Source organism: Lynx rufus, unplaced genomic scaffold, assembly GCF_022079265.1.
Source record: "Lynx rufus isolate CCGP_SWC_20201006 ecotype Redwood Valley unplaced genomic scaffold, mLynRuf1.p SCAF_6, whole genome shotgun sequence".
Classification (NCBI taxonomy): Eukaryota; Metazoa; Chordata; class Mammalia; order Carnivora; family Felidae; genus Lynx; species Lynx rufus.
In genome coordinates, this window is record NW_025814878.1 from 64,015,840 (window position 1) to 64,087,928 (window position 72,089).

General features: G+C 36.0%; 1 non-coding gene across 1 annotated transcript; it reads left to right on the top strand.

Annotated features, from left to right (window-relative positions):
- The first annotated feature begins 36,593 nt into the window (after nucleotides 1-36,593).
- Nucleotides 36,594-36,700, top strand: LOC124529566 (U6 spliceosomal RNA). The gene has a single exon (XR_006966429.1). It is a non-coding gene; the product is annotated as a U6 spliceosomal RNA (small nuclear RNA).
- The last annotated feature ends 35,389 nt before the right edge of the window (nucleotides 36,701-72,089 follow it).

A 72,089-nucleotide genomic window follows, 5' to 3' on the forward strand; every position in this document is an offset into this window, starting at 1 on the left:
TTTTTGTGATTTGTAATGTTGTCTGTGTATGTCAAAATTCCTTCAAGAAAAGCTGTGTTTAAGGGTTTATCCCCGCATAGCCAGGGAAAAGAAAATAATTTGGTGTTTGACACGAAATCATTTTATGCTCCCTTTTTATCTATAACCAGTGCTATTTTTGTAGAAGATGCCATATTTCCCAGTGTTTGGATAAAGCAAATAATAAAATTTTTAGTTTTTTCTTTCTCTCTCCCTACCTTTTTTTCCTCTCTGTTTTCTCATCTAGTTGAAAGCATTTCTATGCAGAGAACAATGGCTGGGAATTTAGAGGTTTGAAAAACTCCAGACTCACTGTTGTAGCTGTGAAATTTTCCTCAGGTTACTTAGCGTCTGTGTGGCTCTGTCTCTAGCTTTCAATTTGGAATTAAAATGCTTGGTCTTGTTTCTTTTACCAAAACATGCTAAGGGCTAAATAGGGTTAAAATGTTTGGGAAATATAGTTGCTGCATAAATCGAGATACGGTATTTTGGAATAATTATTATAGCACATCAACTTATCATTGACAGCTAATAAATCATTTAGCATGCTATAACAAAAACTACTAATTATGCTAAGTGAACAGCGTCCTGATATAATTCTGTACTTTATTCCTGGTAACTCATTTAACATGGAGAGTCTCTCTTTCTTACCACTCAGTGCTTTGCCAGCATTTTCTTTAATCTTATCAGATCTCTTTGATTTAATTGAGAAGTCATTCTAGAAGAATGTCATTTTTCTTGCATCTCTTCCACAAAGTAATATAATTAAGATTATGCAAAACAGAGAAGAGTCCCAGAGTGCCAGGCAAGAGTGAAGGCCTGTGAAATCCCAAAATTAGGAATTGCTGTAGTCAACATAAATAATTGACATTTAGATGACCTAATTAAAACAAATTACTTCTCTGTAGGGGAAAGTTAGGATTTCAAGCACAGGATATTCTTGAGAAATAATAGACAAAATATCTGAGATAGTTGTGTTTTATATTCTGTATAAAAACCATGCAAAAATGGGCTTTATTCTTGACAAAATAATATTCAATAGGTGGGAAAATCGTGGAAATTTGAAAACATATCAGAAACAGAATAGTTTTGACTACTGTTAAAGCAAAATAGCATAGCAGTTAAGTGGCACAATTCTAGAGCCAGACAATATAGTGTTAGATCATGTCTCTGCAAATTTTTTAACCTCTCTGCCTCAGTCTCATTGTCTATAAAATTGGGAACTTATGGGGCTTCTGTGACGATTAAATAATTAAATATCTGTGAGGTGTCTTTAAGAGTACCTCAAATACAGTAAGATTTTGATAAATCTCCAATTTGTGGTCATTTTCATTTTTTATATTTCCAAGTACTCTAATGATAAAAAGAAAAGGAGAAGCAGTGTAAAAATAAAATGGACAACATACCTTAATATTTTTTTCAGTTCTTTTACTTTCAGAATTCTTAGAGAAAGAAAATTATGTTTTTTTCATATGAATATTACATTCTTACTGCAGAAGGACTTTATTAACTCTTCTCATGAAGCAATACATTATTATTATTTTTTTTTTACAAACTCTCTCAAATATTCAGAAGAGTGCTCTCATTTGGGAAGTGTATCGGTTATTCTCTAACAGCTTTGAATGTTGCTCATTGTGTCAAATCACCTTTAATAAGGAAATGGAATTATAGATGTCGACACCATAGGGAAAAAAGCACCTTCAAACTCTTATTATAAGGAATTTGGTCCACTTACATTAACGGAACAATATCTACAGTGTCTTCTGATGAGTGAATGTTTTTAAAGCAAAGAACCTGCTGATAAAACTTTGTTAAAATTTTTTTCAAAATCCTATTTCAAATGCCCACACCAAAAGCACTTTTGTGTGATATATTATCTACAGAATGATGAATTAAAATGACTATCTTTTGAAACCTTATCTGTGGGGTATTTTAAAATATTTCATTCTCTTGTTGAAAGCAGGTATATTTTTTGGTAAAAATGTACCAAAGTCAACTACTGTACTGTAAGATGTAAGACACAGAGCAGATTATCCTCAACAAAGCAACAATCTCTACAGCATGGTGATTAAGAACAGTAACTGTGAAATTATACTGCTTGAACTCGAAACCCAGTGGTGATTATTAGCTGCGTTAACTTAGAAGAGTTAGGCAATATTTCTGTGCCTCAATTTCTCCATCTGTAAAATGGGGGACATAAAGTGCATTTACCCAATAGAATTTTTGTGGAGATTGATAAGATGATACATGTGAAACATTTGGGATAGTTCATGGCACATAGGTGCTCAAAATTTTGCCTTTGTCATCATGAGTATACTAATTTTCTGGTCAGTATATACAGATATTTTAAATATTTTTATGGAATCACTCCAGCAATGCAACAAGTCACTAATTTTAGGGGTTGTTGTCATTGTGTAGTATTACCCTTAACTAGATTTGGAAACATTGGCATAAAAACATTTTTTAAACCTACCTACATTAACTACATTTATGATAAATACATTATTAATACAAAATTAAATGAGGTCCGCAAGTATCCGGAACAAATGGATAGTAAATATAATATCTTCAGGTTATGTTTAAAGGCTAAAGTTTCCCCAAACTTTCTTTTTTATTGGACTGTGTTTACTGTTTTATTTTTAATTTATTTTTAATTTTTTTAATCTTTATTTATTTTTGAGAGAGACAGACAGTGTGAGTTGGGGAGGGGCAGGGACAGAGGGAGAGGAAGAATCAGAAGCAGGCTTGAGGCTCTGAGCTGTCAGCACAGAGCTCAATGGGAGGCTCAAACTCATGAACTGCAAGATTGTGACCTGAGCTGAAGTCAGACACTTAACCGACTAAGCCACCCAGGCGCCCCTGGACTGTGTTTATGTTTTAAATGTTACAACAAAGTGAAGGAGAAATGGGTGGGACATGAACATACGAAGTTTAGGCTTCCTGAAAGCCAAAGTCACTGTCCTATCAGAGCAGACAGCTTTAATCCTTTAGCCATTATTGGGTTACTCCCCTTATAAGAATGTTGCTATACTTGTAAATAGAAATAGCTACCATTTTGTTAGCAACTATTAAATATTAAACACTATTCTAAGTGCTTCAAATATTTAAAATTCTCTCAACAATCCTCTGCAACGAGGAAGAAAAATCATAAAAAGTTAGATGTGAAGAGAAAATGTAATTTATTTTTGATAATTATTTGGTGAACTCTCACCACTTGGTTAGCAGAAAAAACTAAGTAAATGCCCAATTTAAATGTAATTTAATCGGATCATATAAACAGCTGCTGCAGGGCCTGGTTTCTAGCTGGGATAAAGTTCTCAGTCTTTCAGAGATCCCCTCTCCTCCTGTCTTTTCTCTTACATGAGGTACCAGAGAAGAAGTGTGTGGGTGACCTGATCTTGCACTTTGAGAGAGTGCAAGAATGCCCTGATCTTGTGCTAGCCACTGGGTCTACATTACTCATTGTCAATTGATTTCTGGGGCAATGCTTTCTGTCCATTGTTATCTATGGAGGCTTCGATCTCTGGCTAGGGCATGCATGGTCCTTTATTTAGGACTGGACAACACTCCTGGTCTAACCTGAACTCCCTTCAGCTCTCCTGATTACAGGTTCATTGACCTCCATTTACCTCCATGTGCCTTGGTCCACCCAACCTCCACTGCAGAGTGAATTGCAGGCATCTGGCAAAACCACTGACTTTCCAATCAGCATGTACCCCACACATGAACCGAGAGGTTGGGAAAGGCCAACCAGATCCTCTCCCATCTTAATTATAATATACTACTCTTTTAACTAGATTGGGTTGCTGATGATGTTACAGCTTCCTTCTAGAATTCCAAGGGAAGAACAGGGAAATAGATCTTTCCATGATAAATATACTCCTCAATTTGTCCAACGCATGTCCTCTCAAGCCCAAAGAAAGGAGATTAAGATTTCATTGACATTCTTATCCTCTTATGGTCTTCTTTTCCTTCTTTCCATAATCCTTCAGGACTGAGAGCTTCTAGTCTACCTTTCCCATATCATATACTTTGTATATCCTAGAACAGCAAATATTATGGCTTTGTTATTAAAAGCAGAAAAGCCATTTTCTCTACACTTTGGTAGAACATTCTGACCTAGGTTTCCTCCAGGTTTGGACAATGGGCTGGGAGTGAGTGAGGGGAAGGTGTTGCTAAAGGAATCTGGCAAATCTCTCTCCACAAAGCCCGGGGCTCAAGCATATTGTTGTGTTCGGGGCTAAAATACCAGTCTCCTGCTTAATGTTGAGAAGTTGAAACAAAATATGTAAAAAGTAAAATGAATTTCTGAAAAATAGTGATCTCCTTTTACACTTGTATTTTATTAAGCCCAGAAAACCGATGCGCAAAGGAGCTAAATAATTTGCACGGGTCAAGCCCCCATTCCTAATTGCACCCCGATACCTAATTGCCTTCATTAAGAAGCTGTTGACACCTTGACTGAGTGCTTAGTTCTCCTCCTTTTTCAAAAATCTGTACCCCACAGCCTGTGCATAATATATTTTCCTGTATAACTTGGCCAAAACTTCTCCTGATGATCTGAGGAATGCTCGTCGTAATTTTCTATAAATGTGATATAAAATGTATTCTTAAAATCATTAAATGCATTATATGTCCATTGTCTCCAAGTAAATTTGAAGGTACAATTAGACACAGAGTCAAATAAAAATTGTACCTAATGATGTAATGTCTAAGGACAAAAACTTATCCCAGGGAACATAGACAGTAACTTTTTAAACTAACTCTTGCAGTTCAGGGGCACCTGGGTGGCTCAGTTGGTTAAGTGTGTCTCTTGATTTTTGCTCAGGTCATGATCTCACAGTCGTGAGATCAAGCCCCATGTCAGGCTCTACTCTGACAGTATGGAGCCTGCTTGGATTCTCTCTCTCCATCTCCGCCCCTCCTTCTCTCTCTCCTGTTCTCTCTCAATAATAAATAAATAAAACATTTTAAAAAATAAATAAAATAACTCTTGCAGCTCAAATTCATTCAGTCAACAAACATTTACTGAATAGTCATTTTGTTTCAGTCATAGTTTAGGAACTGGATTGCTGCTCTGAATAAAACAAACTTCCTCATGGAGGGAAGCCTATATATGCTCCAAAAGGACCCCAACCCATGGGAAAGAGATAGATATTAACAGACTAACAAATAAATATATAGTATTTCAAGTGGCAGTAAGTGCTATGGGAAAAATAAACAGGAGCGGTAGGGTGTCTATGGTATATATAGTGTCAGCAAAGACCTTTCTATAAAATGACATTTAAGCAAAGGCATGAAGAAAGCAAGAGATTAGGAATGCGAGTTTGTAGGGTAAGTCCATTTTAGGCACAGAGAATAACAAGGGCCCATTCCTGAGTGGGGAGTATGTTAGGTGTGTTCAAAGAAGGAGGTAGGTTCCACTGTGGCTGAGCCAATGGGCACCAGAGGAAGAATAGTGGCAGATGAAGGCAGAGACATGGGGAACAGATGATACAAGGCCATCATACACTTCGTCTTTCATTCTGTGAAAGGTGCAATGCCACTGGAAGGTTCTGAGAGGAGTGTCATCATCTAAGCTGCTAGGTGGAGACAAGACCATGGGAGAGCAGCAGTGAAATCAGGAAATGCCCTTAGGAGATAATTGCCATAGCCCAAGAAAACGGTGATGACGTCACATTGCTGAGGCAAGCCCCAAGTTGTATAAGGGAGAGTCATAGAGGAGATAGAGAACCTATTAAGAGGCATTTTCTGTGGATAATTATTGTTCACTAAACACATGGATATATATTTCTTAAATAGGTTTGCTTTTTTCCCCTTTAGAAAATAATTTTTATTTAATACAGTATTCAGATTAAGATCTCAGGCTATCAACCCTGCCAAAGGATTGATCATTCCCATCTGTGTCACCTTGGACAAGGTATTCTGTTTTCTCTGGAACTTGGTTTCCTGATCTGCAAATTGGCCATAGTAATGAATAGAGTTTTTGAAAGGATTAAATGTGACAATGAATATAAAGTTATATAGAAAGTGTTTGATGAATTTTAGCTCTTGTTGCCTCTCCCTTATTTTTGGAAATTTGGAAAACATGGCACTTAAAGAAAATGAAAATGACCAGCAAAGATGCCACTCTGAGCAACATCTTATGACTCTATTAATATATTAGCATGACCTGAATATGAACAAAGTTAATAATTTTTTACAGGTTTCAGAGTCACGTTGGTAATGCAGTTTTTGCAATCGATTTCTGTGCATCTATTGATTAATTACCACACGAGTGCACGTACACGCAGACACAAACATACACTGAAACACACAAACATATGTAGAGTAAGGGGCAATAAAGGGATAGATTTACCACAGCCAGAGAAGCTTTGCCTTGTTCCAAAAGAGTAGTAAAAAACATATTTAAAGTGAATGGAGATGAAATGTAGACACAGCCTAGGCTAAATAAAATACAAAAATGAATTCTTCTCAAGGTGCTATTCATTCAAATAAAGGATTTGAAATTCGATCAAATGCCAATGCAAAGGCATATAATGCTTGAATGACATTAATTAGTTGAATATTGAGCCCAGGAGCAAGTGAGACTCACCCACTGAATATGTACATAAGATTTTCCTATCAAGGAGAACCACAGAAAAATATCTGGAGCGGCTTCCTCCTCTTATTTACATTCTGGTTCTATTAACATCTTCCTAAGAAAGAATTTCATGCAAATACAAGTCTTCCAATTTAATAGCAAACTGATAATAAAAGCGAGCACTTTCTTTTGTGAGTGAATGCCTTTAAAAAGCATCTGAACCATGAAAGTATTTAAGAGACTATGATTTTAACCAGACTGTGTTTTAAGACATCAACTAAAAAGGAGGATTTCAAACATCCCCTTATATTCTTAATTCTAGAGAACTTAATAGTTTCTGCCTTAACACCACTATTTGAGAAATACTGAATTCACATTTCTTAAGCTTTCACCAATTCTTTGATCAGCTTTATCTGTTTTCAACGTTTATTTTTTTTTCATTTTCCTGTTTATGTAATTTGGAATCATGGAATTGCATTCTATTTCATCTTTTTTCCCCAAAATGAATATTATGATTCTGACCAAGAGGGCAATCTAACGGCTTTGACAACACAAGCCTATTAGGCTTTTCAAACTAAAACCATTCCAAATAAATTCATCGTGGGCACTTAAATTTAACAGTGTAGAAGCAGTTTCTTTTTTTTTTTTTTATAATTTTTTTTCAACGTTTATTTATTTTTGGGACAGAGAGAGACAGAGCATGAACGGGGGAGGGGCAGAGAGAGAGGGAGACACAGAATCGGAAACAGGCTCCGGGCTCTGAGCCATCAGCCCAGAGCCCGACGCGGGGCTCGAACTCACGGACCGCGAGATCGTGACCTGGCTGAAGTCGGATGCTTAACCGACTGCGCCACCCAGGCGCCCCATGAAGCAGTTTCAATATTTCTGGATATAATAATTTTTTTTCCTACAGTAACCACGTATTTACTTTGAAAGTTCAATGACAGTTGTTCACAATAAATTATACTATTATTGCTGCTTTCTTACATATGCTGCACTCTATCACTTAACAAACTCATCCTTTTTTGAGCTTCACAAATCCTTCACAGACAAACCAGCAGAAAGCTAGTAAAGAATCAGTATAGCAGTGTGAGCAGGGAAATAAACTGGCAATTCAAAGATCATGATCTCTAATACCTTTTTGACTATTAACTTATCATCTGACCTCCCGCTAGTCACTTACCCTCACATAGCCTCCTCTCTCAAGTTTATAAAAATGGTAATGACAACATTGTGGTTACCACCCAAAGGGATTGAGTAGGAGAAAAAAAAAAAAAAAAAACTAGTGCAGCGGCTATAAAATACCTTGCAGGCCATAAAATGCTACCTAAATGCTTGATAATAATAGTTACAGAGCCCCATGGTTTAATATAACACTAGCTTTTCTGCTAAACAAAGTACTAGCAGAAGCAACTAAGGTCAAATAGGAAAGTACACAAAGCTCCTGGTCATCATTAAAAGAGTTTGTTTGTTTGAATTGATTTTATGGACTGATGGATAGGTGATCAAAGGCATAGAGCAATCCAGTCATCACAGAGCACTCTAAGAAGACAGTGCAATCAAGCAGGCAGAAATCAGAACTTGGAAGGCATTCATTCACAACCCCATGGGTGTAATCCTTGTTAAACGAGTCTGTGTGTGTGTGTGCGTGTGTGTGTGCGTGTGTGTGTGTGTGTGTGTGTTTTGTGTGATAGCAGAGTCTTATGGTAAACAACCAGAAGTAGAAGAAATCTTTTTTGACATATTTTTTTAACCGCCTTATTTGAAAATATGCATTATGCCATTTTCCCTTTGAAATTCTGATAGCATTTGCTTAAAAATAGCATCATTTATTTCAAAGAATCATTCCAAAATTATGAAATTATGCAGGAATTTAATAATTTAATCACAACTAGATGTTGCCTGACATAATTTAGGTAACATCCAGAAATATCTTATTCACTTCCCAGCTTTTCCTTTTTTGATCCTCAGAGGAGAAATAAAAATAAAAGATAGATATTGTCACTTCTCACAGAAGGGCTTTGATCTTGATCTCAGAATCACTTCCTAAATTCCTATTTAATACTTAAAAAAAAAAAAGTATGGAGTGCCTAGCTGGTTCAGGCAGTAGAGCATACAACTGTTGATATTGGGGTCATGAGTTTGAGACCCAAGTTGGGCATAAAGAAAAATAATAAATAAATAAATAAATAAATAAATAAATAGTATAAGCCACCTGACCACTAGCAAGTCTTGATTCAGGAAAGGAAAGATGTTAGTTCAACTACCATGTAAAGAAAATTTATATGGGGGCACCTGGGTGGCTCAGTCAGTTAAGAGTCCAACTTTGGCTTAGGTCACGATCTCTCAGTTTGTGTCCCCAAATCGGGCTCGCTGCTGTCAGCTCAGAGCCCACTTCAGATGGTCTGTCCCCTGTCTCTGCTCCTTCCCCACAAGCACTCTCTCTCTCAAAAATAAACATTTAAAAAAAAGAAAATTTCATATGTATTATATAGTGTGTATTAAGTAAGTAGAGAATTTTTACTATAATTGCTGGGTCTTCACTGGATTAAGATACAACTCCATCTTTTGACTTATTAGCTGTATATCCCTGAACAATCATGAAACTTTCCAATCTACCAGTTTCTTCATTTATTGAACAAAGATTCATTGAGACCTGCTACATGCTATGCATTCTGCTGGGCACTAGAGATTTGGTGAACAATAGAATAAAAGTACCTGCCCTCATGAAGCTTTTATTCAAGTGTACATAGCAAATGACACCTGTCTTGCCCATCTCAAAGTGTCATAGTAATGTAAATATGATAATTTATGTGAAAATGTTTCTTAAATTATTAAGCACCACAGTGATATGTCATTTCCAAGATTACAACAGTAGTTATTACTAATATTACCAAGTGTTAGATACAAAGTCAGGGTTTGAAAGATACATAGGATATTTCTGCCATGAGTGGAGGTAGAGGAAGAAAATAAGGCATTTAGAAATGGAATGAGCCCAAGGACCAACCTTGTGGTCTTCCCAGGCTTTTCTCAGAGTGGCGAATAGTTTTCTGTTTCTCTGGTGTGTGAAATGCAAGGAATCTGAGGTTGCGAGAAATTAATTTGAGAGAGTGAAATCAACAAGATGCTGAAATAGTAAGTCCCGGCCCATATTCCCCCATTGAAACATCAATTTAACAACCATCCATGGAAAAGGATACCTTTATCAGAGCTCCAAAATCCAGTTGAGGGGTTCCAGCATTCCAAGACAACACAAAATCCAAGAATAGCCACAGTTAAGGAAAGAAGATTTTATCTGCATTACCCCTACCCCAAACCAGTACACCTCAGAGCTGACAGACCCCCTGAGTCGACGACTTCTCCCACACAGAAAAAATGAGCCTCTGGCTTCCTCAGAATTTTGGGATGCTGCCTGAGACCCATTTCAATCTCATGTCACCCAGAGCAGGGAATCTGTATGACCAGCTTATCTGGGGGAAGCTAAGAAAAGGGGTACGGGTTCACAGCAACTGGTATGTAGGTCTTAACAACTGGTCCATGGACCCCACCAGCCAGCCCAAGTATGCCCCTGCAGTTGGTGCACACCTCTGCAGCTCACACCCCCACAGGTGGCGCTTGTACCTGTGGATTTCAGCAGCTGGCAGAAATGTCAGCAGCCAGTGCAACTCTGTGGGATTGGGAGAAAGCACACAGCCCTGAGATTGCTTCTTCACATGGGATGGGGGTAGAAGAGCTTTCCCCTCTCATCCTGGCATCCCTGCACACAGCCCTAGGGCAAAGGGGCAGGTGGCATTTGGTAAGCTCTGCAGGGTAGTGAAAAGGTACACAACTTAAGTCATCTCCTTCGGGAGAGAGGGGGAGAAGCTCAGCATTTCAGGGCATTGCCGTAGGGTAAGAGAGTAGGAGGAATCTGAGGACCTGGGTGACTCTGCAGGATTGAGAGCAGACACACAATCCTAAATTCCTGCCACACACACACACCTGACATAGAGTCAGGAGTGGAGTCTACACATTTATTTAAAAGGTTTTGAAAGCTCTCCAACCTATCTAGCTGGACTGATTGCTGACGGTCTTTCTCTTCCAAAACCAGTCCATGAAGACTGTTTCTTCAAGTGTGCAGACAGCAGTGCAAGGCTACAAAGAACAGGAAGAATCAAGGAAACATGACACCCACCAAAGGAACAAAATAAAACTCCAACGACTGACCACACACAAAAAAATTGCCTGAAAAATAATCAAAATAATTGTCTTAAAGGAGCTCAGTTAGCTACAGGAGACACAGACAATTAAGTAAAATTAAAAAAAAATACATGAACAAAATTAGAAGTTTACCAAACAGATAGAAATTATTTTTAAAAGAACCAAATAAATTCTGTAGCAGAAAAAAAAAATGGCTAAACTGAAAAAGTCAATAAAAAACACCCACAACAGACATGACCAAATAAAGGAAAGCATCAAAGAACTCAAAGAAAATCATTTGAAGTTATCCAATTAGAGGAACAAAATTTAAAATAATAATAATAATAATAATAATAATAATAATAAAAGGAAGTGGAAAAGTCTACAGGACTTATGGGATACCATCAAGTAAACCAATACCCCACTTTCAATAGTGGAGAGGTGTTTAGACAAAAAATAATAATAAGGAAAACAGCAAAATTGAAAAATATTATAGCCCAAACAGACCTAATAGATGTATATGGAACATTCCAGCCCCAAACACCAGAATACACATTTTTCTCAAGCATACATAGAACATTCTCCAAGAAAGATCACATGTTAACAATCACATGGTCACAAAAGTTAACAATTAAGATTGAAATCACCCCAAGTATCTTTTTCAACTACAATGGAAGAAACTAGAAACCAATAATGGAAGGAAAAGGAAAAAAAAAATCACAAGTACATGGAAATTAAACAATACACACTTTAAAAAGCCAAGTCAAAGAAGAAATCAGAAGTTAAATTCGAAAATATATTAAGACAAAAATGAAAACAGAACATACCAAAACTTCTGTGATGCAACAAAAGTAGAAGTAAGAATTTAGTTTTGGAAATTATGGGGTTGAGATGCCAGACACCTGAGGAGACATGAGACCAAGCCTCTGCTGAGAAATCAGGACTAAAGGCAGAAATGTGGGTGTCATCACCAATAAGGTATTAATTAAAACGTTAGGACTTAGTAGGATTGCCCAAGGCAAGCATGGAGATTATGAAGAGATGAATTTCAAGGATGAAATGCGTGACAAGGGTGATTTGAGCAATCATGTATGAGTTTAGTTTAGTCTCCCCTTGTCCAGAACACTATATACTTCATGTTCCTCCTCTCTCAGTACAATTCTCCTCTCTGTTTTGGAGAAAAAAAAGGTGCTTAAGAGTATCCCAAAGGTCACTGGATGCTGGGGTAAGGGTGGTAAGAAAAGAAGGTCTCAACTCCCTTCTAAATTGTGTCGGTAATCATGTCTCTTCCTCTCTCTCTCTTCTACTTCTTCCCAGTCTGAAGTTGCAGAAAACAGCCATGAAATGATACATAGAAATCATTTCATGTTGGGCAGAACTGATTCTGTTCTGACAGTAGAAGAAGCAGAAAAATAAAGAAGAATAATACAAAAAAGAAGTATACGAATATAATCTACGCCCACAATCTTGGGGGGGGGGAAGCAACATTAATCATTGATGTATTCATTCCTCCTCTCATTCATTAAACAAATGTGTATTGAGAACCTACCTCATGCTAAGCACTTTGTACAGTGGAGAACACAGGAAGAAATAAAACCTGATTCTGACCCTTCAGGAATTTGCAGTTCAGAAGAGAGGCATTCATATTAGACTGTTCTTTAGGAGAATTGGAGGAGTTTGGTAACAGAAAGCCCAGAAGAAAAAAACTGTGCTTTCAAATAATTTGGTCTGTATTTTTATTCTAATCATAAAATATAAAATATGTGAAAATAATTCATTCAATGTGCACGAAAGAATTTCTGTTTAAATAGCATTAATGTCAAGTACTGATTGGTTGGTTGGTTGGAGGAAGTGACCTTCAAAGCTCTTCTCAGTTCCAAACAAATAAACTCTTAATCAAGTCCCCTATGACAAGATACTCAGCTCATTTCCAAAAAGTTAAATATTTTCCTTCACTTTGAGTGAAAAGTATACAGTTTTTTTCTTGTGGTATTATTGTGAACCAAGTAATCCATAACAAATGATCATATATATATTTTTTAATTCGAAGCTTTAATTACTTTATCAATGAGTGCTTCTTCCAGCATCTTAGATTGCAGTTTCAATCTCTGCCTTTAAATAAAAGTGTCTCTTCCCTTTCTGTCCTCTAGCATCTCTTAAAAAGAAATCAGTTTAAAGTCTCATGATATTTAATTTCTCATTAATTTTCAATACCTCACCATAAGTGTATGTGTATGATATTCAAACTCACAGTATTCCACTGAACTTTTAATAAATCCTTTATACTAGTCACACTTAAAAAATAATCACAAGCTTTAGAAATGTCTGCATAGTCATTTACATATCATTTAATCATTGTTTTCAATTTTCTGGGATTTTCTACCCTTTTCATCCTTATGTCCTTTTCCTTTCTACTATTCATGAAGTTTCATCACCTGGAGATAAAGCAATTTATTTTTTTTCCCACTTTACTCTCTCCTATATTCACAAGTTTGCCAGATTCTAAAAATCCATAAAAATGCACCAAACATTCAAGCTGAGCATACTTTTATGGTTCAGCAAAACTAAACGTTTGCCAATTTCAAGAGAGTTCAACAAACCCATTGTTTTCAATATGATCAGGGAAAAGCAGGCTTAAGTGAAATGTTTTACTTGAAAGAAAACTGAAGGACACAAAAAGGTATAATAATTCCATGTATAATTATACATTCGACATAGGCATTCAGAGTGTAAATGTGCCCTTTCTTTGGCCAAAACATCATTAAAGAAAATATAAAACACACAAAATACTCTCAACCCTAGTACATGCAATAATAGGAACACAAATGAGAAAACAAAATTTAAAACAAGCATAATTTTCAACTGCCATTGTTGAGATTGTCCATCTGAGCTCTGCATTCTGAAAGATCAGCATCCACATCAAAAGAATACTGTAAACAAAGGCTAAATGTCAACTCTTAAGCCATCTTTTTTTTTATGTCATTCTGTTGCAGTTGTAAATTTTGTCACTCTAAAAGCAGATGATTCATTGCAATTGTGAGGCCATTTTCATCTGAACAATCAACAGTAATAATGTGTTGTGAATAATACAGTTCAAAATTGTTCTGTTGTAAATTTTTAGCAAGATATTTTTGCCATGTCCCAGGCTGCAAAGAGATTGAACTGTGCAGATTATACTATTTTCTATAAACTCTGTTCAGTGGTGGAGGCTATTTGAGCATCACCATACTTAAGCTTTACAAATCAGCACAAGACACAATCCCCTCCCCTTTTTATGGGAAATATAATATTAGCATGTTCTAAGTGTGTCTGTCTTTCAATATATTATATCAGGGACCAGATGAAATTGGTCCCTTACAGAGGGGCATCTAGCTGGACACAGCTCCATAATTGAAGTACATGCAACATTTATGTCTGAAGGTTTGTGGGAGAACAGCTCTCAAAGACTAGTTTGAGAACAGTATAAATTCTGTACTAAGGGTCAGAAAATCTGACTTTTAGCCCCTCAGCTTTACTAGCACCTAGTTATGTAACCTTTGATATGTCACATCCATTCTGAATTGCTTTTTTCTCCTGGTCAAGTGGGACTAGCTCAGTGGTTCTCAAACTTGGCTGGACATTAAAATTAGTTGGAAAGTTCTTTAAAAATACAGATGCCCCAAATCTTCCCCAGACAAGTTAAACCAGAATTTCTAAAGGTGGAACTGAGGCATTAGTATTTTCTTAAGCTCCTCATGGGATTAGAATATGCCTCCAACAATCACTTCCAACTCTAAAATGCTCTGACGTTTTATAAAACTTGCTGTTTGAGAACCTCAGCATGTGTTTCAAATGAGTTCTGGGGAGAGAATTTCCAATGTTAGGTGTTGGTGTTTGTTCTATCAGTTGCATTCATAATGTAGGCTGACAAGGGGGGAAAAAAACACTAAGCAAAAAAAATTAACAGGGAAGGTAGACAGGCCATGCAAACGAGAGCTCAATTACAGAAGAGCTGTCTCCAGGAGACCAAAGTCATGCTCTTTAACATTCTAAGTGATTGGTTTGTGCAGTGAACCAAATCTGAGCAGTTCCAATGTTTGAAAATGTAATGACTTAAATAGAAATACTAATATACCCTTCAAGGTCATGGAACAGTTCCTTGGCCTTAGGAAACATGTAACTTCTGTGAGCTCGTGTAGGTCAATTTGACGGACCCTTTATAACCTTAAGATGGGTCTTGCTCTTTCTCTGCATTAAAATATGTTAATACCAGCTTTGGAATCAAATTGATTCATTTTTTTTTTTAAATCTGCCTTTTTAAAACTTCCTTTTCATTTGCAGAATTACCAAGAAGTTGTTCAAAATTACCATATTTTCTAACTCTGAATAAAATTAAGCAAAGGACTGAAGTACGAAAAGGTCATCAAAACAAGAGACTATAAAAGAAATCTGACAATAACTATACATTGCTAATGATAGCCTGAAATTTAATTTAAAGTGAGTCTTAAAAAATGTGTGTTGGTTAAGAATTGAGTTTCAATCCTCAGCCACATGCTTAAAGAATTTTCTGTATAGGCTATCACTAACCAGATTAGTGAAAGGGGAGGGGGTGGAGAAAACCACTAAGAATTTGCTCATCTAGAGTGCTTTTATCTTTTCACTTAAAAGGGTAGACTGTGGAACATTATATATATAATGTGGTACATGAAATGTGGTCAATGCTGCACCTAACACAGAAAGTCGACAATGGGTTATAGATCTACAAGGATGACATCGATCAGAACTAGCAAGTAAACAATAATCCAATTCCTAGCAATTGTTGCTAAATTATGGCCATACCCACCATTTCAGACCCAACATAACCTTCTTTAAAAACACATATTCTGTAAGTCACCTTATTTTCCAAGCAATGCAATCTATATTCAACTATAATTTTCAAATAAGTAATAAAATAGATTTAAGTCAATGGAATAAATATATTTATGTACATTCACAGCTCCACCATATTCCTTACACACTCTACTTAATTATAATGACTAAGTTGGGATCACGGAGAAGAGAACGAGAGGTCATCCCTTACAAGAAGTTCAGGAGAAATGGAAAAGCAAAGAGAGAACAAAGGCAAAGGAATCTAAACTAATAACAGATCTGTCTTATCTATATAAGATAACAGATAAATGGGGAAAAAACTTAATTGAAGTATAGATAATATGCCAAGGTAAATTATAGTCTATTAATGTTGAAAAAAATAAGGAAATGCAATCTTCTTGTGAATAAGCTGGGTTATTTATAAGGGCACTTTCAAAACAATTCACTATGTTATACCATAAGATAGAGTGCCAATGAAATGCCACTGAAAACATACTTGTTATCATGGAGGCAACCACACATCTAAGGATGCAGTCAGTCTCTGCTACTCAAAAATTCTTAAAGACAGTATCCTTCCTTAGGCAAAGGGAAATTGAAGATGGACTAGAAATATAAACAGCGATAAAAGAGGCTACACAGAAATTGTGAGGTAAATCTAAGAAACAATTTCAGAGTAAGATAAAAAAAAATCTTATAAATAATCTAAATAAATTCAATCTAGAATTTTCATGATGTAGACTTATTAACCTTGTGTTAAAAAACATTTTTTTAAGTTTATTTATTTATTTTGAGAGAGACAAAGCACGAACAGGGGAGGGGCAGAGAGAGAGAGGGAGAGATAGAATCCCAGGCAGGCCCCGTACAGTGCAGAGCCTGATGCAGGGCTCGAACCCACGAACCATGATATCATGACCTGAGACAAAATCAAGAGTCGATGCTTAACCGAGTGAGCCACCAAGGTGCCCCAAAAAACATTTTAAAATATAAGTAGTTTTGAAGTAACTTTCAGCAGTGTGGCTCCATTGGTTTCACAATATTTGGGGTTCTGCAGTTTTAAAAGAATCCTTATACCTTATCTGTTATATTTTAGCAAATAGTTTTGCTGCTTTTGCTGAAACTATACCATTAATTTAGAATCTCCTCAAATTCTTGTGTTGTCAAAAAGAAAAAAAAGCTACTGGTAACTTAACTAATTTTCAAAGACATGGGTATGAAAGTCTTAAGTGGGTCCAAATCCTTTCATAATTAGACTAATTAAATTGTGCTTTGGTCTAAAAGTTGTGTTTTAGCTCAATTACCTCTTTTTGCATATTTTGGCTGAAATGTTCCACAATCATTTCAAATGGATTAATCACCCAATCTGATATTATAGAATACAGTCAGAACTTTAAATCTAACCATCATATCTTATTCATTAATAAAAATGAGAGCAATATATTCCCAATTAATATCTTTAATATCTAAAGTGTTGCAAAGATAGACACTTTGAAAATTCTCAGTGGCAGGGTCGTTTTTAAATAGTATAAATTTGTTGATAAATCCCCTGATTATCTACTTCATTTTAATAAAATTGATCTAGTCCTGTTGCAGCTTAAGGTGACCAAGCACACGTGAAAAAATAAGTCACATCCATTCACAGTATCTCAATCTTGATGTTTGTGTTTCCAATAGAGTTTTTAAAGTGAATCAATATTAAATACTAACCAGAATCTGTTTTCAAGTATGTTCTTTGAGAACGATCTTACTTTTTGTGTCTAGGATAAGATATTCAATCTCTTATTGGAGTATATTCTGTGTGAAATCAATCACTCGAAGATTTATTATTAATTTTGTGATTAATGCTGTTAAAAACAGCCATTGATTTGGGGAGTTTTTCATAAAAATTCTTGAGGACTACAGGTAGTTCATGAATAATGCAATGAATTGCTAAAACACCTGCTACATTTTTTAAGTTAGCTATAAACCTACAGAGCCAACAACCCATAGCTGGCATTCCCATATGTAGCAGAAGCAATGATCCCCAAAAAGGGAATATATTTTTCCATAAAATAATTTTAGGAGTTTCAAATATGGACAAGCCCTTCATATTTATAATCAGTAATTTTTTAAAATAACATTTCCTCTATGACTTTTTTATTCCGTATGAACCTTTCAAATGCAGGCAGTAAAGCCTCATTATCCAAAGGGAAGTTTCATCCACTTGTAATGAAAATTCATTTTGACTACAGCTCATTTCACAGCTAATTTTTGACATCTTTTGCCATCTCATCGATTATTCTTCAACAGTATCTTTGCTCAATGGAAGAGAAAAATTATTTCACTTGGATTTCTTTGGTCAGCATACCAAAAACATCTCGTATACTTGGTAAAATTCATTTTTCCTCAGCACTGTGACGGTTACCATTTGTGACCATGCATGCACATGTATGAAGCATGTGGAAACTATACTTTTAATGGAAGCAATTTTTAGATTGTTCCAGAGACAGTATAAGATTTTTTAAAGTTTTCCTTTAAACATTGGAAGTATGATATATGCCTGCTAACTTTGTCAACATCCTTCTTTATAAAATGTTTACTTAATTTTGGCAAGCGGATTGCTTCATTGGAAAACAACGTGTGGCTAGAGTGCACACTGGTGCACACTGGTAAGTGTTCACTTGCAGGCCAATCTACAATACCCAATTGCAAACTGATATTTCATATTTTAAAACAAAGTATATAAATATACTAACATATGTAGAATTACTGTGAATGCAACAACTACATGCTAGTGGATATAGATGCAATATATCGTTCCAACCATTGAAGTACCTGGCTTCCTGGTACTGCCCTTAAATTTGTGCATTACTCCTCAATCACTGTAACAATAAATATTCCCCATAAGTTTTCAAAAAAAACTTTAGGGCGTGATATGATTTTTGTTGAAAATCAATGCCCTAGACCTTGTTTATCAAAGATGATATTTTCTACAGGCATTGTGTTTTCAAGGACATCACTCTCCAAATACTACCTTGTATATGTCCAGGCTACTCCTCTGCTATTATAAATTTGGTGGAAAAAAAAAAATCTTCAGATTGGAATCTCAAATCCTCTCTTTTCATCTTTACCCTTTCTTCTTTATTTTTCTTCTTTTCTTTCTTTCTTTCTTTCTTTCTTTCTTTCTTTCTTTCTTTCTTTCTTTCTTTTTTTAGAGAGAGAGAGAGAGCGTGCCAGTGGGTAGGTGGGAGGAAGGGAAAGGGGCAAAGGGAGACAGAGAAAGAATCTCAAGCAGGCTCCACACTCAGAGTGAAGCCTAACTTGGGGCTCGATTTCACAACCTGGGGTCATGACCTGAGCTGAAATCAAGAGTCAGACGCTTAACCAACTGAGCCACCCACACACCCTTACGGTATTTTTTTTTTTTTTTTTTTACCAAGTTACTTTTAGTTTTAGATTTTTGAAGATATACCCTACGGTGTATTTTCTCTTTCTAGGATATATTTTAAATAACCTCATTATTAACTCAGTCAGGTATAGTGCCAAATACACAGGCTTTGGTCCCGCTTATTAACAATAAGACTTTCCTTGAATAAATGAAGTTATGGAACTAGTAATTCTCTAGCAGCCATTCTGAATCTTTTTTTTTTTTTTACAGTTTCTGTCTTCTCTTCCCCTATAGTCCTTTCTTTTATCTCTTGAAACCATTTCAACCAGGCTTTTGTCAACCCACCACAGAAACTGCTCTTATCAAACTCAAAAAACAAAAAACAAACAAAAAACACCACCTCTGTATAAATGCTAACTTCTCATTTCTCAGCTTTCTTGATCTATCAGCTGTTGATATAGTTGAATAGTCTCTCTTGAAACTCTGTTTTCACTTTGCTTCCTTCTGGGTTATCTTCATCTGTAACCCTCATTTTTGGCTTTCTATACAAGATGTTCCTCATCTTCCCAAGCTCCAAATATTGAATACCCTAGATTCAATCCTGAGCCTTCCTCCTTTTTACTCCCTAAGCAATCTCATCTAGTCTCATATCTTTAAATACCACTTATAATGCTACTTATTCCCCCATTTAGGAATCCTCTTGAGATTTCACTCCTGAACTCTCTGAACAATTTTCTATTTGACATCTCAATTTGGATGACTAATAAACATCTCTCACTTAACATGTGCAAAACTGGACTTTTAACTTTCCCTGCCAGTTTTCCCCATCTTAATAATGATAATGCCATTCTTCCAGTTGCAATGGCCAAGATGTTAGAGTCATTCTTGCCTTTTCTATGTCTTCTACACCTCACATCCATATCATCAGAAAATGTTTTTGGCTCTAAATCTCAAATATCTATTCACATTGAATCAGCTTTTAACACCACTAAACATGTCATTTATTTCATAAAACTTAAAATCTCTGCATCTGCATTAGTTCTCTTTACCTGCATAAGAAAACACATTAAAACTCAGTGGCTTGAAATAATAATCACTTATTATTACTTAAAATCTAAAGTCAACTGGGAAGAAGTTCTGCTGATCTGAGCACAGTTCAGCTGATCTTAGCTAGATTCACCAACATGTCTGGAGTCTCAACTGGGACAACCTAGTGGACTAATCTCTGGTGATTTCTCATCTTATAGCAAGCTAGCCTGGGCTTGTGTTGGAAGTTGGCAAGGTTCCAAGGGAACAGAACTATGCAAGGCCTATTAAGGTTCAGGCATGGAAATTTGAAATCATACAATATAAGTTTGCTACATTCTATTTGTTAAAATAAGTCATAAAGTCCATCTACATTCATTGTAAGGAAGAGCTACAAAGTCATACTATAAAGGCAAGTGGCTACTTGGAGGGGAATGATTCTTACATTTTTCATTTCATTCAGAATAAAATAGAAAAATCCTAACTCTCATCAACATGAGAGGCCTGAGAAAATTGAAACTTAAAAGCTTAAGTTATGGGAAACTGAAACCTAACCAAGCTTAACCAGCTTGTTCCGCTTCTGTACAATTGCTTGGCGTGCCCATGTATTCCTGATCAATCATTATTGCCTGGCACATCCGTATATTCTTGATCAATCATTGTTGCTTGGCACATCCGTGTATTCCTGATCAATCATTGTGATACCCGTACCCCTGGTTGTGGTCTGACCTAAAGGCAGGAACCAATCGAATACTGTTAAGTGTCCAACTTTAAACACCAACCAATCGCAGCTCTGTAACTGTGGAAAATTCCTGATTTCCCCATGACTTGTTTGTACCTGTCTATAAAAGGGGTGTAAAAACCTCTCTCAGGGCCTCTTGGCGTCACCAGCAATGGGGGCGCAGAGGTCCAGGTTCGAACCTGCAATAAATGACCCTTGCTGCTTAGCTTTGACTCTGGACTCTGGTGGTTTGTTTTTGGGGGTCTCTTAGACTCTGGGCGTTTCAAACAAAGGCCTATCCTGGCCAATCCCTGCTTTTCCAACCTTATCTATTATCTTTTTCTTCTTTCCTCATTGTATTCCACCTACATCCTCCTATCTTAGAATCTTTTTGTTTGTGGTCTTCCTCTCAGCCTGGAATGTTCTTCTCCCACATCTGCTTGGCTCTCTCCCTCTCTCTCTTCTCTAACTAGAGAGACGTATTCTGATTCAAGTATTCAAAATGTCACCCACAATCTCTCTATCCTCTAAATGTGTTTTATCATTCTTGATAACATTTATTATTTACTTGGCTTTAGCTTCCTGTTTGTCTTCACTAGAGGGATGTCAGCATCATGAGAGCAGGGACTTTGTATGTTTTATGTATACCTCATTCCCAATAACTAGACCAGCACTGTCCAATAAAATGCAAGGTACATGTGTCATTTTAATTTTCTAGTAACCATGAGAAGAAAGGTAAAAAGGGGTGGTGAAATTGATTTAAATAATATATTTTTTACTTAACCCAATATGCCCAAAATATTCTTATTTTAATAAGAAGTCACAAGTATGAAGGTATTTTACTTCATATTATTAAAAACAAACTGTCGTTTAAATTTGTTATATATTTTACCATTATATACATCTCAAATCAGATAAGCGCTCAATAGCCACATGTAGTTAATGACTACCATTTTGGACAGTGGAATCCAACTCATTGTTAGTGCTCCATAAATGTTAGTCATTATTTTAACTCAAACAGTATAAGCACAGGTAAGCTGAATTAAATTGAAGGAAAGCCCTGTGGCAAAACTGAAACTACTAGGTCTATAGCTTTATCAGTTTAGGGCAGGTCTTACTACTTTCTTCACTCCTTTATCACATTGCCCCTGAAGGTTTTAAAGCATGTTTCCACAACTTTATCTTAATGTTCTTGAATGCTTTACTATCTCACTGCTTTTCTTGATCTCATTGCTCTTAACTCTTTTAAGTGAAGAGTAAAACATTCATGACCACTGAGATAAAGACAGCAGATAAACAAGGAAAAAAACAACAACAACAACACCAACACAAAATACCTCAAGTCAATTCTCATCCTTATTTCTCTGTTCACAAAGGTAATATTTTTTCTCAGCATTCCAGTGAGTTGTTTCGGCCAGATGTTTAAAAAAAAATCAATACCTGATCTTCTTCCCCTTCTCCTTTCTAGTGTGGGATTCTTGTAGCCCAAAACTCTGTCATGGATCTCTATTTGACACCAACACTGAGGAGCTCAAGTTTTTCCTGACTCCTGGCAATTACACTTGCAGCTCATTTTGCCTGGAAAGATGGCCTTCCCTCTCTGCATCTAGCTTCATCCTTCAGATGTCAGATTAAATAACACCTCCTCAGAGAGGTCTAAATTAGACCATCCTCCCTGTTACCTGTGCTCACAGCACTCACCTTCCTCATAGCACTCACCACGATTGTAAACACATAAACATTTGAGTAATTAAACTCGAAGCACAGAATCACAACGCATCCCTGGTAGATAGCATAGTTACTGACACAAAGCAGATGCCCTGAAACACCAAGTAATGAATGTTATACATGAATAAATGTGGTTGTTAAATACATGGAATAGAAAAATTTAGAGCTAGAAAATATTGTTAAAGTCACCTAATTCCAAATTCTTCACTTAACCATAACAATCCTAATGATGACACTGGAAAACTCTGTAAACAAATAAATGAATGAGTGATCGGATGAATGCGCGAATAGTGTGTGTTTGTATGCATGCGTGTGCGGACACATATACACACAGGTGAATGTGTTTAACTTATGTGGTTGCTTATTTGTACTTGAAAAGTTTACTAACTTTTGAGTAAGTATAGTATAAGTGGGGGAAATGCCATAGGGCAGGGTGCAGGGCATCATGAGAAAAGCTGAGCAGATGGCCAGGGTATTTGGCCATGCCTCATTATTAAGCAATTGTGTAACCTTCAGGCCCTCTAGACTTTAAGTTCATTCTTTGTAAAATGACTTAACTGGGTCTGATCTGTATAAGACCCAATTTTGTCAAATTTAAAATGTGCTTTCCCCCCATATTTTAACCTCTCTGAAATCAAGATGCATCTTACAATCAATGACATTTTACCTTCCTGTCAAGTATGGTTGTGAGTGACATAAACAAATTTTAAACTCTTCTGTTGATACCTCTGGGAGGATCTAGAAGCACTAATATCAAAGCAATAGTATCAAAGCAATTTAGTTTCACTGAAATAGAGGAACTTAGAGCCATAAATTTCTGTAATTCTAAGTTATTTATTTTACCACCCATTTCCCAACACTTTAAATTAAAAAAATAAATAAATAAACACTTATAGGATAGTGTTTCTTCTGTGGGTCACTGACTCGATCCCCGTTAATCATTTTCTAGGTCAGGGTGTTTAGACTCATAACCGACATAGAAATCTTTACAGTACGTTTTCATATATGACTAACTGAAATGTCACTCAAACATACATATTCACCTGAAGACATTCTTTTCTGGTTGAAGAAACAGTCCCCAACCTAGAATTCTCAAAAAAGAAGCTTCGTTTCCTTACACAGCATGAACAGAACACACACTGCGAAAACCTAGAAATAAGTGGTTTGCCACTTTTCATATCTTTTCACACCATGGTAGATTTTTATTTTTTATGAACCTGTTGTTGTGTATTCACTCAAACCACCATAATATATCTTGATAAATAAACATTATACATATTGGGCCCAGCCCCCACCCCTGAAAGCATTTGCAGGACTTTGCACAGCTGTATCATTTCTTTTTAAATTATTTTGTGTTTCAACATTCTGCACATCCTCGTCATTTCAGTTAATTACCCTAGGAAACTCTCTAGAAAAAAAACAAAACAAAACAAAAGAAGTGAAAGTGTATATTCACCCAGGCCCATGATTTTATACACAGAGCCAACATCTAGACACATCTATATGTGCCACCTCCCACAACCACAAAGACGTTCTTCATGGAGTTTTTTATTGCTTTGTCTTTAATAGTTAATGTTCTCCTATGAGCCATATTGAATTCCTCTTCTGGAGTTAAAAATAGCACAATTTTTAATCTCCCCCTCTATTCCTGGCTTCAGTTTGTTTTGAAACATATTGATTTAATGTCAAATCTTCACTTAAAACTGGCTTTGCTAATTTTTGTTATGCAGCTACTATTATTTAAGCCGAGGTGTTTGCACTTCATGCCAACCGAAGGCAGCATGAGCTGTCTAGATGGTGCATTAGGGAGAACAGCTGATGGATTACAAATCTCTGCATTTCACCAACAGAAATGAATTTGAATCCATCAATTTTATTCCCTTATGCCAAATTTAGGAAGTTCAGTTTATGCAGATCTGTCAAAATATTACATTAAACACCTAGATGAACGAGTTAAATTAATTTAATTTTGCAGTTTGCCTTGATTGGGTTAGGCTAGTTCTATGCACAAAGCAAAACCTCCCAGGGACCTTGAGCCTAGGCAGGGAAGAGATCATGGCAGTGGCAGCTGGGCTCAGCTGAATGGTCAGACAAAGTGTTAGCAATCAGTGACAGGGGAAGGGAGGTGCCTGGACTCTCCTTGTGACACCCATGCCCATCTTTTACTTAACACCTATCTGATGTTCCCAGAAAGAAAGTAACCACAGCAGTGAATAAAATTAAGATGAAAAAAGGCCACTGTGCTTGCAATGCAGAGCAGATCAGTCAGGGCGACCAAAATGAAAGAGAAAAGGGAACAATAATCCTGCTGTGTGGTTATATAGCACCTTTCATCGAAACAATGTGAGAATTCTCTATTTTTGCAGGCCAGCTCCCTAGAGGGCTTTGAAAGCAATTCAGGAGGGAAATAAAAGGATTGCAGAACAGATTTCAGGCTTGAATGATAAAATGGACATTCTGCAAGACAGATTTTACTGAATTGATAACTGGATGATTGAGGCTGTCACACATAAATAAATTGAAAAGGAGTAAAATCAAAAAGAAAGCAGAAAATTTTGAAAGGACATAAAAGTACAAAGAAAACCCGATGACCTTGAAAGAAGGTCAGAGAACCAGCCTCTATATTCAGAGACAGTCAAGAGGATTCAAACCTGGAAACGTAGGGGGCTCCTGGCAGGTATGATCAGTACTAAAATATGAGATCCATACATTTCCAAAACAGTGTAGTGCTAACACTGCACAGTTGGCAAGGGTTAAGCACTTATCAAATCATGGAATGAGCAAGTTGATTTCAGCAACAGTCACCCTGAAGTCTAGTTTTGTTTTCTTTCTTTCTTTCTTTCTTTCTTTCTTTCTTTCTTTCTTTCTTTCTCTTTTCCTTCCTTCCTTCCTTCCTTCCTTCCTTCCTTCCTTCCTTCCTTCCCTCCTTCCCTTCCCTTCCCTTCCCTTCCCTTCCCTTCCCTTCCCTTCTCTTTCACTGAAGGATGAGCCTCTGGAAGGATCACTATGGAGTGGCCCATCATGCAAAATCCAGGCTTCTGCTGGAGTTTTTCCTGGGTGTCTCTTAGTTACCCCTACACTGGGCCCTACAGGATATGGCTCACCCAGCCTGTATCTCATTCTCTATTGTGTAATGAAAAGATCCCCCCTGGCCAGCTGTGTGGGTCACAACCTAGACCTTGAAGGAGGATGGAGTATCAGCCATGCCAAGAGAATCTAGAAAGGGAAGGAGTTTGATTGCAAGTTCTCTCTCCTCCTGCTATTCGAAAATGTCCATCCAACTCACTATCTATCACCCAGAGACACTGGTAGGTTGTTCTTGGGATATTGTTGTCCAGAGGACAAGTGTGGAGGAAAAGCAATTAGAAGATGCTGGGTGAGAACTCCAAAGCAACAGCTTACCATGGGCAAGGAGAGACATCCTGTCTCATGTGCTTCTCTGTGACCACCTTCTTCCTGGAAGAGCTGGCCACCTCCCTTCCTGTGTCCAAAGAGACTCTGGAGAGGCCTTTTTGCCAGATGAAACAGCTTTCCCCAGAGACAGGCCATATGCCCTGTTGCCAAAGACACCAGTGAGATACAAATGCAATAGTGTCTACAAGTAAATACAAAATAGACTTTCAGAACCTTCATGACTTCAGCTTCTCTCATTCTCCTCCAAACTAAAAGATCAACGGATCAAAAGTGCCACGTTACTTTTGTAGACATTAATAGTAAGGATTATGCTGTTTCACCTGAAGTCTGAGACTGATTTTCACATTGAGGGAGAACCACAGCAAATTTCTAAATCAGGTTTCTATCTAGCACTATCTGATACAAAGTAATGATTGTTAGTGGTAGTGAGATCTTATACTTTCCTTATAAATGTGTTCTAGTTCTATGAGCATTATCTGAAACTGGATTTCTTTTTGCAATAGGAATGTGGAAAGTTGTGAAATAATAAATGTATATCTGCCTGTGTGTGCATGTGTATAGGTGTGGACTTGGGGTTGAATACAGGCACAGAAGTTGTCTTTCTACAATTGAAACATATAGTTACTCGAGAATCATGAAATGATGATATTGCAGTGAACCATCGACAATAAAATTTTGGGGTTGATTACAGTGAATAATATGTGGCACAAGTGAAAGAACATGATATTTACAAAAAGAAACCAGAATATAGTGGGAAAATTCTCGGCATAACTCAAAAAGAGACTTAGTTGAAATCTTAACTCTACCAGTGACCTTGGTTATCATTCTTAGCTTTGTAGCTCTATCTTTATTTTGGAAATGTAGATATCAATACCACCTGTCTAGGATAATGGGAAGATTAAAAATTACATAAATATAAGGCCTTCACACAGCAGGAATTTGTTAAATTGTAGCCACTATTATTACCGCGAAGCAGCACAGTGTAGAATAAAGAGTAGATGGTTTCAAAAGAAAGGGACTGATTTGAAGTCCAGTTTGATATTTATTAGCTGGATGACACTGGGGAACATACTTAACAACCATGACCCTCTGTTGCTTTACATGTAAAGTAGGCATAATAATAATATTTCATAGGATTTTTGTAAGTAATAAACAAGATGAAATAATGAAAGTGCTTACCTGGAATATAGTAGCTGCTCAAAGAATGTTAATTCCTTTGGTCCCCTGCCATGAAACCACAAGAACTACTTTTGCATAGGTTTGGTCTTCAACAATAAAAAACGAAAAGCATTTCTAACCAGATACCCAGACGGCCTTCCTATAGTTATTCTTAAAATACCCACAGTATGCAAACAGAATGTTCAATTACACAGAAAGTAGATTTAGTGAATAGTAGCTTCCAGACTACTCAGAACACTTCTGTCACTTTTTTCATTCTTTTCTCTTTCTGCTTGCTTGTTCACCTTCCTCCAACATGAATAAAGCACCTGCTATATTGAAGGTGAGAGCTGGAAGCTGATGTTGAAGGGAAAAACCTTTATCCAATTAACATGTGCTCCCCTTAAGGTGCTTTCACAAACAGTGCTTCACTTCCCTGCTTCCTAAAGGCTCTATTTTGTTGATTTCTCATCCAAGAATTCCCTGTTACTCTTCTTTCATCCATTTATGGCATTTCTACTGCCCTGGCCCAATACTGTGTTAAGCCAAACACTGATGCCAAAAGGGAGAGGGCCAGTGGAGTGGGATTCATGCCCAAAGATCCTTGGAGCCCCTCTCTTGAGAATCTCCCAACAGTCTGGCCAGGGTAGAACAAAATTTCACCAGCAGCTGCGGCAGCAGGTCACAGCCCTGTGAGAATGTGACATCTCACTCTTTCATTCAGAATGCTTCTCTGCTCTCTGCTTCTCTTAGATTTTAGTCGCCCTGCCTCTGGGACTCAGATACTTTCACAGAATTGATGCAAACCCCTGGGAAATTTATTTGTCCTCTGATATCATCCGTGCTAATGCTCCCCTCCATTAGCTCAGATAATCAAAAGTTGACTATACATAGAACTGTGGGGGATTACAAAAGCACTTATAAACTAATGAGAGAGAGTGGAAAAAGACTGAAGGAATTCTAAAAAGAGAGAGAGCAGAAAGAAAGCCACAAGCATATACATAAATCAACTTATAATGCCCTAGCAAAACACAAGAAGTAAAAGGAATATCTCATGGAATAACTGGAATAAATGCCACTAAGGCTTGGGCAGTGTCCCAGGGCCACCAGGGAATAGCAAGCTAGGATACGAGGAAAGTGGGTCAGGGTTTAGAAGAGATGTTCTGTGGCATTTGGGGGAAGCAAGTCCAGGGGATGTCATTCTAGTGTGATTCTGGTCCCTCTGAAATTAGTTCCTTCAAAAAAAAATGAGTTTCTACTATCACTCATCTTGAGTCCACAAACAACAGGGTACAAAGCAGGGCCAGTTGTGAATATCACTAGTAGGTGAGCCATCTGTATTATGGGCAGTTACATCGAGGAAACTGAGAGGCAATGACAGTTCACAACATGAGTACAAAGATCCATACCATGTCCCTGGAAATGCCAGATTTGCCCCCACTGTTGTTAGTTGATTAAACCTTGTCAATATTTCTTATTACCAAGTAAGAAATCACAGACCCACTGATATCATGAAAGAGAGGTATTTGGTAAATCCCAATTTCCCATTTAATATTTATTTTTTATTTTTTATATAATAGGATAGGGCTTTGGAATGGTTTGCTATAAATTAAAACAGCAATGGTTATATGACCATAGAATTAGCGCACTGTCCAGACTCTAGATGAATGTCTGTGATAAACAACCTCATAAATACTATTTTCTCCTTCCCCAGTTATGGATAGCAAGTAGTTAGTGTTCACTGGGAGGGTTGTAAAGCACACCTTCATAACACCTCTGGATATTGCCAAAAGAGTATGACCTGCCTATATTCATAAAGTCATTCACTGAGATTTAGTGAAGCAAACTTAATGCCTGACAAGCAGGTCCTTCACTGGAGCATCATACTTCTAATTACTGGAGTAACAGTGAGGTGATGAAGGCCTATCTATGGTTGTGAACCTTTGCAACAAAATCAAAGCACCACCACCAACTGTTAAAATCTAGTGATTCACTCAACAGAATAAAAATATTCAGATAAGGCTTAAAAAAAAAAGCAGCTGGTCTTAGATGAGGCACTCCACCTGCAGAAAGGAGGCGCAAAAATTATTAAGATATCTGGATATAGGCATGTACATATCTGGAAGTTCTATTAGAGTTCTCATATCAGAGCATGAAAAGAAAATTAATTTCTAGAAGAAATTAATTCCACAATCCTATCTCCTCCAAGATGGGTTAGGCAAATCCTTTCATAATCAACCTCATTAGGTGAAAGGTGGCATCAGTGTAAGAGGAGTAGGGTGATCTACCTGGATTACCAGAGGGAGTTCATTATATTTTTACATACAAATGAAGATGTTCTCCCTAAGTTAGAGAAGGAGAATAGAATATTCCATCTGCACCTTAGTCCCTGAATAAATTTGAAATAATGGGAAGACCCAGAGCCTCCAACCCAGAGAAAAATGTGTTTATGTAGCATAGTCTACCCTATCAGAACTGGTCTGAGACTAGAATGGAAGAGTAGGTAGAGATAATTAACAGAGGATTTGGCAAATACAGAATAGGTGGCAAAGAAAGCAAAGAGATGTGAGTCATATATGTATCAACTTGCTACAAAGGGAGTATAATACCTTAGCAAACTTCACCCCGGGACACTAGATGCTGTAGTGATGAGAGAGAAGTTTGTATTGGTCATCCTGATCCTGTCTGTGGTGATCCCTAGACAGTGATCTTGGTTGCACAGTCATCAACAGGAGACCTATGATGACCATAGCTGACTGGCCCTCTCTTAGAATGTGTCCACTAAAGGAAGGCTGAGAACAAACACTTGAGCAACTGCTTTGATGGGAAGAGGGTAAATAGCGACAATGTTGTACGCTGAGGAGTGTAAAATGCATTAGCACATACACTTCAACAGCCTTAAGAGCTGAAAGATAAACCATGCTAGGTCTGGAAGTAAAACACTGGATGCTCTCAAAGCACAGAATGTACCAAGAAGGTTGATTTCTTGGGATTTTTTCTTTCCACTAAGCCTGGATTTCTTTCAGTTTTTTAAAGGTACTGGTATAGAGTTGCATGGTAATTAATGTCACTGTTTTGTGTTCATAGTATTTTAAATTCTTTATCATTTTTAATATTAAACTTTGATTTTAAGATAGTTTTTGAGTCACATGCGGCTGAAAGAAATAATGTAGAGACTTGTGTTCCATGTACCCAATTTCCCTGGATGGTAACATCTTGCAAAACTGTATTAAAGTATCAAAACCCAGATATTGACATGGATATAGTCAAAATACAGAACATTTCCATCACCAAAAGGATCCCTTATCTCTTCATAACCACATCCACCTCTTGTCTCTGGGCCCTGGCTGTTCCACATTTCTATAATTTTATCCTTTCAAGAATGTTATACGGATAGAATTATACAGCATGTAACCTCTGGGGATTGGCTTTTTTTCATTCAGCATAGTTCTCTGGGAATTCATCCAGGTTGTTGCATGGATCAATATTTGTTCCTTTTTATTTCTGAGTAGTATTCCATGGTATGGAAATACTTCTATTGGTTTAATTGTAACCATTCAACCATTGAAAGACATCTGGATTCTTTCCATTTTGGGCTATTACTAATAATGCTTCTATGAACATCTGTATATAGGTTTTGGTGTGAACACACATTTTTCTTTCTCTGGAATAAATACCCAAGAGATAAAATCTTAAGGACTATGACAATTGCTCATTAGGTTTTATAAGAAACTGCCAAACTATTTTCCAGAATGGCTACACCATTTTATATTCCCACCTGCAATACATGACTAATCCAATTTTTCTGTATGCTTATCAGTATTTTTTATTTTAGCCATTCTGATAAATGTATAGTGGTATTTTATTATGGTTTTATCTTGCTTTATCTAATAATTAATGATCTTGAACCTCTGTTCATGTGTTATTTGTGATCTACATATCCTTTTTGGTGAAATGTATATTCATAATTTTTGCCCATTTTTTAATTAGATTGTTCCTTAACTATTGAGTTTTGAAAATTCTTTATATATTCTAGATACTGGTCCTTTGTCCAACATGTAGTTTACAAATATTTGCTTCCAGTCTTTAGCTTATCTTTATATCTTTTCATAGGTTATTTCATTGAGCAAAAGTTTTTAAATTTCATGGCATCCAATTTGTCATTTTTTCAGAGTATATAATGCTCTCGGTATCAACTCTAAGAATTCTTTAGTCCTAATTCCAAAGATTTTCCATCATTTTACTTTCAGCTTACCTATACCATTGTATTTGAAGTGAGCCAGTTGTAGATAACATATACCTGAATTATTTTTATACTCAACCAACTTCATTTAATTTATATATTTAGACCATTTATATTTAAGGTAATTATTGATATGTTACAGCTCAAGTCTGTTTTGTTATTTGCTTTATGTATATTGCCTGTTTCTTAGTCCTCTGCTCTCTTTTATTACTTTTTCATGAGTTATTTTAACATTCTTTTAGGATTCCGTCACAGTTTATTTATAGTATCATTGAGTTTTAAACTTCCTTAGTGGCTACTTTAGATATTGCAACATACCTACATAATATCATAGTAGACTACAATTGATATTTTACCAAATTCAGTGGAGTGTACTTACTTTCATTTAAGTTCCATTAACCTCCCTTTTAAAAAATATAATTGTCTTAAGTATTTCCTTTATATAGATTGAGCAGCACAGTAGTCAGTGTTAAAATATTTTGTTTAAACCACCAAATATGATGTAGGAAACTCATGAGTAATAAGGCATCTATTATTTCACCCCTCTTTTTACACATTCCAATGTTTTTTTTTCCTTTCTGAAGTCAAAGTCTTCTGTTACAATTTTTTGTCCTTTTAGAGAATTTTCATTAGACATTGTTTAAAGGTAAGTTTGTTAGTAAGAAATTCCCTTAGCTTTCCTTCATTTGCAAATGTCTTGATTTCTTTCTCATCTCTGAAAGATGTCTCACTGGATATAGAATTTGAAGAATAGATATAGAAGTTGACTATTCTCTTTCAACTATTTGAAACATACTGTGTCACTTGCTTTTGGCATCCATGGTTTCAGAAGAGATATCTGCTCTTATTTGCTGTTCTCCTAAAGTCAATGCAGCATCTGTATTAGTTTTCAGAAGTTTAATTATGATGCATCTTTGTTTGACTTTTTGGATTATCTTATTTGACATTCACAAGCTTCTTAAATTTATAAAGTTATGTATTTCATCAAATTTGGGAAACTTTCAGCCTTTACTTCATCAAATGCTTTTTCAGTACAGCTTTTGCAGTATGATTGCCTTTCTCCTCCCCTTCTGGGACTCTAATGATAAGAATGATAACTTTTTTTTTTCATGGAAACTAGATACTCTTTACTACTTTACTGAATTAAAAAAATTCAAGATCCTGTATTTTTACAAGGCTTTTTTACATAAAGTAGGATTTCTAATTGACAGATTTGGAAATCATTCTGAATGAGACAAACTATGGATTCAATATGCACATGAGATTTCCTCATACCATTACCCTGACATAGATTTGATATCCACCCTGAAAAGAATCCTCTAAAAAATTGTTTCAAAGCCCCTTTGAAATTGCAATAGTGCAGCAAAACCACAGGTAAACGACTGCCTGTTAACCTATTATTTCAAATTTAGCCTGAAAAGCCAACAGGCATATTTTTGTGCAATTTTTAAAAACATCTTAAGCTGAAATACCAAATCTGAATGGCGCTATCCCTTCACAGAAGGCAAGAAACGGCCCGCACATCATGTTGGAGGTCATCGTGTCCTTGGTGCCCTAGGCTATGAACGTGGACCTCCTCAGGGTCTGGTTGATGTGGAAGGAAGGGCGGTAGTGCAGTGCAGACTGCTGCTGCTGCTGCTTCCACCACTGCTTGAAGACTGTGTCCCAGGAATCATGAAAGACAGGGTTTCCAGCACTCCTTTTGGTCTAGGGTGGTGGAAGGGTGGGGGAAGATGATGATCTTCATTGCCATGCCTTCTCCTTTTCCTGGGGCAGAGGCTCTCGCTCATGACAACCGGTGAAAGAGAGCAAAGCAGCACCATTTCAAGAGAAAAAGGTCTAAAAGGTGAAGCAGCCACCTCCCCCCTCCTCCCTGCCCCCCCCCCCCCGCGCCCCGGCCAGGGACCTTGGCTTCTCCCACTGTGCAGGTGGACGCTGCCACCATGAGTACCACTCTGTGGGAGAAATGATAGCTTTTCATTATTTTCCTACAAGTCCCTGAACACTGTTCATTTTTTTTTTTAGTCCATTTTGTTTCAGTTCTATTGATCAATCTTCAAGTTCACTAATTCTACTCTCTGTCTTTTCCTAGTGAGTCCATTTAGCAAGTTTTTAATTTTGGTTATTATATTTTCAGTACTGCAGTTTCCATTTGGTTCCTTTTTTATAACATCCATTTCTTTGCTGAGGTTTTCTACGTTTTTTTCTTTTCAAGAGAATGGCTATTCTTTGTGGGAGTATTTTTATTATAGCTGCTTTGAAATCCTTTTTAAGTATTCTAATATTTGTGTTGGCATCTATCTGTTCATTGTCTTTTCTCATTCATGTTGTGATGTCCTTGTTCTTGGTATAATGAGTGATTTTTTTTTTATTGTATCCTGGACAATTTGGATATTCTAATATTGTGGATTCAATTTTGTGTTTGTTTTTTATTTTTAGCAGGTATTCCACTCTTGAAGTATAGCCAGAGAACTGGCCAGGTATTTATGTTCAGCAGTTCATTGGTCCCCACCCACACCACCCTAACAAAAGTATGGCTGGGACTCACAATGCCTCACTGTCTCTGAATGGAGGTGTAAAATCAGCTCCTGATGGGCCTCACTGAAAGGTGAAAATGGTGATATTCTGTGTATATTGGGCTAAATAAAATCCATCAAGGTTTTGAAAAGAAAAGTAACCTTATCCACATTTATTGCCATTCTTGCCAGCTCTCGAACTCAAACCAAACTTTGTTGTCAGGCCTCCCTTGAAAACTAGGAACTGACTCAGGCCTGGGTACTGGGAAAGTGCCAGTGATCATCATGGTCCTAGAATCTCTAGTCTTAGAATTTTTGGGGTTATAAAGAGGAGATTCTATGATTCCCATGATTAATTATCACCACTAATATCCCTGTAAGTCAGACCATTCTGATTACCACACTAGCTCTCTTCAATATTATGGAAAACATGCCATAACATATTCCATAAATGCTACTACTTTGTCCTGCCATTCAGGGGCTTGCTATAATCGATGAAATAGGAGAAATCTTGTCAATGACAGCAGCACTGTCACTACAATACAGCCACAATTACAGTCACTACAATACTTTACAAGATGCTAATGCTCCATAATCTGTAAAATTCTTTCAGTGTTTTGGTGAATATATTCCAAGTCCTTTCAGGAAATATAATTAGGGTTTGTGTGTGTGTGTGTGTGTGTGTGTGTGTGTGTGTGACAAATCCAATCCAGTATTTTTTTCCTCCCTAGGTTTAGATTCTTTCTCTACTATACCAAGGAACTTATGGTAACTCAAATGTTTAAAGTATTCTATTCAAGGTCAATAGAAGAGCATATCTGCTGTTTCACATCTCTCTGAATTTTTCTTCCTCTGACTCTAGAACCTCCTTTAAAGAGCTCACCTGATAAAGTCAGGCTCACCTGGGTAATCTTCCTTTAATTAACTTAATGTCTACTGATTACAAAACACTTAACATCTTTATATCTAGAAAGTCCCTTAGATTTAATGTAAAGTAATCATTGAAATGATATTCCATCAAACTTACATCTCCTGCCCACACTAAAGGGAAAGGGATTGTGAAGGGATTGTGTATATACACGAGACGGTGTGAATGTTGAGGACTCCTAAAATCCTATCTCCCAAACCCTTGAAGTATAATCTCTAAAGGTAATTGTATATAAATAAAGATATTCAAAAATAAGCAAAATATGTCATTTTAAGAACCAAGGACAAAATAACTAAGCGTCTTGAGTTTTACTAAAAAAAAAAAAAAATTGACCCCGTTTATTAAAAGGTAAACGCTTTCAGTGTTTGGCGATACCAGACGTATTAAAGAAACAGCAGAATAGAATTAGCTTCCCTTCAAGGACTATTTAATTTCTGTTATGTCCATGAAAAGTTTTCTGACTTAATATGAAGTACAAGATACAGGCCTCTAATTTTCAACATATGTTCAAAGAATTATAAATGGGAATTTTTTTATTTCTTATACCGAATCATCTTGAGATAAATCCATGTGTGTCAGTCTATATTTAATTAAAATCTTATCAACTATTACATATCTAAAAGCAGAGCTTCAAAATATATTAATCAAAACACAAGAGAACTGAAGGAAAAATAGACAAATCTATAATTATAGTTGGAGATTTCAGCTTCTCTCTCTCTCCCTCTCTCTCTCTTTCTCTCTCTCTCTCTCCCTGGAATTAACAGAACAAATAAGTCAGTAAGTATATGATGGACATAACAAATACTTTTAATACATTTGATCTTATTGAAAGAATATAGCAGAATGCACATTTTTTTCAAGTACACATGAAATCTTCGTCAACACAGGCTACATTCTGGCCACAAACAAAATCTTAGCAAATTAAAAAGACTAAAAATAACACAAATAGAAGTTCATAAGGGCATTAAAGGAGGATCAAAACAAAAATATATTTGGAAAATCTGCAAATATTTAGAAACTAAATAACATACATTGAAATAACTTATATTTCAAAGGGAAAGCCTCAAGGGGAATTAAAAAAAAATTTTGAGCTGAAGTAAAATTAAAATATAGCCCACCAAAATTTATAGGATATATCTAAAGCAATGTTTAGAGGAAAATTAATAGAGCTAAACACTTGTTTTGAAAAAATAAGTAAAGTATCAATAACCTTAGCTTCTAGCTTGAGAAACTAAACAATGAAGCCAAAATTAAACGTGAAGACAGCAGAAGAACAGAAATAATAAAATTAAGAGCAAACATGAATAAAATTTTAAAAAATGAAAATAGAGAAAAACAATGAAAACAAAACTGATTCTATAAAAATATAGATGTCAGTGACATCTATGCCTATAGATTCTACAATTTCAATGAACCAACTAACTCCTTGGAAGATACAAACTGCCAAAACTCACTCAGAAGGAAGAAACAGAATGTCCCTATACCTATAAGATAATTTAAATTAATAATTTAAAATATTTCACTTAAGAAAAGTCCAGTCCCTAAATGCCATCATAGGTCATTTCTGAGAAATATTTGGGGAAGAAATACCACCAAATCAATACAAACTCTTCTAGAAAATTGAAGAAGAGGAAATACTTCCTAACTCCTTTTAGTAGGTCAGCATTACTCTAATAACAAAACCAAATAAAGATTAGAAAAGAAAGTTAAATACCAATATCCCATAAGATCTTAGATGCAAAAATTCTCAACAAACTATTAGCAAACAAAATCCGGGAATATATTAAAAGAAAAATAGACTTCATCCAAGTGGGGTTCATTTGAGGAAATGCAAACCTGGTTCAGCATTAGAAAATCAACTAAAATAGTGCTCGCTTCAGCAGCACATATACTAAAATTGGAACGATACAGAAAAGATTAGCATGGCCCCTGCACAAGTATGACACACAAATTCGTGAAGTGTTCCATATTTTTTTGAGGAGGGCACCTATTGGGATGAGCACTGGGTGTTGTATGGAAACCAATTTGACAATAAATTTCATATTAAAAAAATAATTTAAAAAAGAAGCAAGATCTCCAAAAAAAAAAAAAAGAAAAGAAAAGAAAATCAACTAAAATAATTCATTATATTAGCAGAATAATGAAGAAAATTATCTAATCCTGTCAATATATGGGGGGGAGCTTTTAGCAAAGTTCAACATTTATTCATGATTTAAAACTCTCAGGAAACTAACAGTAAAGGAAGGCTTCCTTAACCTGATAAAGGGATTTTACTTAAAACTGAGCATTGTCCTTATAGTTAATGATGAAAGACTGAATGCTTTTCCACAAGACTGAGAACCAGGCAAAAATGTCCTTTCTCACAATTTTATTCAACTGTACTGTAAGTTCTAGAGAGTTGAATAAGACATGGAAAAGAATAAAAGGCACATAGACTGGAAAAATGGAAAGAAGTATATCTGTATTCACAAACAACACGTCTATGTAGAAAATCCTAAAGCATCTTTAAAAAGCTTCTAAATTCATAAGTCAGTTTGGAAAGTTCAAAAGATATCAAATCAATATACAAAGATCACTTGTATTTTTATATACTTTCAAGCAATAACTGGGAATTGAAACATAAAAGTACAGTAAAATTTACAACAGAGATAAATGATATACGTAGGTATAAATCTAACAAAATATGCATACAATAAGCATGCTGAAAACTATAAAACACTGATGAAATAAATCAAAGAAAATTTAATAAATGAAGAGATATACAGTGTTCATGGATTGGAAGCCTGAATACTATTAAGAAATAAATAAATTATTTCTAAATATATATATATGTGTGTGTATATATATATATATATATATATATATTCATATATATTCAACCCAACCCAAATCAAAAGAAAAAGGTGGCCTTTTTCTTTTTCTTTGTGGATAATTAGTAACCTGAGTCTAAACTGCATATGGAAAAGCAAAGAAACTAGAAGAGTTCAATTAATTTTGAAAATTAAGTACAAAATTGAAGCCTAGCACTACCTAATTCAAGATTTAATATGAAGCTCCAGTCATCAAAATATTGTGGTAGTGGTGAAGTGATAAGCAAATGAATGGGGAAAAGTCCAGAAAAATACCCACAGCATCATTTCAAGTGATTTTTTAAAATGTTTATTTATTTGAGAGACAGAGCATGAATGGGGGAGGGTCAGAGAGAGGGAGACACAGAATCTGAAACAGGCTCCAGGCTCCGAGCTGTCAGCACAGAGCCGGACGCAGGGCTCGAACTTACAGACCGCAAGATCATGACCTGAGCCGAAATCTGCCGCTTAACCGACCGAGCCACCCAGGCGCCCCTCAAGTGATTTTTTTTTTAAGTATAAAGGAATTACAGTGAAGGGAACATAGTCTATTTTTGAAAATAGTGATCGAAAAAATGCACATCCATGTTTCCGGTATAAATAATGAATCTCAACCCATATTTTATTAACTCATAATGTTCATAGACCAAAATGTAAAATACAAAACCATAGAACTTCTGGCAGAAAATATAGGAGAAAATTCTTGTGATCTCAGGCTAGACAGAGAGTTTTTATATAGTTTGTAGAGTCTTTAGATAGAAAATATTCAACTAGAATGAGAGGAGAAAACAAAATGGAACAAAAAATTCAACAAATAAACTTTAGTATATTGCAAATGAATAAAAGCCCACGCTAAGGTGGGTAGGTAAGAAACAAACTAACCTGGGACTTCAGTTAAACATTCAACTCTTGATTTTGGCTCAGGTCCTAATCTCAAGGTTCCCGGGATTGAATCCACACTGACAGTGTAGAACCTGCTTGGGATTCTCTCTTCTCTCTCTCTGCCCTTCCTCCACCCATGCACATGCAGGCTCTCACTGTCTCTCTCAAAATAAATAATTTTTTTTTTAAAGAAAAGAACTAACCTTAAGTTACTTTGGGAATCAATATTTTGGATACTGTAAGTCAAAGGCCAAACGAACTATAAGAAAGTACATTTACTATATTTAGCAGATTTGTTTCTTGCAGGGGTATGGGTAAGCAATTCTGAAAATAAATTTTGTGTATATTAGGTTTGAAAGAATCAGTAAGTATATTGTAGATAATGAGAGTCAAGTTTCTTACTTGAAAAATTGCAGAAAAAAATTGCAATTTAAAAATATGAGAACACTGGAGTAGGGGATGTGGTGATGGATTACAATGAGAAGTCTCAGTATGAATTCATGGTTTTATGCCACGAAGGCACCTTCAGATATGTAACTTAAGACATGTGTGTATGTTTGGCTGAGTACTATATATCCTACATCTACTGAGACGGCTTGGATGGATGTTACTAAATAACATGCTAGTAGCAGTGAACACACTTAGCACCCAGATCTTGATGTCTCGATAGCATTCTCTAATTAAAGGAATCAAGTGCTCTTTGACAAAATAGTTGATTCCAGCGCTGGGGCAAGCAAATGCAAAACAAGCCTGGAGTATCTTGTGGCGGCATACAATAAGGAAGTACTCAAACTGAAAGATCATAAAGCCAACCTGTAAGAGTTCCTGTTGGCCGAAGCTGGAAATTTTTGAGAAAGAAAATTAACAAAGATAGTGTTAGGTTATAGCCTACAGAATAAGGTAAATACCAAACATCCCATACTGAATAAATGAGGAAGAAGTAGCAGCTCTTCCTTACAAAGTGCTTTCAATTAATAAATGTAGAAAGACAAAGGAGATGGAAAATGACCATTAGAAAGTTACAGTAATAATTATTGCAAACAAGATCCAAAGATGGATGCCAAAAGCAGTAGGCAAAAGTTGGAAAAGAAGGGGATATTTTTCCATTTCAAATTACCTATTTCCCCCCAAGATATTAATTAATTCTAAAGGAGAAAATAGTAGCATTATGGGAATAGCGGACACCACTTTAATTAAGTGATCAAGTTTAAACAAGACATATCAATATCACGTACCCTTTGATATGATACATTTACAAGGACACATCATTTCTATGGTATTCTTGCCAATAATGCATACCCTTCATCTAATTATGAAAAAAAAAAAAGATGAGACAAATACAAACTATAGGGCATTCTACAAAATAACTAGCCACCACTATTCAAAACTATCACAATCATAAAAGACAGGAAAGGCTAGGGAACTTTCACAGATTGGGAAAGACCAAAAAGACATGAAGCTAAATGAATTGTGGTATCCTGGATTGGATCCCAGAAGAGAAGAAGTATTATTAGTGGTAAACTGGTGAAATCCAAATAAAATTGGCAGTTAAGAGTGTTGTACCAAACTTAATTTCTTAATTTTGAGAATTATGCTAAGGTTTACACAAGATGTTGGGAAGCTGGGTGAAGTATACATGGGAACTTTCTGAATTAATTTTGTCTAATGTAATTTTAACGTAAGCCTAAAATTATTTTAAAATAAAAGTTTCAAAAGTTACATATTAAATATCTCTTATGGGGCACCTGGGTGGCTCAGTCAGATAAGCGTCCAGCCGGCTCAGGTCATGATCTGAGTGAGTTCGAGCCCCGTGGCAGGCTCTTTGCTGACAGCTCAGAGCGTGGAGCCTGCTTCAGATTCTGTGTCTCCCTCTCTCTCTCTGCCCTTCCCCCACTCATGCTCTGTCTCTCTCCTTCAAAATGAATAAACATTAAAAAAAATTTAATGTCTCTTATAATATTGCATCATATTGTTATTGCATATAACACTAGTTATTGACTACATTCTTGATCCTTTGGATAGTACAATATTTTTCTAGCCCTTGGGATAATATAGTATTTTGAAAGGGGTTGTCATGGGTAGTAGTATGATGATGACGATGAATCTATGTGAGAATATTAACTAGTTCAATTCTCCTTTAAGCTCAAAATGAGACTGAAAAAAACATCTTCTGACATATAGGTAAGAAAATAATGTTCCTTCCTAACTCTGATTCTCCCATCTTTCAGATAGAATGGATTCTATGTAAAAGACCATGCCAATTGCGGGGGAAAAAAAATCTGATTTTTTGCTATATTCCATAGGATCATATGTGGCACAAGCTAAAATGGAATTGAAAGGTCAGGCCCAGGGTCACAGAACGAGTAAGTTTCAATGCTGTTGTTTCCTGAGCAGCCCCAGTCCGGGGCTTTTTGGACCATCCTTTGTTGCATCCCACATAATAAATTTTATACAGCATATTAAGGGTTTCAGTTGGATTGTTTTAATAAAAGTAATAAAATTTGTAATTAATTTTAAATTTAGTAATTGGAGAACAAGGGAAATGTTCCTTTAATGAAATTTCCTTGCATGATTTCTCAGATGGTTTTGCCATCACCAGTTTCACTGAGAACATCACCCTGTTGGAAGCTGCAATCTGAACAGATGAAGCACCTTTCAACCCAAGTAATTACCTCCCAGGGCTATAAACCCTCTGTGTCCAACACATAACCAAGCCTTGTCATTAAAATATAAATTACCTTTCCCTTTTTGATCTGTTTTAAAAGAGAATTGCAGGCTCCACAGCTGACTACCAGGCAGTGGGTAGAAGAAATGGGAGTAGAGAAGAATGTTGGCCTGGAAAGAAGCTTTTTCTTCCCTGAAAATGAGCTGTGCTTTGAGGATTGAGTTAGGAGAATGTTGGGGATTAAAGTGATAGGTGGGGATGGGACTAGAAAAGCAAGAAACAATTAAAGCAACAGCTGCCTCGCATCCCTTCCGCTCTTTGGCTTTTTCTTATCCACTCTCAATGCATGTTTGCCCCTAGTAGGCTGCAGAGCAGAAAAAAAAAAAAAAAAAAAAAAAACCCTAAAACAGTCACCATGGAATTTTTTTTTCTTCCACAACATTTTCAGTACAAATAACTTCAGGACACACACGCATCTCAAACATTAAATTAACAGCCTTTTATCCTTCGCTGCCACCAAGATCCCCCAGTTGTATAAAAATGATTGGAAAATATTGCCTGGTGGACCTCTTGGGCAACCTGAACTTCTGAAAAACAATAGCTACAACAGATGTTTCTTTCATATGATCTGTGTTTGATCTCCTAAATAATGTTTCACTACCACGGGCTTGGCAAAGGGTCAGGAAATGTGTATAATTTAAGGGGAAAATATGGAAACAAAGAAAAATCCCATGATATCCTGAAACAACTGCTACAAATTCTGATGATCAAAATATGGCTTATGTTACGGCAAATAATCTTTATTTTAAATGTCTAATTTCCAAAGATACTTAAGGTTCCAGACAAAGGCAGGCAGCCGTTTGCAATAAAGCCGTACCATTTCATTTTGCAGACAATAGTAAAGAAGTCTTAAGACAACAAAACACATATGGATGTCAAAAAGTCAGGTCTCTCTCATGCTGTCCACCAACTTCTTCAAATCAGCTTTTGAAAATCAGGTCTATGAGTCGTCCAACCTGACTTTCAGAAGTTTATTTATATGTCTTATATAACTTTCTTCTTATTTATTCCACGTAATCCTTCTTTTGAGACAAAAAGCCGCCAGTTACTCATAATGAAGCTCCATATGCTTGGAGAGTACCACTGAGTTATTTTCTCTCAAAAAATCTCTCCCTCACACACATGAAAAACATTTCCCCCAACTTTTTAAACCTATATGCAAGGATCCTTTTCTCTTTCCTATGATCCCTGTAAATATTAAAACGTGTGGTCTTATTCTTGGAAATACACTAAGAAAATATTTTCTTTTATTTGAAAAATTGCCCACAACCAACATGGTCAAAAAAGTTTAGCCTAAAAAGCCTAAATTATATTCTTCTTCCATTTTAAGTACTGTTAGCTAAAATAACGCTCTCCATCGTAAGTCAACTCAATTGCACCTTTATTTGGTGTCACTCAGAAAGCTGCAATCATTAAAACACAGACTCTCAGGGATCAGGTTTCTGGAAAAAGCTGCATGTGCCAGTGGTTTGAATTGACGTATAGTGATGCCATGCTTACCTTAGTAAAGGAGTACACATGGAATCAATGCGATCTGTCATGCAAAGCATTTGTACTTATAAAGTATGAAGTTCATGGTCACAATTTGGAAGAATGCCAAGCCCATGAAACAATATCTCACCCATCTTTGTCTTGACCATTCACAATGGTAGAACACATGCAGTATAAACCAGAAAGGGAAACAATTTTATTTAGGACCAACAAGAGAGATACAAAGTTATTTCAATTTAGAGTCAAGTAAAATCTGCTCCATACTCAAAAGCCATGATGTTAAATGTAAACGGGTACTGCTATTTCTTTCAAGAGCCACAGAAGTGATTTTCCCCCATATTTTTTTCATAGTCCTCTTATCTCAGTTTCATTGCTATATATGTTCTTTTAATTCAAACTCCTCAAAACAAAAACAAAAACAAAAACAAAAACAAAAACAACAAACAAACCTATCCTTCCCTTAGGTGTCCCTCCACAGCACAATCTATTGCACTTCTAAACTATGGAACATAGCAATTCTTTAGCCATATGGCTTTTAGTAACTGAAATGAGATCCCAGGAGTGAAATGCCTTATATTCAAGATCAGTTTCCTTCTCAAACTTAAGATATAATAAGATTTGAACTTTGACTGATGAAAGTAAATGCAATTGTGAGAAAAAAAAAATTAGGTAGTGAGAAATTCCCTATAAAACAAATTCCCATAGGAATCCCTAAACTCAAAGTGGGAATTACCGATTTTTGAAGAATTTACCATCTATCTACACCTAAGTGAAAAATCATGTTATGTTAAAAGATGCAAATGCTTGTTAGTTAAATTTGTCATCATATGTCACTGCTTTGTATGCACCATCTGTTTTTTTTTTTTTGTTTTTTTTTTCTGTTTTGAATTAAGTTGGGGGGGGATATATTTTGAATGTGGCTAACTTTGACAGAATAACTCCACTTATTCTTGTCTTTTAAGGTGCCTTCCTATTTAATAATAGACATCTTTACTCATATTTATATAGTTAATTTTTTAAAAGGGGAGGGGAAAAGAATGTCTTCATCTCTAATGTTTGATCTAAATATCTTTTACATGGTGGATAAAGATTACTACATTTAATAAGTTTTCCCTTAGGTGTCAATTATTTTAAATCCAGATTTCACTGATTTCTATAAGAATGTGGTGGTTATTTAGACCATGAATACCTCTAAAGAGATCAAAGGCCTTTAGAAGACTAATGTATAAAGTCGAAATAAACCTTTCTGTTGCAATGGTTTTGCGAAGATCCTTTTCCAAATCAAAGGCAGCAGAGCCCACTACTGGCATAGTTGTTGAAACTTTTCTCTAGTCAAATAATCGAATGTTGCTTGGAGCTAAACTTGTATTGAATAAAAGCAAAGTCTAGGCATATAAATAAGACAACTTTTCAGCTAGCTTTCAAAACCCAGTGATGTATTGCAATAGGGTATCATGATCTGTTTAAAGATCAGCATTAGGATGATCACATCACATATGACATTTTGGAGACATACTTTTGGAAAGCTGTAATTCCTCTGAGCAACTAAGGACCAACTGCGACAGTAAGTCAGCCAAGTTGCTGGAATAAAGTAAGGAAGGAAACTCTAACTGAAGGTGTAGGAGCTACGTGACCCTCTCCTACTTCTATGAACTATGTTTTACAAATGGAGTGATCAATGTGAGTTAAATCAACAAATGTTGATTATGTGTTACTATTCCACAAAGAAAAACGGCAGAGAAATTCGTTTTAGCTTTGGTTTTGAATGAAGGGGATCTTAGTTTCCTTTGGTGGCTATAAAAAGTACCACAAACGAGGTACCTGAAAAACACAGAAACTTGTTCGTTCACAGTTCTGGAGGCCTTAAGTCTGAAATAAGTTGTCACTTATTTCTGGAGGCCAAAATCGAGGTGTCAGCAAGACTGTGCTTCTTCCAGAGGCTCTAGGGGAGAATCCGTCCTGTGCTTCCTTCAGCTTTGGTGGCTGCTGGTATTCCTTAGCTTGTGGCTCCATAACTCCAACCTCTGTCTTTGAGTCCCAGTGCCTTCTCTGGGGTCTATAATTAAATCCCCCACTCTCTCTGTCTTATAAGGATACATGTAATCGCATTCAGGGCCAGCCCACATAATTCATGATAATCTCCCCATCTCAAAGGCCATAACTTAATTGCATCTATAAAAACCCTTTTCTCTAATATGGTAACATTCACAAATTCCAGGGATTAAAATATGAATGTCTTTTAGGGGCCCCTTTCAACATACAATAGAGAAATAAAATATCTCTCCAAAAATTCATAGTTATGAACTGATCCTCATCTGATTTAAGGTTCTTTAAGATACTCAATACAAGACTTAATTTTGAATCATCATCAGGTAGCAGCTTTACATACCTGATATAAGTAATTGCAAAATCTCTCTCAGAGAATACATCCTTATGTCTGGACCTCAGAGAAAAAAGGACCTGAAGGAAAATGACTTGTCAATAAAGAAAAAGAAAAATGCACAAGAAAACAAAATTATTTTTAAAAAGTATATATATTGCAGGATACAAAATCAATGTACAGAAGTCAGTTGCATTCTTATACACTAACAATGAAGCAACAGAAAGACAAATAAAGAAACTGATCCCATTGACAATTGCACCAAGAAGCGTAAAATACCTAGGAATAAATCTAACCAAAGATGTAAAAGATCTGTAGGCTGAAAACTATAGAAAGCTTATGAAGGTAATTGAAGAAGATATAAAGAAATGGAAAGACATTCCCTGCTCATGGATTGGAAGAATAAATATTGTCAAAATGTCAATACCACCCAAAGCTATCTACACATTCAATGCAATCCCAGTCAAAATTGCACCAGCATTCTTCTCGAAACTAGAACAAGCAATCCTAAAATTCATATGGGACCACAAAAGGTCCCGAATAGCCAAAGTGATTTTTGAAGAAGAAGACCAAAGCAGGAGGCATCACAATCCCAGACTTTAGCCTCTACTACAAAGCTGTAATCATCAAGACAGCATGGTATTGGCACAAAAACAGACACATAGACCAATGGAATAGAATAGAAACCCCAGAACTAGACCCACAAATGTATGGCCAACTAATCTTTGACAAAGCAGAAAAGAACATCCAATGGAAAAAAGACAGCCTCTTTAACAAATGGTGCTGGGAGAACTGGACAGCAACATGCAGAAGGTTGAAACTAGACCACTTTCTCACACCATTCACAAAAATAAACTCAAAATGGATAAAGGACCTGAATGTGAGACAGGAAACCATCAAAACCTTAGAGGAGAAAGCAGGAAAAGACCTCTCTGACCTCAGCCGTAGCAATCTCTTACTCGACACATCCCCAAAGGCAAGGGAATTAAAAGCAAAAGTGAATTACTGGGACCTTATGAAAATAAAAAGCTTCTGCACAGCAAAGGAAACAACCAACAAAACTAAAAGGCAACCAACGGAATGGGAAAAGATATTTGCAAATGACATATCGGACAAAGGGCTAGTATCTAAAATCTATAAAGAGCTCACCAAACTCCACACCCAAAAAACAAATAACCCAGTGAAGAAATGGGCAGAAAACATGAATAGACACTTCTCTAAAGAAGACATCCGGATGGCCAACAGGCACATGAAAAGATGCTCAACGTCGCTCCTTATCAGGGAAATACAAATCAAAACCACACTCAGATATCATCTCACACCAGTCAGAGTGGCCAAAATGAACAAATCTATAGATGCTGGAGAGGATGTAGAGAAACAGGAACCCTCTTGCACTGTTGGTGGGAATGCAAATTGGTGCAGCCACTCTGGAAAACAGTGTGGAGGTTCCTCAGAAAATTAAAAATAGACCTACCCTATGACCAAGCAATAGCACTGCTAGGAATTTACCCAAGGGATACAGGAGTACTGATGCATAGGGGCACTTGTACCCCAATGTTTATAGCAGCACTTTCAACATTAGCCAAATTATGGAAAGAGCCGAAATGTCCATCAACTGATGAATGGATAAAGAAATTGTGGTTTATATACACAATGGAGTACTATGTGGCAATGAGAAAGAATGAAATATGGCCCTTTGTCCCAACATGGATGGAACTGGAGAGTGTTATGCTAAGTGAAATAAGCCATACAGATAAAGACAGATACCATATGTGTTCACTCTTATGTGGATCCTGAGAAACTTAACAGAAACACATGGGGAGGGCAAGGAAAAAAAAAAAAAAAGAGGTTAGAGTGGGAGAGAGCCAAAGCATAAGAGACTCTTAAAAACTGAGAAAAAACTGAGGGTTGATGGGGGGTGGGAGGGAGGGGAGGATGGGTGATGGGTATTGAGGAGGGCACCTTTTGGGAAGAACACTGGGTGTTGTATGGAAACCAATTTGACAATAAATTTCATATATTGAAAAAATAAATAAATAAATAAATAAATAAATAAATAAATAAAATATAAATAAAATAAAATGTATATATAAAACAAACATCAAAATTAGATCTACAAAGACTTCAATAAAACTCCTCAAAACTTTTTCCATAATTCAGACTTGAATATTGGTGATTGAATCCCAGAACCTCAAAACTCAGTAGGCTAGTCACAATAGCCAAATCCAATAATTTTCCTAATTTTATAATAACACACACCCACACCTTTCATTGTAGAATTTTTTAGCACTGCTCATAGTTTCTTGATGAGGTTTCATTCAATTAGAGTTTCTAGACCAGAGTAAAATAAATGTGCCTAAAGAAATAAAAATGGGAAACAAAGTCATGAGAAAAAAGCAACTATAATAAAGGATAAATAATTTGAAAAATAGTCATAGAAATTTTAGAAATAAATATATAATCCTTGAAATTTAAAAGTAAATGGATAGATTAAATAGTAGATTAATAGGCAATAACAATAGCTAACACTTAATGAGGCTTTACTCTCTGATCACTTTACAGTGACTGACTGATTTAATCCTTATAACAACCCATGAAGTATGTATTATGATTATCGTTATTTTATAAAGAAAATAAGGACAAGAGATTAAGACATTTGCTTAAATTATTTAACTACTAGTTAGTGCAACTAAGTATAAAACTTCAGCAGTCTGTCTGCAAAGGCCACTCTCCAGTTAAATATTCTGCCAACTTGATCAGGCATAGCTGAAGATAGAGTTCGAGAACTGGGAGACAATCCAGAATAAATTAACCAGAATTTAGAACAAAGAGAAGAAAAATATGAAAGAGAGATGAGAAACAGAAAATATATTAAACTAAGACAGTTTAATATATATCTAATTAGATTTCCATAATGAAAGACTAGAGAAAACGCAGGAAAAGTCATATTCAAATAGACAACTTTTTGAGAAGTTCCTCAAATGGATGAAAGACATGATTCCATTCATTCAGGAGTCATGATCAATTCCAAATGGGACAAATAAAAGAAATCCACACAGAGACACATAGTAGTAAAAATGCAGAGCACCACTGAAAATGATCATTCAAGAATGAAGGTGAAATAAAGACATGTTCAGACAAAAAGGAACTTAAAGGGCTTGGAAACAGCAGAAACTCAGCAAAGGAAAGTACAGAGCTTATTATTCTGGGAGATGAAAAATGATCCTAGAAATAACTCTGAGAAACAAGTAGGTAAGCCAAGGAAAGAAAATGGAAAATATGTCAGGTAATCTATACAAGTATTGGTTGTATGAATCAGTAATAATAATATCTAATTTGTGATATTAAGCAAATCAAAACAAAGCTGAAATACTAATCAATAACCCTTGACAACAAATAGAAATGAGAGAAAGCATTTACGATGTTCTGGTAAAGGTGGACTATGGTTTTCAGACCAACCTTTTTTTTTTTTTTTTTTTTAGTTCTTTAATGTTTATTTATTTTTGAGAGAGAGAGAGAGGGAGAGTGCACAAGCAGGAGAGGGGCAGAGAGAGAGGGAGACACAGAATCTGAAAGAGGCTCCAGGCCCTGAGCTGTCAGCACAGAGCCCGACGTGGGGCTCAAACTCACAGACTGTGATATCATGACCTGAGCCAAATTCGAACACTTAACTGACTGAGCCACCCAGGCGCCCCTCAGACCAACCTTTCAATACATATATACATATAATAGAAATATAGCATAATGCATACAATAGAAAAACACATTTTTTAAATTCTTTTTAATGTTTATTTTTGAGAGAGACAGAGTGCAAGTGGGGGAGGGACAGAGAGAGAGGGAGAAACAGAATCTGAAGAAGACTTTGGGTTCTGAGCTGTCAGCACAGGTCCTGACATGGGCCCAAACTCAGGAACTGCGAGATCATGACCTGAACTGAAGTCGGGCACTTAACCAACTGAGCCACCCAGGCGCCCCAGAAAAACACATTTTAAAAAATCTGTTTAAATTCATAATATAGTTTTCAAGGAAGAAATTATTTGTACATAATCTAGGTAGGACAAAGATTATGTAGATAGAGGTTAGAGGCATTGTCCACTCAAGGTAATTGCAGATTGCAAAAGTGATGAACAGAAAGCTAAGAAACTGAACATAAGGCTTTTTTTTTTTTTTTTTTCAGATACCTGGAACAGGGAGTTAAAAAAAAAAAAAAAAGGAAATTTGGGAATATACAAGGAAGACAGCTTCTGGTAAACACCAAGACTTTTGGTGGGGACCTCAAAGCACTGTGTTTATGAATAAAAAGAACGTAAAATAGTTTCTGGCAGTGTCTAAAACTCATTTCTGGTCAAGAACTACTGTTATCTTTATCCTAGCTATTAACCAAAGACAAAAGTAGCTCTCTCTGGAGAAATATATCATCCAGATTCTCCAATTACATATATTATTTTCCTGATAAAATCAGAAATAGTCAAATATTCAAGAAGATAAAATTTTACTGAAAACTAAGGATAAAGATAGACTCTCAGAGTATCTAGAAAGCATATTCATCAGACATGAAATTTTAAATTACATGAGAAAGAGTTTTTTGGGTTTTTGGGGTTTTTTGTTTGTTTTGTTTTGTTTTAAGAGAGAGAGTGCACATGCACAAGGAGGGGAGATGCAGGAGAGACAGAGAAAGAGAGACAGAGAGAGAGAGAGAAAGAGAGACAGAGAGAGACATCTTAAACAGGCTCCATGCCCAGCACAGAGCCTCGTGCGGGGCTTGATCTCATCACCATGAGATCATGACCTGAGCCAAAATCAAGAGTCAGAAGCTTACCTGACTGAGCCACCCAGGAGCTCCAAGAAAGAGTTCTTATAAAATAATAGGAGTATTCTGAATCTGATTTCCCAATACATCTTCCAAAATGATACATATTATTAAAGAGAAAAAATTAAACCCCCTATAAACCACTGTACTGAATAACTGAAAGAACATTACAAATTTTGAATTCTATGTATTTAAGGAAATAAATACACAAGATAAGCAGCATCAAGTTTGTCAGCAAAGTCAGAGAAGAGAATCAGCTTAATTGTGCAGAAAATACATGAAGATAGTGTAATCCCTGAAGTCTAAATAATACTTGAAAGAGAGACTCTTAACTTAAAAAAGAAAAAGAAGCCAGACCTGGTAGACATAGCATTAACTACAGGGAAATCAAAAGGAAGGGGCTTAAAAATTATGGGATCAGAGGTCAACATTTTGAGCAGGACACAACTTCTGAGACACAAGGAGGTAATAGAAAAAGGAAGGATACTTTGGAGTTTTGGTAAACAAAAAGGAGGTGAACAAGTAGTTAAATTAAGTGTTCTACAAAAACGGTTACAAAACCAGAAAATACACCAACCCTTTCCTTGAAACAAAACAAAACAAAACAAAACCACCATTTATAGAAGACACTGAAATCAATGAACCAAGTGAACAGAATGTCTTTGAGAACTAAGTAAGTCAATCAAAACCCAATCCCTTGCCAGCATAGAATCCCCTCTTACTGCTTCTTAGGAAAGTTTTTTTTTTTTTAAATACAAAACAAAACAAATAAACCATAAGCAACATTTATACAAGGCTAAAATAAGAAGAAAACAGACAATTGGAATAAAAATATTTTGAATTGTGAAACTAGGCTTCCTCTTAAACTTCCACTCCAACACAAAGTAAACAGACAACACAGGGACACTTTAAATCAACACTGTACTTTTAATTACACTCCCTTTCCAGAGAACTAATACCAATCCTTGTCAAACTGTCCCCAAAATCTGAAGGGAAGGAAACACTTTCAAACTCATTTTACAAGGCCAGCATTACCCTGACACCAAAACCAGGCAAGGACACCACAAGAAAGGAAAATTACAGGCCCATATCTGTGATGAACATAAATGCAAAAATGCATATATCAGTGAAATATTAGCAAACTCAATTCAGCAATACATTAAAAGAATCACACACCTGATCAAGTGGAATTTATTCCAGGAATGCAAAGAAGTTTCAATATCTGCAAATCAATCAGTGTGACACACCACATTAACAAAATAAAGAATAAAAATCGTATGATAATCTCAATAGATGCATAAAAAGCATTAAACAGAATCCAGCATCCATTTGTGGTAAGAGATCTCAATAAATTGGGTGTAGAGGGAACATATCTCAACACGATAAGAGCCATAGGTGTCAGACTAATATACTCAACTGTGAAAAGCTGAAAAATGTCCCTCTAAGATTACAAACAAGACAAGGATGCCCACTCTCACCACTTCCATTTAACATAGCATTGAAAGTCCTAGACAGACCAATTAGGCAAGAAAAAATATATAAAAGTCATTCAAATTGGAAAGAAAAAAGTAAAACTACCATTATTTGTAGATCATTATACAGCTATGATTTTATATATAGACTATCCTAAAAGACTCCACCCCAAATCTCTTAGAACCAATAAATAAATTAAGTTGAAGTGTACAAAATCAACATGCAAAAATATGCTTTCTACACACTAACAAAACTACAGTCCGGTTTGGCTGCTCCAAAAAGAATAAAATACCAAGAAATAAATTTAACTTAAGGAGGTGAAAGACCTGAACACAGAAAACTATAGACATTGATGAAAGAAATTAAAGATGACATAAATGAATAGTAAGACACTTTGTGTTCATGGATTGAAAGAATTAACAGCATTAAAATGTATATATTACCCAGAACAATCTACAGATTCAGTGTAACGTCTATCAAAATTCCAGTGGTGTTTTTCACAGAAGTCAAGAAATAATCCTAAAATTTTTATGCAATTATAAAAGACTCTGAATAGCCACAGCAGTCTTAAGAAAGAACAAAGCTGCAGACATCAATGATTTCAAACTCTATTACAAAATGATAGTTATCTAAACAGTATGGTATTGGCATAAAAAAGACACATAGATCAAACAGGACAGAGAACAGAGAACCCAGAACTAAACCCACATATATGTGGTCATTTAATTTGAGGCAAGAATATACAATGGGCAGAAACAATTTCTTCAATAAATCGTGTTGAGAAAATTGAAAAACAGCCCACATGCAAAGAGTAAAACTAATCCACTCTTATACCATACACAATAATTAAGTCAAAAGGAATTGAGAACTTGAATGTAAGACCTGAAATCAAAGAGTCCTAGAAGAAAAATAGATGTTAAGCTCATTGACATTGGTCTTAGCAATGATTTTTTTGGATCTGACTTCAGAAGCAGAAGCAGCAAAAGCAAAAATAAACATGTAGAATTATGTCAAACTAAAAAGCTTCTGCAAAGCAAAAGAAATGATCAACAAAGTGAAAAGGCAACCAACTGAATGGGAGAAAATATTTGCAAATATCTGATAATTGTCTAATATCCAAAATATACAAGAAACTCATACAATTCAACAGCAAAACAACAAATAACTCAAATGAAAATTGGCAGAGAATCTGAGTAGACATTTTTTCCTAAGAAGACATACGCATGGTCAACAATCACATGAAAAGACGCTCAATATCAGTCACCATCAGGGAAATACAAATTAAAACCACAATATCACCTCACACCTGTTAGAATGGCCATTATCAAAAAGATAAGAAGTAATAGGTGTTGGTGAGAATGTGGTGAAAAGAGAACAATAGTGCACTGTTGGTGGGAATATAAATAAGTACAGTCACTATAGAAAACAGTAAGGAGTTTCCTCAAAGAAAAAGAAAAATAGAACTACCATAGGACCCAGCAATTCCACTCTGGGTATTTATCTCAAGACAATAAAAACACTAATTTGAAAAGATATATGCATCCCTGCCCCCTGTGTTAATTGCAGCATTATTTACAATAGGCAAGATATAGAAACAATCTAAGTATCCATCAATGGATGAATGGATAAGGAAGGTGTGGAATACGTATACAATGGAATATTATTCATCCATAGAAAATAATGAAATTTTGCCATTTGCAACAACAAAGTTAGACCTTGAGAGCATTATGTTAAATGAAATAAGTCAGACAGAGAAGGGCAAATACTATATGGTCTCACTTATATGTGGAATCTGAAAAAAAAAAAAAAAAAAGAAAAACAGAAACCAAGTTCATGGATACACAGAGCAGATTAGTGGTGGCCAGAGAGAAAGAGGGGTGGAGAATGGGCAAAATGGGTAAAGTGGGTCAGAAGGTATAAACATCTACCTAAATAAGTCATGGAGATGTGGTGCACAGCATGGTCACTATCGTCAATAACATTGTATTGCATATTGGAAAGGTGCTAAGAGAGCAAATCTTAGAAGTTCTCACCACCACAAAAAGATAAAAAGAAGAAAATCTGTAACTATGTATAGTAACAGATGGTAACTGGACTAATTATGGTGATCATGTCTCAGTTTATACAAATATCAAATAATCATGTTGTACACCTGAAACTAATATAATGTTATATGTCAATTATACCTCAATAAAAATTCAATAAATTCAATGCATTTTCTTTTCTTGTTTTTAAATTTTTTTTAATGTTTATTTATTTTTGAGAGAGAGAGAGAGACAGAGCGTGAGCGGGGGAGGGGCAGAGAGAGACACACACACAGAATCCGAAGCAGGCTCCAGGTTCTGAGCTGTCAGCACAGAGCCCAATGAGGGGCTCGAACTCACAAACCGTGAGATCATGACCTGAGCTGAACCCGGACGCTTAACCGACTGAGCCACCCAGGCGCCCCAATTCAATACATTTTCTTTCTTTTTTTTTTTTTTTTAATTTTTTTTTTCAACGTTTATTTATTTTTGGCACAGAGAGAGACAGAGCATGAACGGGGGAGGGGCAGAGAGAGAGGGAGACACAGAATCGGAAACAGGCTCCAGGCTTCGAGCCATCAGCCCAGAGCCCAACGCGGGGCTCGAACTCCCGGACCGCGAGATCGTGACCTGGCTGAAGTCGGACGCTTAACCGACTGCGCCACCGAGGCGCCCCTACATTTTCTTAAACAAATACTGAGTTAGAAATTTTTATGTCCTCTACTTGAATCATGATACAGCATGAGCATGAGTATAAAACATTATTCACTACCTAAGGAGTGTGCAGGAAAACCAGGTTAATTGAAGATTCTAGGCAAACATCCAAATTCTGCTTCTACTCACTTATAGGCAGCAGGAAGTTTCCATAAGACCAGAGTTGATGTGGAAAGATCTGAGAACCTTAAGACACACCAGGGTAAAGGGCAGAATAGGAGAAAGAAAAAAAGCAAACCCAAGAAAACTAAAAGATTAAAAGGGAGAGTTTGGACCCCGAAGTTTCTAAATTATAGGGAATAGAAATAGTGTTTTTTTTTTTTTCTACAGATCAAGGAAGTTGCAGCAGGAGAGTAAACCAGAAGTCTTGAGCACCTGCCTAGATCTGGAACAGATGTTGACAATAGGGGTGTTTCAACCAGGGCATTTAATGGATGAGATATAAAAGGTCTCATTTAGGATGAATGTAAACCACTGTTTCATCTGGATGACTCAAGGAAGGAGTACAAGGGGATAATAGCTAAAGATATAAATTACCTGTGTAGTTCTAATCCTCAAAATGCGCATGATCATGGGCCATTTCACTTATATTTTACTTCATTTCAGTCAGATTTTTAGTGCCAAAAAATAATTGTCTTTGGAGGAGATGGAACTCTGTTGGAATGACAGTTTCCGTGAAAAGTCATAGGTATCTTTGTTAACTCTTATAACATTAAGAGTAGAAAGTACGAATTAGTGAAAGTTAGCACGTCATCCTTCAGTGGTTAACAAAACATTCACAGAATGTCAAGGGCAGGTCAGTGCCAAGGCAGCAATAGCTGTGCCTTGGTATTCAACATTTTGTTTCATAATTTTGAAGTAATAGCCACATACGGCTATCCTATTAGGACACATGGTCATTTTCCTATGCACAGCTAGCACAACATAAGCATGTGAAATGACAAGATAAGATCCAAACATGGCAACAATCCAAACATATCAGCATCACCGAAATAAACCCCATTGTGATGTCAGCATCATTCCCTGAGGAAGCTGTGTCTCCTGAATAGGAGGTGTTAAAATCCCATAAAGAAATTCTACTAAGGGCAGGAATATGGCTTCATTACTAAGATAATGATATAGCCATTGGCCTTTTCACATAGGAATGCAGATAAAGCACCATTTCATGGACTATAGCATTCCCAGACATTATCCTCAATATGTGTTTCTCACCACAGCATGTGAGTCCTATTGAAGCATATGTGCTATGTTATTGTTTGTATTTTGGATACCATGAAAAAACAGAGTAACTCATTTACAAAATACCATATTTCATGGTCAACATACTGAAAGCAGACTTCACCCAGATCACTATATTCCCAACTCAACATCAACCCATAAGGTTAGATAGAATAAGTATTACTCTATTTTGCAGGGGTGGAAATCATGGCTTGGAGGTTACCCACCCAAGGTTAAACAGTAATCAGGAGAGTGAAGATTAGATCTAAGTCCTTTGACTTCAATCAAGTATTCCTTTGATTTATAAAATGTCACAGAAATAGAAAAAACATTTATGTTTGTAGCATAAAAATGAAACCAATAAAGTATTCTATGTATTTTGGAGTGTTTTATCTATGACACTAACAAGATTTATAGACAATTTATTAGTAAAGTTGGCACAAACACATTAATTTTCCATTAAAATGACATTTGAAAAAATATATTGATAAAATGAGAGAATTAAGTCTAATAGATTTAATAACAGATATTAAGTAATGAATGACTTCATTGTTTCAAAATCACCTTAGAAATGTCAGGTATTTTTCATCAGGAAGAATATTGCAACTAAAGAACTGTCCCCTGAGGAGACATTTCATCTGTTGCTGGAAGCCGAGCTACCCAGCCTGAGTGGCAGGGCCCAGGCTGTGGACGGATTGGTGACTGCAGGGTGGCCCGCCGACAGTGAAGCTTCTTGTACTCCTGCTTTTAGGTAATTTGGCTTTATTAAAGTACCTGGGGTATTGTCTGTTGGGGAATTGCCCTCAGCAGGCCCCCTGGGAAAAGAACCATTAGGGAAGAAAATAAGTTTCCGCAAGAAATTGTGCGGCCTTACGTTTAGCCCTTGCCATCCTCTATGGAGACTCCTCTACTTACAGGAAAGATAGCCTCATGCATTTGCCAGCAAAGAGGGCCTGTAAAGGAGAGACATAAGGATTTGAAAGCCCCACTCTGGCAACTAAGGAGTGTATCTCTGGGCACAGGTGACTTCAACCCCTAGGCCTACCTGGCCGCCCGGAGGCATTCCAGATGATGACTGAACCCAGTCGGTTAAGCTACGGAATGGTTCATTGGTTCCTAGGTGCATTGTCTCTCTGAGAATGTATGAGGTGTGTGTTTCTAAGGCCTTTTCAGCCCCTTTCTGGCACCTCGGACTGAGGCAAACACATTGTTCTTCTGGCCTCATGTGGTTAGGAGGTCATGTCCCTGTAACTGTTCCACTTGAGGTGTTGAGAAATGGAGGGCCTTTCACAAGAACAGCAAAGCAAATGCTTTGTAGATTATACATAAACGCAGATGCATAATAGAATAATGTAAGAAATTGATCTATAATCAAAGGGTATGCGGGAAAGTTAGGGGAAAATCACCATGTTATTTCTTAAAGGTCGTTTATACATAGGAACATTTTCAAAATTAGGTAATGTTAGAAAAACATAGATGACGTATGCTACAAGGAAATCACTAGCATACATAATGCCACGTTTACTGCAATAAATCGGCCAGTTCAACACACTGCTGTTGTCTGTGTCCATTTTTATTGTAGTTTTAGTTTTTTATTTTAGTTTTTTATTTTCCAGTTTTTTATTTTAGTTTTATTTTATTTTCACCGATTCCGTTCTTCCTTCGGGAACCCCTGGTTGCTGGAGCTGGTCTCCGGCAATCTGTAGTTTTCTAAAGTAAATTGAATTTTCTCTCAGATTCCAGGTACCTTAGGACCAAAGGATAGGATGGGTCTTCTTTACAGTAAACTTCCAGAATGAAGAAAATTCTAGTGTTTAATGCTCATGCCATGCAACTATGCCACTCTTTTCCTCCTCCTTCACATAGGCCCCTCATCACTATCATCTGTTCATTTAGTTCCTCCTTGCTTCTCCCAGTTTTCTAGGCAATTCTTGCCATTTTTGTCAATGACTTCAATAATCATGTGATCAACCATTTAATATCTAAGTCTCTCAGTTCCTTGACATGAGAACCCCTGAGATTCTCTTCCATGTCACCACAGGCATACATTGCCTTTGTAAACAATCAACTTTGTCATCACCTGGAATTGAGACCTCCACTGAAACCCCGACATACAGCTACTCTTCCTGTGTGTTAAGTATCAGTAGTATTTTTAAGTCACTGGTACAAATCTTCACCTTTTCCAAATTCCTAAGACACGAATCTCCTTAATTTTTCACCGACATCAGCTCTTGGCTTCATTCCTCTCTGTCCAGTTTAGATTCCACAACTCATCATTTACATTCACAACTTTACATAAAGCCTTACCTCTCTTGAAATTGCTGTCTTTGATTTTGCTTACCCTGGACAAATTCAACCATTTCTGCCTGCACCCATGGACCTGAATAATTTAGCACTAACAATCTAGTAATGTTGACTGGTTTTGCTTGAAATTTAGTCAGAAATTCCAAATAGATATTCAACATGGCCTCAGCAATCCTAATATATTTGTGAACCACACCTGCCTTCCTACTCTCCAATAGGATCATTCTACACCCTCTTTCCAAAACCTTTCACAATCTCTCTCTTACTTTTTCACTCTTGGTGACATACTGCACTGAAAACTAGGTGACAACAGAGGAAGTGCCTACTCTTCTTCAACACGTGATCAACACAAAACCATCTTCATGAAAACTTATCTTCTACATTTCTTTCTATAGTCTTTAAACAAGAATATTGAACGTTTGCCATTTGTGAAATACCAAACTTTCCTTTCTGTTAAGCCCTGGATCTCATTACTGCTTGTTTTCTCAAGAACCTCTTTTTGACACCAGGCCTTTGATGGTCCCTGCCTGTCCCTCCAATTCTGTTTCATGCCTCCCTTGATCACAATGTTTCAGTGTCACCATACTATTTTTTAGTACCTCTAAAAGACCAACTCTTTCCTAACTCAGGGACTTTGGACCTCTTGACTTTTGGGGATTAAGTCATTGTCACTGTCCTGTACTCAGAGTGGCCTTCCCTGACCAGAAAAAAGTAGGTTTACCTCAGCCTTATCAGCTATCTCTGTACTCTGCTTTCTTCTTAGCATATATGTCAAATCTAAATATATTTATTTGTTGTTAGATTGCTTAATTTTTGCCTGTGCCTCCTTCTCAACTGTGAGCTCCATAAGGATATGAACTAGATCTGTGATTAAGCTTCTCCTATTCCCCAGATTACTGCTTGCCCATGGTATGTACTAAATAAGCATTAGGTTAAATGAGTGAATGAATGAATGAACTTACCATTGTTAATTTTTTAACTTCCATAACCAAGCCTTAGTCTTGTGAGAAATAACATTGGTTACTTAACGGTGACCCCTGTCTCTATCATAACTAGAGATCTACTTGAAAAAATTTGTGTCATGCCAATCTTCATAACATTAGACTCAATCAGATTAGATTGATGTTCCTAGGGATATGGAACATTCTGTGTGGGGCATAGTAAGGGTTTCACAGATCTTGAGACTATAACTATAATCTTCTCACTGGCTTCTCACATTAGTGGAATAATAGTCAAAAAAGTAGCTACTTGCTACACTTTGTTGGAGTAATTTAATCCTAATTCTAATGAAGGCCTATAGTTACTACTACAAAAAGGAAGCAGGATGCATATATCTGGAACCCAGGGACTTCTCTGAGTCTTTCTTTGTCCAGTGATAACTGTCAATAGACAATTGTAGCAACCATACCCTAAAAAAGCAAACAAACAAAAGTTCATACCATAAGTGGTGAAATTCTGGATCACTCACTAGGAAGTAATCCAGGACAGAAAGGTGCTGGACTATGATGAAGGAAATATAAAACGGGTGTCCCAGAAGTGAGATGAAATAGTCACAGCCTAAAGACTGGTGGCTGTAACTTATTTTATTAGTGTTTCTGTCTTTAGTCTATGAGATCATGACTGTCCACTAGCTCAAGGGGATTCTGGAGCTGACTGGATTTGTAACTCTCCTTTGGAGGAAGAAATGAAGACATTTTGTTCTCATAAAGAATGAAGGCTCCATATTGTATTGTGGAAGACAGATAATGGGGAAAAATTAATGGATCTGAATAAGTCAAGGGGTGGATTATATAGGACACGTATATCTCCTCAGATTCTGTTGCTCTCTCCTATCCCTTTCACTCTGGGCTACTTGTTATGCTTCATTCACCTTTGGGGCCCTAATAACTTCATATGAGCAGTGAGTTCCTTCTGAGGACATTCAGCCTACACTTGGGATTGGATGACTCCTCCTTCCACTTCCAGGCAGGAATGACACACCGTATTTTCAGGCATGGAGTCTAGCCTCCCCAGGAACTGCCAAAGCTTCAAGACTGATGTCAGCTGGAGAAGTGGGGAAGTTAACTCTCTGAAAATGGGAAATTAGACCAATGAGAGATGAGAGATAGAAGACACCACCAGATATATGATATATCCCCTATATATATAAGTCCCCTCTCCCTTCCTTGTGCCGATAGACTATTCTGAAGCAATGTTTTCAAAACCACCTTGCTGGAGATTCCGCAGGTAGCCTAGTGGATTTACATGCCAAGCAGCTGGTTGTCCTTTCTCCAAAGCTCATCATAAAACAATAGCGATATATTATATTGTATTTATTTCTCATCATTCCCTGCTTCATTTGTCTTTTTGTCCACTTTATCTCCTCTGGTCTTGCACCATCCAATAAAGTATTAGCGCTTAAGCCTTGTTTCAGGTTTATTTGTTTAAGGGAACCCAGCATTTCAAATACCTACTAAATGCAAGTCATATAAAATTCAAAAACTTTTGTAATTGAAATATATTTACTTATGAATACTTATATATTCTATAAACAATGCACATGACAATCATTTTGCTTGAAGCATGAGTCAACAATACATTATTAATTTATTTTAAAAAGTCTCTTCATTAACTTGGGTGAGTATCATTTTGTACTTATCTGTGGTTTATCTGTATTCTATTTAACCTCTTCTCTGAAAGAGTAGCAAACTTTATTTTGATACACAATGTCTGTGTTTTACATTTGCTACATAATGATCTCATCATGACTAACAAAATTAAGAAATGTATTATTAACATTATCATTATGAAAAGATCTATACTTTCTCACTGAGTTATATGAAACTACCTATTGCACCACTTATGAAAACTCATAAAAATAAATACCAACAGACATCAACAATGGACAACTCATAGCTTGGATTCTTGAAAAGTTAAGAGTTTACTAGGGAAGATAGACACACAATACAATAGAGACTGGTAAGAATTATAATAGAGGAATGTGCCAAGGGCTAAGAGAGCAGAAGAGAAAGGCCAATTAACACTTCCTGGCAAGGTTATCAAGGAAAAAGTAACATTTGGAATATGTCTTAAAGGATTAGGAAGATGTCCTCAGAAGGAAAAGAAGAAAGACCATCCCCAGCAGAAAAACAAAATTCACACAACAAATACTTACTGACATTTATGTTTTAACCAGTGATTTATACTCTGGAAACAGAGTGGTAGACAAGCCGTAGAAAATCTAGAGCTTTCATTCCAGTATGGGGCAGACACTGAACAAACAAACAAAGGAAAAATTAGTTATGTGTGTTGTGCCTATAATTAAAACAAGGGGGCATGACAGAAAGTGACCAAGGGACTACTTTCATGTGGATGGTCAGGGGCAGCCCCAGTGGTGAAGTGACATTTATGAGGAGTTGCATCAGGCCCTCAGGGAAAGAAATGAGTGGGAAACTTTCATAGCTATAACATGGAATTTGTGTGATGGGAGAAATTAGAGCAGATCAATTAGATGGATAGTTAGGGACTTTTATGCTGAATTTAACCCTAAAAGAATAGCAAATATTTTTATGACCATAACAAGGGAAGGGACTCAAAAGAGTCTCAGTAGCTGTAGTGAAGAGTCTGCAAGTCGGTGAGGAGGACCCAAAGGCAGAGCGACAACAGGGAAGGCAATGCAGTTGTCCATCCGGTTGAACGCAGATGAGCACTTACACTAATAAGAAGATAGCTCTCAAGAGAGATTTAAATGGTAGGTGTGTTAGGATTTAACAAGTGAATATTGAGATTTTCAAAGGTAAAAATGTGAAAGGAATTAGGATGACAGGTTCATGGTTGTGGTATTCCCTGTGAATGATGATATAATTCACCAAGATAAGGAATTCAAGTACAGGAATGGTATTTTGTTTTGGTGGAGGGTGAGTAAGTCAGGGACAGAAGAGTAATTTAGTTTGAGGCATGTTGATTTTGTTGTGCTTAAGATAACCACTGTTAGTGTATAATTAGAAATACAAATCTGAAGGTCAAGAAGACTTCAAACTCAGCAATAATGAGGAGACAAAGTCACACAAAAAATGTTTGGGACTGTTAGGATTTATGTGAATAAATTCGACACCTATTCACCGCTCTCAAAATCTCCCAAACATAAATCAGAAAGCACTGTCATATAGAGTTTTGTAGTTCTAAGATGAGAATTCTTCCCTGAAGAAATCACCCCCATCTAAAGCTGCAAGGAAAACTCCCTCCATGAAATAGAAAATCCTCCCAGACAGTTGATATTCTTTTGAAGTTAGCAATAATGTATCTAGCAAATAGGCTTTAAACTTAGACATTCTCAACCTACTTTAATTCTGTTAATCTACAAAGTGAATTTCATGGGCACTTAGATCCCAAATTCTAATTCTAATTTGTTCTCTGTATTGTGCCTTACATATTTGGGTATTCTGCATGTAGCGGTTACTTCCCTGTGTCATAAATGCATAAGATATAATACAATACTTACTGAGACATAAGGAATAAAAAGTAGGTTACTTTACTATGGGGAAAAATTGTGCCATTATGTAGTTAAATATATAGTGAATGACTTCTATTTTCTGATCATGAAACATAGGAAAGTTGTAGAGCATATCTGTGGATGTCAAAAAAAAAAGTCACTGAATGACATAATAGAAAAATAATTAGGCTTGGGTTCAGAACACCGTATTCAAGGACCAATACTACCATTTATTAACTGTGAGAATTTAAGCCAAAAACTTAATCTCAGTAAACTCCACTCTATCTGAAAAATGGAAGATAGTACCTAATTTGTAGGGTTGTCATGACAATTAGATGAATATCCATGTATAAAGCAATAAACAATAAAGCATTGCAGCATGTAAATTTCAGTTAAAGATGCCCATTTTAACCAAGTATTAATTAAATAGATATATAGAAAAACCTGACTGAAATTAAGACCCAGATATGATTTGAGAACCACAGAGGATTATGTCTGTATCTAGATCCAACTTTATTTTTACCCCAAATTTGTGATTCAGTAGCCCTTGAAGTAACAGGAAGCCAAAGACAGTTATTTCTTATAGTCTTCCAAGTTAGATGCAATCCTAAGGACAAGAAGAATGTGAAGAAAAAGAGGATTGTGAAGTCGACAATCTCATTACCTGAATTATAATTGAGTAAGGACAACTCAATTCAAATGGCTTAAGTAGCAATTAGTTAAATGACAAATTTAAGCTGTGATTCCTTGCTTAGGGGCAACGTGAAGCTTTTCCTAAAAGTAATGGCATGAAATCCAGAATACAGTGACTTTCTGAAATGTCTGATGTGCTGAAGCTCATAAGCTGTTATTAATTGCTAAGAAAAATCAGATAATTGAATATGGAAAGAAATGTTTCTCATTGCTTGTAAATGTTAGATTATATTTTATATATTTTTAAGTAATGTATATTAATATTATATTGTTTGAAAGTATGTTTACCACCGGATGCAGCATTAAAATTATTTTTTTAAAAATCTCTTTTTTGATAAATGAGGTGTGGTGTCTAATAAAAAGTTGAACACTAAAAAGAAAATTTTAAACCCTTTAATCTATCAGAAGTTCTCAAATATAGCTGCCCATTAGAATCACCTGGGGAGCTTTGTAAAACTACCACTTTATGGGCTTCATCCCTTGAGCTTCTGATTTAATATGTGTGGGTAAGACCTGCGCAACATCAGTTTTAAAAGCTCCACGGGTAATTCTAATATGAAACCGATGCTGAGCATCTCTGATCTTGACAGAAGATGTATGGCCTTTCCATAGATCCCAGAGCTTTACCACGGTTAAACCCTTTAAGCATTACCACTAAAAGTCACTGAATAGACAGTGGATTGTGACAAATAATATTTTCATTTGAAGAGACATAAAATCAAGCCATGCCCTAATCACTATATTCTTACTTAGTTTCTCCGTACACTGCCTTAACAAACAGGAAGATTAATATCCTCCTCTGTTCTGTTGACCTTCCAACAAAATATTGTCCTAAACAATATGTCTATATCACCTTTGTCAAGACCATCAAACTCATTGCCTTTCAATACAAAAACTCAGATCAGGAGATCCTTTATTTATCTACAAGTATATTTTGGAGAATATTTAACCTAGAAGACGAACCAGAATCTCCTCAAAGATAAGAGATTTCTCAGGAGTCAAGTTAGATTTAAGGCAGTAATTGACCTTTGTTTTCTTCCTCAAACTTTTCCAAACTATTGGCCCTTCTATAAAATACTTTTCAAAATAGAGAACAAAATTGGCAGTGTGTTATATAAACATTGCTAGTTTTGTCTTTGGGCTTTTTCACATCTTCCATTCAGGGAGACAATCTATAGACCTCCATGGAGAATACAAGTCCTTCTTTACCCTTCATAACACATGTGTGCACCTGTTACCTAAAAACACAAGCACTATGTTCCAGACAAGATCTACTCCATGTATCTGCTAAGCTGCTAACAACTTCTGCCAAGAGCAGAGTTAACATAATGATTTTTAAAACATTACCTGAATTCTAATTCACTAACCATTTATGTATTTAGATTAGAAGGTCTACCCTTATCACAAAATAGTTTGTAAGAAAGCTAAATAATTGGTCTGATTCTTAGAAATTTTTACATTATGTCATCATGCTATTATGTTTGCTTATAAGACAATAAAGTAATCCTAAGGGTATATATGTACAATTTTAAGTAAAGTATATAGTATATACAGCATAATATTATATAGCTTATATAATATTTATGACCAATTTTTCACTAAATTTCATAACATTAAAGCCAGGAATATCAATAGAACTTTCTGTAATGATGGGAATAATAAAAATGTTCTATTCTGCATAATTCGTTTTTTTTCCAAAATTCCTTTAGACATGCGCTACACAGGAGCATCTTCACCAGATGCTGCAGCACAAAGTACAAAATCATAGATGTCTTCCTTTTCATCAGGGCACGCACAACTTGGAAAGGCACATCCACAGCAGCTCTGAAGGAGATAAAAAGTATCTCTCAGATCAGCTCACATTTCCTAGCATTTTTATTTTATTATTATTGACTTTGTAGACGACAGAGACCGGATAGTACAATTATTTTTACAGGTGAATTACTTATGGAAAATTTCCAGGATTTATCAGGATCTTGAAACAAGTGTAAAGAAATGAACAAAAAGGTACAATTGCAAATTGCATTGGTGTATGTTTAAAACCACTTCATATAATTTGTGACACATGGAAGTTTTAACAAGAAAACTTTGAAGTGAGGACAGAGAGACTCAGATACAGAGTGGTTGAGTATCTTGCCTACAGGTGCAGAATAGGTGAAATATTCAGGATTCAAAACCTGATAGTCCAGCTCTAGAGTCTGCATAATTAAACTCACTTTAAAAATGCTAATCCTGGGATGCCCGGGTGGCTCAGTAGGTTGAGCATCCAACTCTTGATTTTGGCTCACATCATGATCCCAGGGTTGTGGGATCAAGCTCCAAGTTGGGCTCTGTGCTGAGGGTGGAGCCTACTTAGTATTTTCTCTCTGTCTCTCTCCCTCTCTCTCTTCCTCTAAATAAAAAATAAAAAATGCTAATCCCACTACTAATAATTAATGATACAAACGCTGGTTCTTTAAAATGAATAATTAAATATGCAAAAAAACATTGACCTGATGAAGGAGAAAAAAGAAGATAAAGCCAAAATATACCAGACCTGATTGAGAATGAAAAGACACATGGTTAGAGATATGACTCAGATTAAAAAAATATATTATGAGGGTGCCTGGGTGGCTCATTCAGTTAAGCGTCCAACTCTTGGTTTTGGCTCAGGTCATGATTTCACAGTTTGTGAGTTCGAACCCTGCACTGGGCTTGGTGCTGACAGTGAGGAGCCTACTTGGGATTCTCTCTCTCCTTCTCTCTCTGCCCCTCCTCTGCTTGTGCTCTCTCTCTCAAAATAAATAAATAAATTTGAAAAAATTATAAAACATTAAACTTTATAATCAAAAATTTGAAAAATAGAGGAAGTTATTTACTAACCAAAAAGACCAAAATTAATCAAAGAAGTAGACCATTTAAATAGGTCAATTACTCTAGAAGTGAGCAAAGTAATTAAAATCTACCGTTGAAAAAGACAGTTGGGTTCTATAGTTTCATAGTTGAGTTCTAATCTTTAAGACATATGTTAAATACAAACTTTTAGATAATCTTTAAACAGGAGATAATGTTATTTAAATTATTCTCAATCAGACAACAGTATATTTCTGAAGCTACCCCTATTATAAACTGTGATTACAAAAAAGACAAAAAATAAAAATTCTTCCTTATGAATATTTTAAAATATTTTCCTCTTATTTCTTCTATATTACATTTAGAATATTACATGTATTTTTAAATATATGTTTGTAGGTAGGCTATGTTATCTTTCATTAAGGATAATAAATAGGTTATTAAAATATTTTCATAGAAAGTAGATATTACATCTGAGACTAGGTGGAAAATACTTATTTATACAATCAGGAGAAAAAGAGAAGTAAAATAATTTTTATTGAGAAAAAAAAGAACAATTTAGTTGCAAATAATTGGCTGTGGATAGAAGAGGTCTTTTTTGTACCATTTGGGCTTCCCCCATGGTGGTAAGGGATCGTAGGGAATACAGGAAGGCTAATTTAAAGTCCCTGGTACCTTCTGGATCATGCCTGTGGTTAGATAGCCAATTTTGAATTGCTTTTTCTACCCTTACAGTCCTACATTAAAAATCTTACACAAGCCATGTATTTTCTCTTTGCTTTAAATTCTCCAGAAAACTTACTCTATAATGTCAAGGAATTTTTCAATTAGTAGGAGTATTAGAAATTGTCTAGTCTACCTACATCGAGGAAAGAGAGCCAATAATCAATGTCTTTTCCAGAAATATACAACTTTCAAGGAGCAAAGCCATGATTCCAACTCAGAAATCCTATTTTCAGATCTGTTGCTCTTTCTACTCCACTGGATGTTCTCTTCTCATGATGACAAGCAAAAAAAAAGGTCAAAATACACTGCAGATGAGAAATGTAAAAATAAGTTCAATATCTCTATTTGTGAGTGTGTGCTTAAGAAAAACTTTCCTGTAAAAATAAGGAAGGACAATACAGCAAAGAAGCAAGCCTTACCGGGCAACCACTTGACCTTTTCCTCCCATACTACATGGGATTTTTGTTTCTTTTCTGTTTCTTGTAATATGTTTATTTATTTTAAAGATGGTTTCCTATTCCATTTCATCTTTCATTTCAACTATTACAATTAGTCATAAATACGGAATGAGTAGATTATCCAGATCAATTCCACATCTAATGCTCAGCTTTTATAGACATTAAAATTCAACATATTTTTTGCTCTAATATCTAAGAAAAACCCAATTATGTATAATTTTATTTAAATTTTAGAATGGTTACTATTTACTGAAAACCATATAAAATTCAGGAAGAATCTCTGAATGTAACTTAATTATCAGCAGTGATTACACATGGAAAAAATGCTTCTAGTTTATTTTGAGAGGTAGCTCAGCACAGCACATGTTGCTGATTACACTCATTGTCTTTGCTTAACTGAACATGAGCAATCTCATCTCTACATTTCACATCATAAAGCATCCTCAATTTAGAGTTACTGCTATATTTTCTGTTTTCATACTGTCTCCATTTAAATGCTACACTTGAAACATATATTTTCAACAAATAAAAAAATTCATAATTCAGTGTAAATGATTAGAATAAAAATATGGGATCTTAAGAATGCTTTTCAAATAGGTCCAAGGACTAAAATATTACCATTGCATTCCCCCATCTCACTAACCCAATCCCATGTGGGATGATCAAAAGTAACATAATGGTTACTATTATAATATGTATGCAAAAATGCACGCAAATTTTGAACTATTCATATATTTTTTAAAAAATTTTGCAAAAGTAATAAAATGTTGAGTAAACATGATACTCAAAAAAACCTTTAGAACTGTGAATATATCTGTATATAAATCTTCTCAGAGGTAACACCCTCAAAACTTTCAACGAATACTTTTCTTCAATGAATACTCAACTCCCAATCAACTGGTCCTCCATATCAGGGTGGAAGGTGAAGAAATGCATGTTTCCATGCAGGCACATGTACACACTGGCTTACAGGCTAGTCACAGCTGTTTCCACAGAAACAAGAAAGAACCTCATACTTTGTTGTGAGATAGTATTCCATATATGACTTTTGGCAGCTCCGATGTTGACTTTGTCCCTTAATTCTAGTGCGATATTCACACTAGTCTAAGTTCTGGGGTAGGAGGTTTACAGGTGCTACAGTGAGTATAATAACTCTTTGACACCACCACAACCACTAAACCGTCAGTCCACCAGAAGAACTGTCAATACACTAGATTGACAAAATTTTAACAAATGCACAAGATGAGCCATGCTAAGGTTGAAGTAGAGATTTCTTTGGTAATTTTTTTTTAATTTGGGGAAGCGTTTTTCAACTCTTGATATAAAAATATTATTTTAAAGCTATACACATTCAAAAATAGGAATCTGACTTTGAGCCACACCCAGATAAAATTAATAAAAGCACATACTTCGCACCATTCTTCACATAAATTCACTTAAATGCCTTAAGTGATCTGAGAAGAAATTGTGGTTGAACCAACTAAGTAGTAGGCCAAATTTCTGGCATGGAGTATTCTAGTAATGAATTTCATTGAATTTGTATATATGCTATACAAACTAATATATATATATATATATACACATATGCATGTGTAATATATGCGTATTGTGTTATGTTATATACTATATATGTTATATATACACATATGTGTGCATATAATGAAATTGCATAACATATCATAGTATAATAATAACAGTAAAATAAAAACTGTGATGTAAAAATAAGAAGCAGACGGTAAGGAGTTTATAGTCAGCATAAGATACCTAGAATATGGTGGCCTATTGAAATCAGAACAAACTATCTCAGGAAAAATAAATCATTTGTCTTATACCATAAATCTTACTCAAATGATTAATTAGCAACAATTACACATAAATTTAGATTAAAATGGAAACAGAAAAATCAAGGAATTTAGAGTCACATCCTATTTCTCCTTAGGAAGAGTTATTTTTAAGCTAAGCCTTCATCTGTTTGTGGGCTACCTAGAGAGATAATGTGGACAATTTAAAACTTATGAAAATCACATAACCCGAGTTTGATAAACATTATTCCAGAGCACACTTGTATCTCTTCTTTGATTCCTCTCTCTATTATCTGACCAGAAACATCTGACTTTAGCCTCCTTTCCAACTTCTTGTTTCCCCAGTCTATACATTGGATATTGGTAGTTTCGAGATTACTGAATGCCAGGTTTTTATTTGTTAGCTATCAGGCACCTGGTATTAGTAAAGGAGGAAAAAGGAAATCCAATTTCCTTAAGAATAAAGAGATACATAAATTGAGCCTGCCCTTTCTAATAGGAAAAGAATAATTGTCTTACTTTTTGAAAACACAAAGCCTATTCTTGTTAGTATGGATTATCACATAACCTTTGGAATCGGGTGTAATATAAATGCATTTCAATAATAAATGAACATTATTACTATGGTTGCAGTATGGTTCTCTGATGAGAGGCTATGTCCTAAACAAATTCCAATGAGGTAGCCCAAGGCTTTATAGGACACAACAAACTGCAGAATTCATTATCCTTCCCCTCCTCTCACTTCCTTGTCCTGAACACCATACTCCTCTGTTGCTAAAATCCTGTGGACTCTTAATCTGCAATGTGGCTTATAACTACTCCATTATTTTCATGCTGACTGCTATTTATTTATTTGAGTCTTTGTAATTTGTTACCTACATTTTGCACTGGTCTGCTTCTCATCTCTTTCCTCCAAATGTAGCCCTCATATCCTTAGTAAATCAGAGACCAGATGTCTTTTAGTCCTTTCTTTTCAAAATCTCTTCATAATTGATAGAATGACCAACTCCTTAGCTTAGAATTTGAGGCATTTCCTCAGCTCTGTGAATCCACCTGATACTAAGTTCTTCATTCTCCCATCCAGTCCACTCTCCTCACACTCACTCTATTCTGATCATAGGAGGAAAATGTATGCATCTGTGACATTTCCTATGTAATTCCAAAGCTGAGCATGGCTTTCCTTGTATCTATATGTTTTTGATCTTCTTTGAGGTTCAATTTAATACCTTCTTTTCCATTAGTTCTTCCTTATATTACTTCCTTACTTACGATGCATTTCACTGCTGACTGATCACCACTTGTTTACTTTTTACTTGAGTATGAATTCTATTATTCTGTCTTATAATATAAATTATAGATGCTTTAGAATAATTCTTGTTTGGTCCTAATATTTGTGTCCTTATTTCACTCAGACTCTAGTATTTTTCCTCATCTAGAGATGCAGCACATCAAAGTAGTAAAGCACATGGGCTATGGAATCAGACAAACCTGGGTCCAAATCTTCAGTCTACTATTTAGCACCATCACATTTTGAACAAATTATTTTTCTTAGGCCTAAGTGTTGTCCTAGTGGACTGAGTATGTTCATAGTGCCTTATATTAGAAGATTCTTATGCAAGCTTATTCAACAAATGTTTTTTGAGACCCTTCTTTGGTCCTAGCATAAACCGGAGTAAACAGTGGAGAACAAAATAGTGCTTCCTACCTACAAGTCTTATTGTAAAGATTGAATGAGATAGTATATATGATAATCACTTTATACTTACAAGTGCCAGAAAAGGATCAGCAATTAATAATGTGGTTTCTGTAATTTTTTATAAGTCTTCACTAAACATTTATTGAAAACTACTACATGTCAGAATTGGTGGTTACTCCAGAAAAATGAGATCATGGCTCTTAAGCTCCACAGGTTAAAGAATAACAGGGGAGCAAACTAGTAAGCCTGCAACATGGTACAGAGAGATGGGTGTTCGTAAGATTTGGCTAACTAGATTTACCTTAAAAAAAAAAAAGTAAATATTTTCATGTTGTTCCCTGATTATTAAAACTGAGAGAATATAGTCAGGTGGACCATGTAATACTTCAAATTGAGATAATATTAAGTAACTGCTGCCACCTTTGGCATTTTTAGAGCGGGCATTATGATAAACATAGTTGGGTATTTCTTGATCAATCATCTTAGTCACTTCAAAATACCAATTAGCCCTTGTAAATGTTAATAATATAAGCAATAAAGAACAGATGGCGGCATGATCAGAAAGCAGCTGCTGTTTTCCTGTCAAACCAAAAGATGTGAGCAATGTTTCTAAACAAGGGCCCAGCAGAGAAATCATGGTGATGAAATTTTCTGCTCCAGGCCCATGCCATATATCTTCTATCTAAAGCTGCTTAAAGGCATTTACGGGCAGTAAGGGCCATAATGGTGTTGATGATCTCTGCTGTGTGGAGTGTTCTGAGATAACAGGCAGGTCACCTTCTGCAGGCCTGCCGGCAAACTTGGGGGATAATCTTTTCAAAGCTCAGGATAAGCTCCCCTGCATCATTCAGTTCTCTGTTCTTAGGATCCTCAAGAGCTTAGGAACCAAGCTGGAGGACACTTAATCTAAATGAACTCCAGTGTTCCACACAAATGGGATCATTGCCATCAACAAAGACAAAGGAGGATTTTCCTGAGTTTACCTGGAATGGCCATTTATGCCCTGTATACTGCTTGCTCTATGTTTTAATTTCCATCTGATTGATCTTTTTTTATTCTTTCTTCCCCTTCCTTACCATCCCCCCATCTTGCTCTCGCGCCAGCAAGAGAGAAAGTATGTCAGATTCCTTAGCAATAAACTGAACTGATAATGTTAAAAGAATCCATTGTGCACAGATGCCTTCTGGAATATTTTATTTACATTCATCTGCCATAGATATGCATATCATTTATTCTGAACCATTCATATTAGTCCACAGACTAAACTCTCAAGTGACCATAAGAATCTGACCACTAAGTATCTAAAGTACCTGTATATGAATTATTGTGTGTTTGGATGGGCAAGGACTTTAGGCACATACTTGTAATCGCAGACATGGAAAGGTTTTAGATGCTGGAACTCTTCTTGCTTACAGCAGGGACTGAAGTCCTACAAAAGGTACTTTTAGTTCCATCTATCTAGACCTACGGCAAACTTAAGCCCAAGCAGCAGATAGGCTGGCTCAGGGAAAATGAACTTTCTGGAGCCAGCACAGTGGTGCCCAGAGTGAGATCACTCAAAAGAATTACATACAATTTTGGAAATGTTTTCTCTGAGGATAAAGAGGAAAGAGGTGAGCGGCTATGCTTGAGTGAGATGTGCTTGCTCCTAGATAGGAAAGCAGATGAATGATCTGGAATAGATTCTGTTTTCACAGCCATGGAAGCCTTCCAGCCTCTCTCTCTCTCTCTCTCTCTCTCTCTCTCTCTCTCTCTCTCCGTCAGCTGCCAACATGTCCTCCACTCTTCAATATGCAAAGTAATTGTTTCAGAAAT